This window comes from Hordeum vulgare, chromosome 1H (assembly GCF_904849725.1).
Source record: "Hordeum vulgare subsp. vulgare chromosome 1H, MorexV3_pseudomolecules_assembly, whole genome shotgun sequence".
Classification (NCBI taxonomy): domain Eukaryota; kingdom Viridiplantae; phylum Streptophyta; class Magnoliopsida; order Poales; family Poaceae; genus Hordeum; species Hordeum vulgare.
In genome coordinates this window covers 414,392,984-414,465,072 of record NC_058518.1, presented here as the reverse complement: position 1 = coordinate 414,465,072, position 72,089 = coordinate 414,392,984, and positions in this window count along the sequence as shown.

Genomic DNA, 72,089 nt, shown 5'->3' with positions numbered 1-72,089 from the left:
ATAGGTTACCTAAAAGAGATAGTTGGGTACACCTTCTATTTCAAATCCCAGGGCAAAGTGTTTGTTGCTAAGAACGGAGCTTTTCTCGAGAAGGAGTTTCTCTCGAGAGAATTGAGTGGGAGGAAGATAGAACTTGACGAGGTTGTCGAACCTCTCATCCCTCTGGATGGTGGCGCAGGGCAAGGGGAAACCTCTGTCGTTGCGACGCCGGTTGAGGAGGAAGTTAATGATGGTGATCATGAAACTCCAGTCCAAGTTTCTGTTGAACCACGCAGGTCGACGAGATCACGCGCTGCTCCAGAGTGGTACGGTAATCCCGTCTTATCAATCATGTTGTTAGACAACAATGAACCTGCAAATTATGAAGAAGCAATGGTGGGCCCAGATTCCAACAAATGGCTAGAAGCCATGAAGTTCGAGATAGGATCCATGTATGAGAACAAAGTGTGGACTTTGGAGATACTACCTGAGGGCCGCAAGGCTATTCACAACAAATGGATCTTTAAGAAGAAGACGGACGCTGACGGTAATGTGACCGGTTATAAAGCTCGACTTGTGGCAAAGGGTTTTTCACAAGTTCCAGGAGTTGACTACGATGAGACTTTCTCACCCGTAGCGATGCTTAAGTCCGTCAGAATCATGTTAGCAATATCTGCATTTTTCGATTATGAAATCTGGCAGATGGATCACTGGACAGTGGTCAAGAATATCCTGAAGTACCTGAAAAGGACTAAGGAGATGTTTCTCGTGTATGGAGGTGACGAAGAGCTCGCCGTAAAAGGTTACGTCGATGCAAGCTTTGACACAGATCCGGACGACTCTAAGTCGCAAACCGGATACGTATTTATTCTTAATGGGGGTGCAGTAAGCTGGTGCAGTTCCAAGCAAAGCGTCGTAGCAGATTCTACATGTGAAGCGGAGTACATGGCTGCCTCGGAGGCGGCTAAGGAGGGTGTCTGGATGAAGCAGTTCATGACGGATCTTGGAGTGGTGCCAAGCGCACTGAATCCAATAACCTTGTTCTGTGACAACACTGGTGCCATTGCCTTAGCAAAGGAACCACGGTTTCACAAGAAGACCAGACACATCAAACGACGCTTCAACCTCATCCGCGACTACGTCGAGGAAGAGGACGTAAATATATGCAAAGTGCACACGGATCTAAATGTAGCAGACCCGCTGACTAAACCTCTTCCACGGCCAAAACATGATCGACACCAGAACTGTATGGGTGTTAGATTTATTACAATGTAATTCACATGGTGATGTGAGGGCTAGATTATTGACTCTAGTGCAAGTGGGAGACTGTTGGAATTATGCCCTAGAGGCAATAATAAATATAGTTATTATTATAATTCCTGTATCAAGATAATAGTTTATTATCCATGCTATAATTGTATTGAATGAAGACTCATTTACATGTGTGGATACATAGACAAAACACCGTCCCTAGCATGCCTCTAGTTGGCTAGCCAGTTGATCGATGATAGTCAGTGTCTTCTGATTATGAACAAGGTGTTGTTGCTTGATAACTGGATCACGTCATTGGGAGAATCACGTGATGGACTAGACCCAAACTAATAGACGTAGCATGTTGATCGTGTCATTTTGTTGCTACTGTTTTCTGCGTGTCAAGTATTTATTCCTATGACCATGAGATCATATAACTCACTGACACCGGAGGAATGCTTTGTGTGTATCAAACGTCGCAACGTAACTGGGTGACTATAAAGATGCTCTACAGGTATCTCCGAAGGTGTTAGTTGAGTTAGTATGGATCAAGACTGGGATTTGTCAGTCCGTGTGACGGAGAGGTATCTCGGGGCCCACTCGGTAATACAACATCACACACAAGCCTTGCAAGCAATGTAACTTAGTGTAAGTTGCGGGATCTTGTATTACGGAACGAGTAAAGAGACTTGCCAGTAAACGGGATTGAAATAGGTATGCGGATACTGACGATCGAATCTCGGGCAAGTAACATACCGAAGGACAAAGGGAATGACATACGGGATTATACGAATCCTTGGCACTGAGGTTCAAACGATAAGATCTTCGTAGAATATGTAGGATCCAATATGGGCATCCAGGTCCCGCTATTGGATATTGACCGAGGAGTCTCTCGGGTCATGTCTACATAGTTCTCGAACCCGCAGGGTCTGCACACTTAAGGTTCGACGTTGTTTTATGCGTATTTGAGTTATATGGTTGGTTACCGAATGTTGTTCGGAGTCCCGGATGAGATCACGGACGTCACGAGGGTTTCCGGAATGGTCCGGAAACGAAGATTGATATATAGGATGACCTCATTTGATTACCGGAAGGTTTTCGGAGTTACCGGGAATGTACCGGGAATGACGAATGGGTTCCGGGGGTTCACCGGGGGGGGGGGGGGGGGGGGGCAACCCACCCCGGGGAAGCCCATAGGCATTGGGGGGGACACACCAGCCCTTAGTGGGCTGGTGGGACAGCCCACAAGTGCCCTATGTGCCAAGGAGAAGAAAATCAAGAGAGAAAGAAAAAAAAGGAGGAGGTGGGAAGGAAGGGGGACTCCCTCCCACCAAACCTAGTCCAACTCGGTTTGGGGGGGGGAGAGTCCTCCCGCTTGGACTCGGCCGACCCCCTTGGGGCTCCTTGAGACCCAAGGCAAGGCCCCCTCCCTCCCACCTATATATACGGAGGTTTTAGGGCTGATTTGAGATGACTTTTCCACGGCAGCCCGACCACATACCTCCACGGTTTTTCCTCTAGATCGCGTTTCTGCGGAGCTCGGGCGGAGCCCTGCTGAGACAAGGTCATCACCAACCTCCGGAGTGCGTCATGCTGCCGGAGAACTCTTCTACCTCTCCGTCTCTCTTGCTGGATCAAGAAGGCCGAGATCATCGTCGAGCTGTACGTGTGCTGAACGCGGAGGTGCCGTCCGTTCGGTACTAGATCGCGGGACTGATCGCGGGATTGTTCGCGGGGCGGATCGAGGGACGTGAGGACGTTCCACTACATCAACCGCGTTCTCTAACACTTCTGCTGTACGGTCTACGAGGGTACGTAGATCACTGATCCCCTCTCGTAGATGGACATCACCATGATAGGTCTTCGTGCGCGTAGGAAAATTTTTGTTTCCCATGCGACGTTCCCCAACAGTGGTATCAAGGCTAGGTTCATGCGTAGATGTCTTCTCGAGTAGAACACAAAATTTTTTGTGGGCGGTGATGTGCGTTTTGCTGCCCTCCTTAGTCTTTTCTTGATTCCGCGGTATTGTTGGATTGAAGCGGCTTGGACCGACATTACTCGTACGGTTACGAGAGACTGGTTTCATCGTTACGAGTAACCCCCTTTGCTCAAAGATGACTGGCAAGTGTCGGTTTCTCCAACTTTAGTTGAATCGGATTTGACCGAGGAGGTCCTTGGATGAGGTTAAATAGCAACTCATATATCTCCGTTGTGGTGTTTGCGTAAGTAAGATGCGATCCTACTAGATACCCATGGTCACCATGTAAAACATGCAACAACAAAATTAGAGGACGTCTAACTTGTTTTTGCAGGGTATGATTGTGATGTGATATGGCCAACGATGTGATGTGATATATTGGATGTATGAGATGATCATGTTGTAATAGAAATATCGACTTGCACGTCGATGGTACGGCAACCGGCAGGAGCCATAGGGTTGTCTTTATACTAACGTTTGTGCTTGCAGATGCGTTTACTATTTTGCTAGGATGTAGCTTTAGTAGTAATAGCATGAGTAGCACGACAACCCCGATGGAAACACGTTGATGGTAGATCATGGTGTGGCGCCGGTGACAAGAAGATCGTGCCGGTGCTTTGGTGATGGAGATCAAGAAGCACGTGATGATGGCCATATCATGTCACTTATGAATTGCATGTGATGTTAATCCTTTTATGCACCTTGTTTTGCTTAGAACGACGGTAGCATTATGAGGTGATCTCTCACTAAAATTTCAAGACGAAATTGTGTTCTCCCCGACTTTGCACCGTTGCTACAGTTCGTCGTTTCGAGACACCACGTGATGATCGGGTGTGATAGACTCAACGTTCACATACAACGGGTGCAAAACAGTTGCGCACGCGGAACACTCGGGTTAAGCTTGACGAGCCTAGCATGTGCAGACATGGCCTTGGAACACATGAGACCGAAAGGTCGATCATGAATCATATAGATGATATGATTAGCATAGGGATGCTTACCACTGAAACTATACTCAACTCACGTGATGATCGGACTTGGGATAGTGTAAGTGGATCATGAACCACTCAAATGACTAGAGAGATGTACTTTTTGAGTGGGAGTTTAGCATATAATTTGATTAAGTTAAACTCTAATTATCTTGAACATAGTCTAAGTCCACTTTGAATATATTTGTGTTGTAGATCATGGCTCACGCGACAGTCATCCTGAATTTTAATACGTTCCTAGAGAAAGCTAAGTTGAAAGATGATGGAAGCAACTTTGTAGACTGGGCTCGTAATCTTAAGCTAATCTTACAAGATGGGAAGAAGGATTATGTCCTTAGTGCTGCGCTAGGAGATGAACCACCCGCTACTGCTGATCAGGATGTTAAGAACGCTTGGTTAGCACGTAAGGAGGACTACTCAATAGTTCAATGTGCAGTCTTGTATGGCTTAGAACCGGGACTTCAACGTCGCTTTGAGCGTCATGGAGCATTTGAGATGTTCCAGGAGTTGGAGTTTATCTTTCAGAAGAACGCCCGGATCGAGAGGTATGAGACCTCCGATAAATTCTATGCTTGCAAGATGGAGGAAAACTCGTCTATCAGTGAACATGTGCTCAAAATGTCTGGGTACTCAAACCGTCTAGCTGAGCTGGGGATTGAACTCCCGCAAGAAGATATCACTGACAGAATCCTTCAATCACTGCCGCCAAGCTACAAAGGCTTTGTGTTGAACTATAACATGCAAGGGATGAACAAGTCTCCCGGCGAGTTGTTTGCGATGTTGAAAGTCGCAGAGTCTAAACTCCGTAAAGAGCATCAAGTGTTGATGGTGAATAAGACCACTAGTCTCAAGAGAAACGGCAAAGGCAAGAAGGGCAATTCGAAGAAGAGCGGCAAGCCTATTGCCAATCCGCCGAAGAAACCCAAGGCTGGACCTAAGCCTGAAACGGAGTGCTACTATTGCAAGGGTATGGGTCACTGGAAGCGCAATTGCCCCAAGTATCTGGCAGATAAGAAGGCGGGCAAAGAAAAATCAGGTATATTTGATATACATGTTATTGATGTGTACTTAACCAGCTCTCGTAGTAGTGCGTGGGTATTCGATACCGGTTCTGTTGCTCATATTTGCAACTCGAAACAGGAACTGCGGAATAGACGAAGGCTGGCGAAAGATGAAGTGACGATGCGCGTAGGAAATGGTTCCAAGGTTGATGCAATCGCCGTCGGCACAGTGTCACTTCAGCTACCGTCGGGATTAGTGATGAACTTAAATCATTGTTATTTAGTGCCTGCGTTGAGCATGAACATTATATCTGGATCTTGTTTATTGCGAGACGGTTACTCTTTTAAGTCAGAGAATAATGGTTGTTCTATTTCTATGAGTAACATCTTTTATGGTCATGCACCGAACGTGAGAGGATTGTTCATATTGAATCTTGATAGCGATACACATATACATAACATTGAGACCAAAAGAGTTAGAGTAAACAATGATAGCGCCATATTTTTGTGGCACTGCCGCTTGGGTCATATTGGTGTAAAGCGCATGAAGAAACTCCATGCTGATGGACTTTTGGAGTCACTTGACTTTGCTTCACTTGACACGTGCGAACCATGCCTCATGGGCAAGATGACTAAGACTCCATTCTCCGGAACAATGGAGCGTGCAAGTGACTTATTGGAAATCATACATACCGATGTGTGTGGTCCAATGAGCGTGGAGGCACGCGGCGGATATCGTTATTTTCTCACCTTCACTGACGATTTGAGTAGGTATGGTTATGTCTACTTGATGAAGCACAAGTCTGAAACATTTGAAAAGTTCAAGCAATTTCAGAGTGAAGTGGAAAATCATCGTAACAAGAAGATCAAGTTCCTACGGCTTGATCGTGGGGGTGAGTATCTGAGTTTCGAGTTTGGTGATCACTTAAGAAAATGTGGAATTGTTTCACAGTTAACACCGCCTGGAACACCACAGCGTAATGGTGTGTCCGAACGTCGTAATCGTACTTTGTTAGAGATGGTGCGATCTATGATGTCTCTTACTGATTTGTCGTTATCATTTTGGGGTTATGCATTAGAAACAGCTGCATTCACTTTAAATAGAGCACCATCAAAATCCGTTGAGACGACACCATACGAACTGTGGTATGGCAAAAGGCCAAAGTTGTCGTTTCTTAAAGTTTGGGGATGTGATGCTTATGTCAAAAAGCTTCAGCCTGAAAAGCTGGAACCCAAAGCGGAAAAGTGCGTCTTCATAGGTTACCTAAAAGAGATAGTTGGGTACACCTTCTATTTCAAATCCGAGGGCAAAGTGTTTGTTGCTAAGAACGGAGCTTTTCTCGAGAAGGAGTTTCTCTCGAGAGAATTGAGTGGGAGGAAGATAGAACTTGACGAGGTTGTCGAACCTCTCATCCCTCTGGATGGTGGCGCAGGGCAAGGGGAAACCTCTGTCGTTGCGACGCCGGTTGAGGAGGAAGTTAATGATGGTGATCATGAAACTCCAGTTCAAGTTTCTGTTGAACCACGCAGGTCGACGAGATCACGCGCTGCTCCAGAGTGGTACGGTAATCCCGTCTTATCAATCATGTTGTTAGACAACAATGAACCTGCAAATTATGAAGAAGCAATGGTGGGCCTAGATTCCAACAAATGGCTAGAAGCCATGAAGTTCGAGATAGGATCCATGTATGAGAACAAAGTGTGGACTTTGGAGATACTACCTGAGGGCCGCAAGGCTATTCACAACAAATGGATCTTTAAGAAGAAGACGGACGCTGACGGTAATGTGACCGGTTATAAAGCTCGACTTGTGGCAAAGGGTTTTTCACAAGTTCCAGGAGTTGACTACGATGAGACTTTCTCACCCGTAGCGATGCTTAAGTCCGTCAGAATCATGTTAGCAATATCTGCATTTTTCGATTATGAAATCTGGCAGATGGATCACTGGACAGCGGTCAAGAATATCCTGAAGTACCTGAAAAGGACTAAGGAGATGTTTCTCGTGTATGGAGGTGACGAAGAGCTCGCCGTAAAAGGTTACGTCGATGCAAGCTTTGACACAGATCCGGACGACTCTAAGTCGCAAACCGGATACGTATTTATTCTTAATGGGGGTGCAGTAAGCTGGTGCAGTTCCAAGCAAAGCGTCGTAGCAGATTCTACATGTGAAGCGGAGTACATGGCTGCCTCGGAGGCGGCTAAGGAGGGTGTCTGGATGAAGCAGTTCATGACGGATCTTGGAGTGGTGCCAAGCGCACTGAATCCAATAACCTTGTTCTGTGACAACACTGGTGCCATTGCCTTAGCAAAGGAACCACGGTTTCACAAGAAGACCAGACACATCAAACGACGCTTCAACCTCATCCGCGACTACGTCGAGGAAGAGGACGTAAATATATGCAAAGTGCACACGGATCTAAATGTAGCAGACCCGCTGACTAAACCTCTTCCACGGCCAAAACATGATCGACACCAGAACTGTATGGGTGTTAGATTTATTACAATGTAATTCACATGGTGATGTGAGGGCTAGATTATTGACTCTAGTGCAAGTGGGAGACTGTTGGAATTATGCCCTAGAGGCAATAATAAATATAGTTATTATTATAATTCCTGTATCAAGATAATAGTTTATTATCCATGCTATAATTGTATTGAATGAAGACTCATTTACATGTGTGGATACATAGACAAAACACCGTCCCTAGCATGCCTCTAGTTGGCTAGCCAGTTGATCGATGATAGTCAGTGTCTTCTGATTATGAACAAGGTGTTGTTGCTTGATAACTGGATCACGTCATTGGGAGAATCACGTGATGGACTAGACCCAAACTAATAGACGTAGCATGTTGATCGTGTCATTTTGTTGCTACTGTTTTCTGCGTGTCAAGTATTTATTCCTATGACCATGAGATCATATAACTCACTGACACCGGAGGAATGCTTTGTGTGTATCAAACGTCGCAACGTAACTGGGTGACTATAAAGATGCTCTACAGGTATCTCCGAAGGTGTTAGTTGAGTTAGTATGGATCAAGACTGGGATTTGTCAGTCCGTGTGACGGAGAGGTATCTCGGGGCCCACTCGGTAATACAACATCACACACAAGCCTTGCAAGCAATGTAACTTAGTGTAAGTTGCGGGATCTTGTATTACGGAACGAGTAAAGAGACTTGCCAGTAAACGGGATTGAAATATGTATGCGGATACTGACGATCGAATCTCGGGCAAGTAACATACCGAAGGACAAAGGGAATGACATACGGGATTATACGAATCCTTGGCACTGAGGTTCAAACGATAAGATCTTCGTAGAATATGTAGGATCCAATATGGGCATCCAGGTCCCGCTATTGGATATTGACCGAGGAGTCTCTCGGGTCATGTCTACATAGTTCTCGAACCCGCAGGGTCTGCACACTTAAGGTTCGACGTTGTTTTATGCGTATTTGAGTTATATGGTTGGTTACCGAATGTTGTTCGGAGTCCCGGATGAGATCACGGACGTCACGAGGGTTTCCGGAATGGTCCGGAAACGAAGATTGATATATAGGATGACCTCATTTGATTACCGGAAGGTTTTCGGAGTTACCGGGAATGTACCGGGAATGACGAATGGGTTCCGGGGGTTCACCGGGGGGGCAACCCACCCCGGGGAAGCCCATAGGCATTGGGGGGGACACACCAGCCCTTAGTGGGCTGGTGGGACAGCCCACAAGTGCCCTATGTGCCAAGGAGAAGAAAATCAAGAGAGAAAGAAAAAAAAGGAGGAGGTGGGAAGGAAGGGGGACTCCCTCCCACCAAACCTAGTCCAACTCGGTTTGGGGGGGAGAGTCCTCCCCCTTGGACTCGGCCGACCCCCTTGGGGCTGTTTGAGACCCAAGGCAAGGCACCCTCCCTCCCACCTATATATACAGAGGTTTTAGGGCTGATTTGAGACGACTTTTCCACGGCAGCCCGACCACATACCTCCACGGTTTTTCCTCTAGATCGCGTTTCTGCGGAGCTCGGGCGGAGCCCTGCTGAGACAAGGTCATCACCAACCTCCGGAGCGCCGTCACGCTGCCGGAGAACTCTTCTACCTCTCCGTCTCTCTTTCTGGATCAAGAAGGTCGAGATCATCATCGAGCTGTACGTGTGTTGAACGCGGAGGTGCCGTCCGTTCGGTACTAGATCGCGGGACTGATCGCGGGATTGTTCGCGGGGTGGATCGAGGGACGTGAGGACGTTCCACTACATCAACCGCGTTCTCTAACGCTTCTCCTGTACGGTCTACGAGGGTACGTAGATCACTCATCCCCTCTCGTAGATGGACATCACCATGATAGGTCTTCGTGCGCGTAGGAAAATTTTTGTTTCCCATGTGACGTTCCCCAACAAAAATGACTAGCACTCACTCCTACATCACACACACCATTATCACATGCATCACAAGGTAGTGCAAAATCACCACTTAACCCTAGGAAGATCACATGCACTCTCAACACCACAACACTACTCCTAGTAAAATCAAATGCAACATGATAATGGCATGCAAACATAAGGTAAGGCAAGGAATGATATGTTATGCATGCATGCAAGGGAAGTAAGCACTAAGGAACGCATATGAAATCATGGCACAAAAATGATATCATCACAATCTCTGACAAGGTGGCCCAACATGGAAGGTTACAAAAAGGGAAAGTCCTACACTTGGGGCATTACAAGGATACCTGAGGTTGAGATTTCCACCATGCTCGCTAATTATACCTTCAAGGGTGGAACTCCTAAGAAACTAGGTGATCCCGGAGTGCGCACTATACCTTGCTCCATTAAAGGCAACTACGTTAGAACTGCTTTATGCGACCCTGGAGCCGGTGTTAGTGTTATGCCTCTCTCTCTTTATCATAGACTTGAACTGGATAAGTTGACACCCACTAAAATCTCTCTACAAATGGAAAACAAATCAACTACATTCCCTATCGGCATTTGCGAGGATTTGCCTGTTGTGGTTGCTAATGTCACTATCTTAACAAACTTTGTTATTCTGGATATTCCCGAGGATGATGCCATGGCGGTCATCCTTGGAAGAACCTTTTTAAACACTGCAAGGGTTGTTATTGATTGCAACAAAGGCAATGTCACTATCCATGTCAATGGTAATGAGCATACGGTGCACTTTCCGAAGAAACAATATCGAGTACATTGCATCAATGCTATTGAAAAAACTTCATCGATTCTTATTGGGAGCTTTGAATGCCCTATACCTACTGTCAAGATGAAGTATGATTTGCTTGTTGGGGATATGCACATCCCCATTGAGGTAACCTAGTGACTATTCGAAAATTCTCCGTTCTTTTTTATGCGATTCGAAAAAGTTTGTCAAGGAGACTTGATAAACCTCATTGACGGATTTCTTTCGATGACCATGGGATGGATGAATCTAGGAGTCACAACCCTGTGTTCCAAGCTTTCACCTTCGGTTACTTAGAAGAAAAATGATAGAGTTAGCTTTAGTTTTCCCTGTTTTCTGCTTTTTGTGTCCTGTAGAAAAGTGTCCCGAAAATAAAAGTTCTCGGAATGCCGTGAAAATCAAGTATGATTTTTTGTGGAATTTTTGAAAAATTATGAGACAAAGAGCTAGTCAGGGGGATGCACCAGTGGGCCACAAGCCCTGGAAGCGCGGGCACCCCCTGGCCGCGCTTACCAGACTTGTGGGGCCCATGTGTCCCCCTCCACTTATTCCAACTCCCATCTCCTTCTCCTACCTCCAGAAAAAATCGGTTCGCAGCTCAAATCCATGTTCTTGCTCTTCTTGCTGTGATTTTTGATCTCCTTGTGCAAAGCCCCATTTACCAAACTGTTTTGGGGAAATAGCTCCTTGGTATGTGACTCCTCCATTGGTCCAATTAGTTTTTTATCTAGTGCCTTATACGTCGCGTATTTTTGCTGCCTTCATGACCCTGTTCTTGAGCTTTGCATGCTAATTTTAGCTGGTTCCAAGTAGTTTTGATGCGTGATATGGCCTCTAGGCACTTGTTGGAGTAGTTGCTATGAGTTTCGTTGAGCCTTGTTCACTTTTCCTTCGAGTCACTAAAATTTTTAGAATTTTTCAGAGATAGGAAAAGGAAAAGATGAGGAGGTTCTTAAGAGGTTCTTCAAGCCGTCACCCCAAGGATGATGAAAATCAGAAGAAGAAACCCAAGTATCCGGTCCCCCGAGTTGCAGAAGTTCGAGCGTGCGAGTGGCCAAGCGATGTGTTCTTACGCACCGCCGGACTTTATGAGGACTTTTATTACTTGGTGGAGAACGCAGGCCTTACCGCCTTCGTTGAAGATAAGTGTCTGCAATACCTCCTCCTCACTAATATTTTCGTGCAAAGCTTTAATTTCTATCCAAGGAAGAGTCCTCCTATGGTTGAGTTCAAATTATATGATATCCCCCAGCGCATGTCACTTCAAGATTTTTGCAATGTTTGCAAATTACCATATGTTGGGGATATTCATGACCCTCGTCCACGGGACTTGGAGGATTTCATCGATACCATTTCTGTAGGAGAGGAGAGAGGAGTGTCTTGCGCTAGAGCTGCTAGCATACATTTTCCCATGCTTCGGTACTTCTCATTATTCGTGGGAAAATGTTTGATTGGCCGTGGGAAAGCTGGGGCCCTTAGCTCCCCAGATCTTGCAGTTTTGCGCGAAGCCCTTTATAATGATGAAACTTATAGCCTGGGCGCTATAGTAGCTCAATGATTGAACACGAACCATTCTAAAGGCGTTGTTTATGGAGGTATCTATGCTACCCGTCTTGCTAGACATTTTGAGATACCTATTAGACTGCACGAGGAATAAGAGATTCTTCTTCCTAAGAGATATCGAGATTATGATAGCATGGTTCGTCATGACTTTCTTGATAAAGATATAAATAAGAGGATGATTTATAACCTGGTATTCAGTCAGGGTACTCGTGAGACTATTACTTTGCCTGCTCCTTCTTTGTTCAATCTTCATCTAGGCAGGTACATTATCATGCCCTTGGACATCAAGGCATATTGGGGCTTAGCACCACCAGAGGCGCCCGTGCCCGAGCTACCCGTCGAGTATCAGACGCCAGTTTATTAGTGGGAGCCAGAGGAGCTCACCCAGTAGTGGCACCCTCAGTCCACTCCGGAGTACCCTGGAGATGGTTATTTCCCTCCTTGGGAGTAGACCAACTTAGGCCAAAACCCTAAGCTTGAGGGAGTACGTGTTTCTCACCGACTTTATATTCATGTCCACACTTTCACTTTATTAGTCGGTGTTCACACTTTGCCACTGTATCATCCATGCTAGTTTATTTCTTTTTCTTGCTTTCTTCTCGTGTGTTTGTCTGGTTTGAGAAAACCCAAAAAGATTTCTCGTTCTTCTTTTTCTTATTGTGAGCTTTCCCGTGTAAATAGTTTTCTTTTTCTTTGGGTCAAGGTAGAAGACCATGGTTATAATGTTTAGTGGCTCTCGCATGCATATATGTTTATCTGTCAAAGAGCCATATTACTTTGTATTCTCTTGTGTTTGCTTGCAGATTCCAGCTTAGTCCAATGCACGAGCACTCTTATTATTGTTCACATCATTCGGTCGTGCAAGTGAAAGGAAATAATGACGATATATGATGAAGTGACTGAGCCTGGAAAAGCTGGTATGAACTCGATCTATTTTGTTTTTGTAAATATGACTAGCTCATCGTTCAAGATTCAGCTTTGTTGTGAGAGAAACATGTTTGCAATGAGAACTTAGAGATCATAGTTTCTGATGCCATGCTTAATTAAGTAGGAGCTTATAATGGTTTGTCCTGGATGCCAACATGAATTTTGAGATGACTATGATGTAGTATGATAGGATGGTATCCTCCTTTGAATGATTCAAGTGGCTTGACTTGGCACATGTTCACGCATGTAGTTAAAACAAAATCAACATAGCCTCTATGATATTCATGTTCATGGTGATTTATGTCCTACTCATGCGTGCACTCAATGATGGTTAATCTCAATGCATATTGATAACTGTTGTCGCTCTCTAGTTGGTCGCTTCCCGGTCTTTTCCTAGCCTTCACTTGTACTAAGCGGGAATGCTGCTTATGCATCCACTTCCATAAACCCAAAGTTGTTCCATATGAGTCCACCCTACCTACCTATATGCGGTATCTACCAGTCGTTCCAAGTAAATTTGCTTGTGCCACTCTCTAAACCTTCTAGAAATAATCTGTTTTGCATGCCGAACCACTCATGTGGTGACAAGGGGCGATCGATATCTTCCATGTCACGCGTGTTATCCTCGATATGTGTTTATTCACTATCATTCACGAGAAAGGGGCCAGTAATTTGAATGCCGAGTTCCATGCTCAAATCGAAAAGATAATTGCAAAGAAAACTCCCCCTGGATTGTTGTTGGTATGGACAGCACACGAGTATTCGACTAGTCGTGTAGTGTGATTGATTGGTGGTGGGGGAGTCAAAACTTTACTTTTCTGTTTGGGAACCGCCTATAGTATGTGTAGCATGGAAGATGGTGAAAACTCTTCGTCATTGCGTTCACAATGAAAGCATGCCACCCAAAATTATTTATCTCTATCTTCAAAGCTTGAGCTCTGGCACCTCTACAAATCAATGCTTCTCTCTGCGAAGGGCATATCTATTTATGTTTCTGTTGAGTCATCCTCTTCTTACAAAAGGCACCAATTAGAGAGCACCTCTATCATTTTTATGTTTTGCTTTTAATTGTTATTGAGTATGATTGTGACTGGATCTTCTTTTCCATGAATTACAATGTTCAGTCAGCCCTTGGTCTTTGAAGGTGCTCCGCATTTATGTTTTGCGGTGTCAGAAAGAGCTAGCGAGATACCATCTGTTCACACTGCTTCATGATTGTTTTGATTGAAGTGTTGACGTTTGAAACTTATTATTATTGCTCGCTAGTTGATTATGCCTTTGATATGAGTTTACCATGAGACCTAGATGTCATAGCTTATGTGGTTTGCTTATGATCTTGCTCAAATTCTAGTTATGACTTAGACATAATTGCAACAACAAGATCAAACAGAGTTCGTAAAAGTTTTTATTTTGTCTCTTTCAGTTTGTCAACTGAATTGCTTGAGGACAAGCAATGCTTTAAGCTTGGGGGAGTTAGTACGTCTCCGTCGTATCTACTTTTCCAAACTCTTTTGCCCTTGTTTTGGACTCTAATTTGCATGATTTGAATGGAACTAACCCGGACTGAAGCGGTTTTCAGCAGAATTGCCATGGTGTTGTTTTTGCGCAGAAATAAAAGTGCTCGGAATGACGTGGAAATTTATGAGGATTTTTTGTGGAATGTATAAAAAATACCGGCACAAGAATCAACCGGAGAAGTGGAGCGTGGAGCCCAGTAGCCCACCAGGCGCGGGCGCACTGGCCGTGCCTAGCAGGCTTGAGGGGCCCACGGAGCTCCGCCGCCTTCAACTCCAGCTCTATTTAGTCCCTTACGTCCAGAAAAAAAATCAGAGAGAAGAGTTCATCGTGTTTTACGATACGGAGGCGCCGCCACCTCCTGTTCTTCCTTTGGAGGGCAGATCTGGAGTCCGTTTTGGGCTCCAGAGAGGGCAGATCGTCGCCATCGTCATCACCAACCTTCCTTCATCGCCAATTCCATGATGCTCTTCATCGTAACTGAGTAATCTCATCGTAGGCTTGCTGGACGGTGATGGGTTGGATGAGATCTATCATGTAATCGAGTTAGTTTTGATGGGGATTGATCCCTAGTATCCACTATGTTGTGAGATTGATGTTGCTACTACTTTGCCATGCTTAATGCTTGTCACTAGGGCCCGAGTGCCATGATTTCAGATCTGAACCTATAATGTTCTCGTCAATATATGTGTGTTCTTGATCCTATCTTGCAAGTTATAGTCACCTACTATGTGTTATGACCAGGCAACACCGGAGTGACAATAGCCGGAACCACTCCCGGAGATGACCATAGTATGAGGAGTTCATGTATTCATTAAGTGTTAATCCTTTGTTCCGGTTCTCTATTAAAAGGAGAACCTTAATATCCCGTAGTTTCCATTAGGACCCCGCTGCCACGGGAGGGATGGACAATAGATGTCATGCAAGTTCTTTTCCCTAAGCACGTATGACTACATACGGAATACATGCCTACATTACATTGACGAACTAGAGCTAGTTACATATCTCTTCGTGTTATAATTGTTGCATGATGAATACCATCCGGCATAATTATCCATCACCAATCCAATGCCTACGAGTTTTTCCTACTGGTCCTTGCTACTGTTACTTTGTCGCTACTGATGTCACTGCTCCTACTGTTACTGTGTCGCTACTGCTGTCACTGCTGCTACTGTTGCTACTCTTGCTATCACACCACTTTGCTACTGATACTTTGCTGCACATACTAAGTCTTTCAGGTGTGGTTGACTTGACAACTCAACTGCTAATACTTGAGAATATTCTTTGGCTTCCCCTTGTGTCGAATCAACAAATTTGGGTTGAATACTCTACCCTTGAAAACTGTTGCGATCCCCTATACTTGTGGGTTATCAAGATTGATACGTCCATTTTGCATCATGATTTCTTATTGATATTCATGTTATTCTTGTCCACTGTTCCCCACTATCATACGATTTGTATGCTCTTTCTCTCTGAATATGCAAGGTATATTAGAAAGAGGGAAATATCTAGAAACTGGAATTTTGGACGTGAAACCCGAGAAAATGACACAAAAATCACCAGACTCCAAACGACCTGAAACTTCACGGAGATTTTTTATGGAATATGTAAGAATTTCCAGGACAAAAATATACCAGAGAGGGGCCACATGCCTGCCACAAGCCAATAGGGCACCCCCACGCCACGCCCTGATGGCTTGTGGGACCCCTATAGGTCTCCTCACGCACCTTTTTTTTCCTATATGGTGTGTTTTACCATAGAGAAAAATCAGAAGCAATCTTTCGGGACGAAGCGTCGCCATCTCGAGGCAGAAACCTCCGCAAATGCCCTTTGCTCTCCGGCAAAGAGATTTTGTCGGGGGAATTCCTCTCTGTGAGGGGGAGATCGAAACCATCGTCATCACCAACGCTTCCTCCTTTGTGGGAGGACAAATCTTCATCAACATCTTCACGAGCACCATCTCATCTGCAAGCCTACTTCATCTCTTTTATTCAATCTTTGTCTCAAAACCTCAGATTGGTACGTGTGGGTTTCTAGTAGTGTTGATTACATCGCGTAGTTGATACTTATTGGATTACTTGGTGCAAGATATTATGTTAAGATCTTAATTACTATTAGTATACCTCTGATCTTGAACATGCCGATGAGGTGTGAGTAGTTACTATTGTTCTTGAGGACATGGGAGGAGTCTTGTCATAAGCAATCTCATGAAGTTGATATTTGTTTGATATTTTGATGATATGTATGTTGTTATTTCCCTTAGTGGTGTCATGTGAACGTGACTACATGGCATTTCTCCATGCTATGGGCCTAAGGGAAGTCATTGTGGAGTAACAATTAGATGATGTGTTGCTAGAGTGACAAAATCTTAAACCCCAGTTTATGTGTTGCTTCAAAAGGGGTTGATTTGGATCCACATGTTTCATGCTATGGTAAATTTATCTCAATTCTTCTTTTGTAATTACGGATGCTTGCGAGAGGGGGTAATCTAGTTCAAGAAAGAACAACACCTTAGTGTCGGTCCACCCACATATCATATTATCAAAGTAGCGAACGTGAATCAACTCAACATGATGAACATGACTAGACAAAAATTCCCATGTGTCCTCGGGAGCGCTTGCTTTATATATGAGTACTTTCTGGCATGTCCTTTGCTATAAAATGATTGGGCTATCTTGCTGCATCTTTGTTACTATTGTCGCTTGTTACGAATTATCTTGCTATAAAACTATCTACTATTGTTACTCACAACATTTTTAGAGAATACCTTGCTGAAAACCGCTTGTCATTTCCTTCTGCTCCTTGTTGGGTTTGATACTCTTACTTATCGAAAGAACTACGATTGATCTCCTATACTTGTGGGTCATCATACACCCATTGGTGTTGTTGGGTTTCTTTTATAACACTATTTTTTAAATATACGGTGTATTACTATTTGAAAATTCAAACCTTTCAAGTTTGATAAAAAATGTAGAGAAATATATAAAAATTCATAATTTCAAATCAATAGGATTAGATTCTTCATCAAATGAATTTCCATACTTTTTTGTTTAATATTGTGGATGTTGATATTTTTTTGTTGAATTTGGTCAAACTTAATGAAATTTTACTTTTCAAAAAATAGTGCCCTTTTACTTTGGAACTAATTGAATATTTAGTTGTATGGGTAGGTGAGCTGATTGAGTGTGTTTTGTTTTATTTACAATGCGGTGATTTGGTGGACCTTGCGTGGTGTGATTCTATGTTATTCGCTAACTAACATATATTTTTGTGGAATTGTTTTGCGTTGGCGGCTTCATATACTATATTGGTGTTACAATATCAAATGCTCGCGCTTTTTAAATGGTGGGAGGGTGCGCGCGATTGATATATTTTTATAGGCCGGTTGCTTCTTACTGATTTGAAAAATCATTGGCTCGGTCAAAATCGTAAACCAAATCGAAAATGAAATACCTTAATTAAATGAAAGAGATTCAAAATTAGAGAACATAGTGAATTAAAATAATTAAATGGTGGCTGATAAATTGTTGACCCGGTCAAAATCGGGTGACCCAATTCTAAATTGAATATACTAATTAATTGAGAGGTCTTAGAAATTAGGAAGCATAGTGTATAGTATGAAGAAATGAATGAGAGAGCTTTGAGAAATTCTTGAGTCGATCAAAATCAGGTGACCCAATTCTAATTGGAGACATCAATTGAATGTGGGATTTTTAAAACTAGGGAGCTTAGTGTTTTAGAGGATTTTGTGGAACTTTGTTGGATATATTTAAACTAAATATATGTGTGCATGATTGTTTGGGATGCTTTTCAAACATAGAAAAGCATTATTTTCTTTGTTAAGTTTAAGAGAGTGGATACACCACCACTCATGACCATTCTGATATTTTATCAACCTTTGCAAATGCATATAATGCACACCGTAGAAAAAGTAACCATCATAGAAAATAATTTATAGGTTTCAATCCTATAAATCAAACAAGCTTTTTAGTAGATAAATCAGACAAGAAACAACCTATGTAGAACATATGGTTAAATAATATAAAGTTGTTTCACTTAAAGAAACACCTTATTTTTTTGAAGTGGAGTGATTGTTTTCTGTATAGAATTTATGTGAGTGGACCCTTAAAATGCAACCAGTACATACTATCTGTCTTGCAAAAACAACCCCCTTTATCACCATGATACCTAAGGCCTTTTTCGGTTAGGCAAGGTTTGAAGAGGTTTGACACGGATTGAAGGGGATTAAATCCCTTGCAAGTCAAAATCCCCCTCAAACCTACCCAATCCCCTTCAATCCATGTGATGAGGGGATTAACCGAACATGGCCTAATATGAAATGATCACACAAAGAAAAGTTGGGTTGACTTGGTCACCGCAAGTGGCTACTATTTGAAATACATATACTTTTGTGTATACCGGCCGCATCCTGTGATGAATGCAGACCATTGATACGTCTCCAACGTATCTATAATTTTTGATTGTTCCATGTTGTTATATTATCATTCTTGGATGTTTTATGATCATTTTATAACAACTTTATATCTTTTTGGGGACTAACCTATTGATATAGTGCCCAGTGCGAGTTGTTGTTTTTTGCTATTTTTTTCCTTCACGGAAAATCAATACCGGATGAAGGCGAAATGCCACGAAACTTTTTGGAGAGTTTTTATGGACCAGAAGGAAACTTGGCGACCAAAGATGATCACCATAAGAGGCCCAGGCAGCCCACTAGGCACCAGGGCGCGGCCTGGTGGCTAGTGAGGGCCTGGCGCACCTCCTCCTCCGCCTTTGAGCTCTATAAATAGCTTAGTATTCCAAAAACCCTAGAGGAGTCGACGAAAAATCGTTTCAACCGCCGCAAGTTCCAGAAGCCACGAAATCCAATCTAGAGCGAGTTACAGAGAGGAACATGATCACGGAGGGGTTCATCATCCTCATTGGTGCTCCTTTGATGATGCGTGAGTAGTTCATATGAGACCTACGGGTCCGTAGGCAGCAGCTAGATGGCTTTCTCTTTCATTTTTGCTTCTCAATTGAATGGTCTCTTGGAGATCCATTTGATGTAACTCAATCTTTTGAGGTGTGTTTGTTGGGATCCGATGAATTATGAGTTTATAATCAGATCTATGAAATTATAACCATTCTTGATTATTATAGCCTCGTATTTCTTCTTTGATATTTGTTTTTTGTCTCGCCAACTTGATCCGTTATCTTGCAATGGGAGGACGTTCTTTGTGATGGGTTCGATCTTGCGGTGCTCAATCTCAATGATAGAAGGCGACATGACACGCATGTATCGTTGCTATCAAGGATAAAATGGTGGGGTCTATTCCTACATGAATAGATCTTGTCTACATCACGTCATCGTTCTTAAGGCATTACTCCATTTCTCCATGAACTCAATACACTAGATGCATGCTGGATAACGGTCTATGTGTGGAGTAATACAAGTAGATGCAGGCAGAGGTCAGTCTACTTGTCTTGGACGTGATGCCTATATACATGATCATTAACTTGAATATCTTCATAATTATTTGCTCTTCTATCAATTTCCCAACATTAATTTGTCTACCCATCATTTGTTATTTTCCCGAGAGAAGCCACTAGTAAAACCTATGACCGTCGAGTCTACTTCACATTATCTATTTGCAATCTCTACTTTGCCATTTGCGTTTCTATTTTATTTTCTCTTTTATTTTCTCTTTTATTTTCAAATCTATATTATGAAAAAAAACCAAAAATACCTTGTTGCGTTTTATTTGCATCCATCAGTCTATCCTTTATAATACCCACGAGGGATTGGCAACCCCTACACGCATTGGGTTGCGAGGATTTGCTATGTTTGTGCAGGTACCGCTTACATAGTCTTGTGGATCTTCCAATTGGATCGATACCTTGGTTTCATAGTTGAAGAAAATACTTATTGTTGCTGTGCTACATCATCCTTTAAGCTTGGAGGGAAACCAACGCAATCAGCGGGGAGTCAACCATGGCCTTCTGAATAGATCGATATTGATACACCTAGGGACCCATACCAAATCCACTCTCTCATAGGACTCCCGTCGTACCCACAATTTGTGTATTAAACAACTTTTAGTTGAGTTATTATAATATGTTGTAGCGATTTAGAGTCAAAATAATACTCCCTTTGTTTATATTTACTCTGCATATTAGTTTTGGCTAAAGTCGAACTTTATAAAATTTGATCAAGTTCATAGAAAACAATATGAATATTTACAATAATATATTTATATGATGTGAAAGTATATACAATGATGAATCCAATGGTATTGATTTGGTGGTGTATATGTTAATATATTTTTCTACAAACTTGTTAAAATATTATAAAGTTTCGGAAGGCTTGTACTGATTTTTGTACTTCGGAGTTGAATATAGTAGCGCATGTGCTAACTGAATGGGGTCGTGAAAATCAGGGGTCGGTTTGTTTGAATCACTCTCATACTTTATCGTTAAATTCTTAACGGACGATGTAACTGTGATTTGAGTACTAATAAAGCTATCCATGATGGCATGTCCCGCAATATGTTTTACCTAAGTTGTCATATGATCGTGAATCATCATAATTTATGGAGGACACTCTATATACAACCTACGAGCTTTCATATTTGGAGGTTGTGGTTGTTGATTTGGAGTGTGCGCTATCCACCAATAGCTTGTGCAGGAGAGAAATTTTACCTTCCTCCTTGTCTTGCTATGCAACCTATTGCCTTGCCATGTCAATGGCCATGTCATCGGCAGTGTGCCAACTAATGGCAGTCGATGGTGTGCCAACTGCCTATGCCCATTAACGCCACATTTTCCATCACTTCTTATGTCGCTCGCAGTTATAATAAGGTTATCACCATGGCCGGATAGCTCACAAGCTTCAATCTGAACACCTTTGTCAACAACCCCCACCCCCTACCCATTGCCACCTTCGAATAGCTCTGATCCCGCCGCCCACAACCTCCATTCCGTTCTCATCTCCATGTCACTTCCCCCACGGCCGAATTGTGTGTCATTCTTGAAGGAGGAGCCGATCCTGGTCAAGGAGGCATCGGAGGAGGAGGAGGAGGAGGAGTTGATCCTGGCCAAGGAGGCAGCAGAAGAGCAGGCCCAACTCATCGATGAGGAAAAAGAGGAGGATCGTCTTTATGTGCTAGAGCCCGTGAAGGAGAATCCTGCCCTCGACGAGTGGCCGGATTGAAGTTGATTCCATACTAACATAAGGGAGTTCATCGAAACAACTCATATCGGCACCGCATCTTTTCCTTCACCTCATTGTTGAAGAGGCATGTGATGAGGACTACGAGGCCTATGCCTCGGTCGACCGCCACAACAAATTATCCAAGGCATTTCAAGTGAAAAGGGGCCACGACTATTGCTCCATTACAGGGAGAAACAAACGAACTTGGCGTGGGAGAAGGGCCACATCAAATGGTGCAAATTCCATATGGAGATAGTCATGGATAGAGAAAAATCATGACATATTGTTTTCTTCCACTTCTTGAGGCCCCTCGACGGAAATGAGATGAAGAGGAGCTCACCGGACCATCACACAGCCGTACGTAGGGGGCGAGTGGACTCTTCACACATGCTTGTGTTGTGTGCAGTGCCGCTCTCGTGGCAGTGGTGGGCAGTGGGAGCAACTAGTGCTTCTCCCAAGACAGTATTAGCATGAAAATAACATTAGTTACTCTCTCTACCCTTATGTAACAACGATGTAATGCAATGTTATCTTGAACTGGTATTTTAATTTTTCAAGTGTGGTTATTGAGGTGAAAAACATGAAAAAAATAAAAGATACTAAGGCCGTATTATCAATATTCTCAAATTATACGTGCTACATATACGGTTGCTCTAAGCCGGTTTACGGATGTGCTTGCTGTACGCAAAACCAACAGGCCTCTAAATCGTACATGGGCAAGTGACGTGAGAATTTTGAGGATCTCTTTGATTCACAGGATAAGGAATACGGAACATGTAAGAATAGAATCGCATGTTTTATAGTACTTTACAAGATTTGAAAGAATGTTTGATAGCATAAAAAAAACTAAGAAATTCTACGAAAAGGTTTGAGTGAATGGAATTTTCCTTCAAAATGTAGTACAAATGGTTCCTATGAAAAAATTCCTAGGAGTGCCAATCCTACGAATCAAATGTCCATCAAAGAAAAAATTCCTAAGGGTACAAATCCAAAATCCTATGTAATTCTTTTGAATCAAAGAAGCCCTAAGCTTTCATTTTCCGTAACAAGAAGAATCTTGAGCTACGACGTCCTCAAGAAGTAGGACACACGTGCAGTGTGCTGCCTTCCATCTCAGAAAACAAGGAGAATCCACGCCATCAATGCACTCTTGTTCTGACCGAGGTATGTGCCACGGTCCGCGCTCCCATTTTTAGGAACAAGAAAGAGGCCCCCGCGCCGCTCCCCCCCCCCCCCCCCCGGCAGCCGGACTCTCCTCACCAGTCCCTCCCCTCCTTGCCGTCGCCAGTGGCCTCCGGGAGGCAAAGGCTGCGCGGAGCCGGCGGCGCGGGGGGGGGGGGGGGGTGCTCTCTAGCTGCAACTTGCACGGGAGGAGGGGATCTCGCGTGCGGGTGGCGGCTGTCCGGCGTCCGGCTCCGTGGCAGCGCCCTTGGTCGCGGCGGAGGCGGTCTTCGGCGTGCGGCATGGCGCCTCGTCGCGTTGGTGGCGTCGCGGTGGGTGCGGTCACGGTCGTCGAGTCCGTTCGGTCCTGATCCGATCTGGGATCCGCTGGCGGCGGCTAGCACGGACGATGCGGACGGTGGTGGGAGGCTCGACTCCGCTGATGCACGTCCTGGAGGCCTCCTGCAGCGTCTTCTCCGGCCTGGGACCGTGGTGGTTCGGGCTGGGGTTGCGGCTGGTCGGCTGCCTACCAGGATCAGGATTTGCGGGCGCGCGCGAGGGGTGGTGGCGGCCGTCGTGGGTCGCTGCATTGGTCATGGCTCGCGGAGTCGTTGGCTGTTCTGGCGGTCGGCGATGGCTGATCCGGTCACTGTCCTCTGGCCCCTAATCGGTGTGCTTCTCTCCTGTGGGTTCCTGGCGGTGCCGGCGTGGCCGTGGAAGAAGTTGGTGGAGGAGATTCAGATTGGGGGAAACCCCTTGGTCGGCCCTGGCCGGCCGCGCCGACGACGACGCTCAAGGGCACCGTTTTTCTTCTTGGAGACGTCGGTCTACATCTGCTCCTCCACTTCCTACCTCACTGCCTCTCGGGTGAAAACCCTAACTCCGGTGGGCGGCGGCGGCGCCCTTGATGCCGTGACCTTCCTCAAGTCGTCGTCTTGAGGGCTGAGTGATGGTGGACACTGTGTGGGTCCTTGACGGTTGTTGGTGGTGGGCACTGCTTCGGGGGAACCCTAAGATCTGGCCTTACAGATCGGACGATGGCGATACTGTGGCGTCGTTTCTCTCTTGGGAGCATCGTTTGTGGAGCAGTGTTGGATGACAGAGACTGGAGATGGAGTGGCATCGTCTTGCGTGAAGATTTGGTGGAGCTGTCAAGTCATGCCTGGCCGACAGGTGCTACGCTGAGTCATGCCTAGTTGGCAGGTGCTACGCACGACGGTTCTTCAAGAATCTTCGCTTCTGGACGGATGAGCACAGGGTGGTGGCGTTGTTTGGCGCCGTGGTGGCGTCGACGGATGTTCGGACTGTCAAAGATGATACGGATCTCTCTCTCTCCTAAAGATGGGTCAGTGGACCGATGATGATGGCGGCTTCTAACGTGTGCATGTGGTGCGTGCTTTAAGTCTGCTGCACCGACTGTTGGTCCCGATACGTTATGTGGATGGATTGGCGACAACACCGGTTTTAGATATGTAAAGTGAGAGCACTCCACATTATCGAGCCTCTAGGTGTGAATGACGGCTTCGGATGATGAGATGTATATTTTTATCACACCATCGTGAAATAATTAATAAAGATGACTGTATGCATCGATTGATGCATAGACCGGGGGGTGAACCTCTTTTTCTAAATAAAAAAATATGCCACGGTCCGCTGGTGGCTTCGCTGTCGATTTCTCTTGATCTCCTCAACCTCAAAGCGAGTGAGACACTCAAACTAGGAAGCGCGCTACTACAGTGATGAGCGAGCGAGGCATGAAAGCTGAATCGAGCCAGAAATCCTGTGAACCGGATCTTTTTTTTTTTTTTTTTTTTTACCTTTTTCTCTTGTTTGAGCTGAAGAGAATCACTTATTTAAGTGGGACAAAATTGTTTTTTTTAACACAGTCAAAATTGGTTCACCACCCAGCAAAGCCCGCGAGTGATAAGGAACTTATAATTAATTCCCAGCTCACACATGAACCCCTTTATCCCGGGAAGCACTCTGCGCCGGCGCGCCGACCCAACTGTTGGGCCGGTCGAGCTCCAGCCGTCAGATTTGGCCTTCCCGAACCGTTAGATCCCGTCGTCCCCACCCCTCCTATCTTCAACCTCTCGCACGGGGAAAGGGGAGAGGCCCGCCTCGCACGCGCTGACCGCCTCGCCTCACCTCCTCACCGCTGGCCGCCCTCACCGTCGGTCGCTGCTAGTCGCCGCCCTCGTCGCCCTCACCTATGTCGCCTTCTGTGTGTTTCTAACCTCCGTGGATGTAGCAGTGTGCGCTCATGGTTGCAACCCTTGTAAAAAATAATACGATTGCAACAAAACAGAACGACAAATGTTGCAAAATTGTATAATGGTTACATCATTTCCCATCATGGTTGCAACTCGCCCATGTCAACGGTTGTAGCAAAAAAACAATACGGTTGCAACAAAAAAAATGACTGATGTAACAAATTTGTATAATGGTTGCAACATTTTCCATCATTGTTGCAACTCGCCCATGTCAACGGTTGTAGCAAAAAAACAATACGGTTGTGACAAAAAAGAATGACTCATGTAGCAAATTTGTATAATGGTTGCAACATTTTTTCATCATGGTTGCAACTCCGGCTACAAACTCCGACGAAGTTTGGTTGCAACTATCATGGATGTGGTTGTAACTTCTTTTATCAACGGTTGAAGCTTTTTTTATGCCGTTTGAAGCTTTTTGCACACCGCTTGTAGCTTTTTTTAATAGATGCATACACACAGATCCGTCCATGGCAGGAGGCAGCCATGTCATCTCCCGTGTGGCTCGGCCTGAGCACCGGCGATGGTGGTTTTGCAGCAGCGCCAGCGAAGGGTACGAGGGCGTGCGGCGGTGCCTGCGGGGGAGGGGGGCGACGGTGGCCTGCGCAAAGGGAACGCTAACGAAGGTACGAGGGCGAGCGGCGGCGCCTACGCGGGGGAGGGGGTGATGGTGGCCTGCACAGAGGAGAAGCACGCGACGGTCGCCTGCACAGAGGAGAAGCATGCGACGGCGGCGCTTGCGCGGGGGGAGGGGGCGACGGCGACCTACACATAGGGGAAGCACACAACGGCGGCGCCTGCGCGGGGGGGGGGGGGGGCGACGGCGACCTGCACAGAGGGGACGCGCGCGATCCGCCCAGATCGGAGGAACACGGTGCGTCCGGCCGAAACGTTCGGCCGGCGCGCTGTGTATAAACGTTTCCCCTTTATCCCCACTCCTGTGAGATCAATCAAGATTGTGCTACTATGGCACAGTCGTCGACTAGTCACAGTGAGGACTAACTTACACTAACACACACTATTTTAGACTATGTTACAGTATCTCTAGCAGACCTCGTATAATACTCCGACCTATAAAATAACCGTCAAAATATGGGTCAGAGCGAAAAAAGCTGCCAGAACAGATCCCTCAAACACGTCCGGCTCGTCAAAAAAATTGCGAGGCTCGGCAAAAGTTCGCCCTTAACCTCCAGATTCACGGGGTGGGAGTCCGACCCGAGCTCGCCCCTTATCCGCAATGAGACTTGGCGCGAGGGAAATTTTCGCGCGGCCGTTGCCCGCTGCCCCGTCCTCCGCAGCCGTTGCCCCGCCCACCTCGTGCTCCGGACCTTCTTCCCCGCCAATCTTCGCCGCCATGGAAGCCTTCTTGCCGGCGGATCTCGTCAACGTGGAGGTCGCGCACGCGCAATCCAGTTTGACGGATCTCCTCGCCGGCCATGTCGCCCCCTCGTCGCCCTACGCATCAACGCACCAGCCTACAAGCGGCAAGGCAACGTTGTCGTGTAGGGCGACATTCCGGCTGGCCCGGCCGGAAGGGAAGTCGCGCCGGGCGTTGTCGCTGCTGCGTGATCTGCCCGGCCGCCGGCAGGGAAGATGAGCAAGGTTTCGAGCGTGAAGCGGAGGAAGGTTCGTACGAAGAAGCCTTTGGCCACTCCATCCGCCTGAGCGAGACGTTCCCCGACGGTACCTTTATACGGCGCTGCTTCCATCGCAGACAAGGTGTCCGATTAAAGGGTCGGAAGGTATGCATCTTCGCTCACTTATTTTTGCTTCGACCTTTTGCCATTGTGGTAGGTCGTGGTGTCCTTTCACTCAATGTAGCGGTGGTTCGAACAATGTCGCTGCCGAGTTCGTGAAATTGTTGGCCACCAATGCAGTCGACATCGATCAAGCCCCGATCGCTGGTTTCGATTACAATGAATTGGAGGGTAGCGTTGATGACCACGGTGGTGAAGATGAGGTGGAGGAGGTAGATGCGGGGACGTATCAGCAATCGGGTGTGTCCCAAACCGCCAAAAGCGTGAGATCGAAGAACTACACGATCTTCGAAGATCAAATCTTGATCAAGGCTTGGAGTATGGTGTCTATGGATCCTTGCACGGCCGTGTCCCAAAAAGGAAAGACCCATTGGAAAAGAATTGAAGATCAATACTTCCAATTCATGGCCAAGTATCCCAACAGGACAGCACGGACCTTTCGGCCACTCCAAGGTCGTTGGAACGTGATCAAGCCGGCTTGTAGCCGTTGGGCAGCTTGCTTGGAATAAGTTTACAATGCTCCTCCAAATGGAACCGTCGAATCCAACTATGTCAAATCGTTCCATTAGTTTGCATAAAGTTAAATGGTTCCATAAGTTTGACTTTGTTTTAATTGTGTAGGAAAAAAATGCCCAACAACGGTACAAAGACATGGATGCTTCCGAAGGCAAACAATTTAAATTAAATCATTGTTGGGAATTTCTCAAAAACTGCGACAAGTGGGCGTTGATTGACAGTGAATCCCCACCAAAGGGGGGTTCATTTACGGACATGGATGAAGATGAAGCGGATGATGGCCCAAGAAACTTGAACAAGCCCGATGGTGACGAAAATACAAAGGAGAAGATCAAAAGGGAACGTGAAGCATCCATCTTGCGGGACAAGATAGATTGCATGCTGCAATCAAATGAGGTATTGCTAGCAAAGTCTTTGGAGGCAAAGATACAGTTGGCCGAGAAGAAGGCACAAGAGAAGCAAGAGAGGTGGACATTGCTCAAGGAAGTTGAGGAGAGAAAAGCACGTGCCGCTGACAACAAAACCATGACCAACCTCCTTGCCGAAGAGAATAGGATCATGACTTTGAACCGCAATGACATGGACGACATCGACAAAGAATGACATGATATGACAAGGAGAGAAATATTGAAGAGGAGGATGCTTGCGTGTTACAATGGCAGCGATGATTTCGGTGCCGGAGTAGAGACAAGTGCCGGAGTAGGAACAAGTGCACGCGATGGATTCGGGGGAGTCGATGGATTCGGGGGCGACGATGACCTCGATGGTGCAGACTAAAGAACGACCAATATGCATGAAGTCCTTTTGCGTTTGTCTTTTAAACTATGCTTTCATTTCGTGCGTGAACTATGTTTTATTGTTTAAGTTCGAACTCATTTGTAAGAATTACTATCAAATTCCAACTATGTTTTATTTGGAAGTTTTCTGGTTTGCGGATCGACGCGGTGGTGCCCGAACAAACCCCATATTCACGACCTCGTATAATAGCATCTTCTACGAATATCCTTTTATACGGGTCCGTTTTGAGGGGTTTGCCTCTGTCCGAACCAGCGCCGGCCCGTAAAAACCGTTTTTCGCAAACTGCAAACAACTTTTGCGGGTTGATATTATACGGGGTCTGCTAGAGATGCTCTTACTACCTTTATAGTAGGTAGTAACATATGTGTAGTGTCATACAAATCTTTATTTATTTAGTTATATACTTATTTTGTCTTGGTATGTGCGATGCTATTGATAGAATGAGTAACTATCTAAGTTACTTAATTTCTCTCTCTTCATATTTAGTCGTTGCTACATAAACAAATTTGTTGAGTTAAACCTGATATTATTTTTGAAGTTACTTCCACAGTGGTCGGTCTCGGAATAACGAAGAGTAGCCTCCATCCAAAAAGAAGAAGAACGAAGAGTGGCCGCGTATGCCCGTGCGCATATAAGCTCAGCTCGCTTATGGGAAATACTTGAATACGAATGGAAATGCTAAAGGTCTGACGTTAGATTTCTAGGATTGGCAAATCAAAAAAAAAAATCATGGCAATTTATGTTAATTCAGGGATGATAAATTTAGTTTGTAAGCATGTAAATTCCTTAACATAAAATGAACTGAGATGGATTTTTCATGTTTGCCAACTATATTTACCATCCGCAATAGACAAAAATTGCTATAAAAAATGTTCGCTGGATATTCCAATCCAATAAAAAATGGTCATACATGCATCATGAGCATTAAGCAGGAGGCAAAATAGGAGTATACTAAATGAAAAATACACTTTGATTCGTGGGTGTATATACATCTGATATGAGATTTTTTAAAATAAATTTAGAAGAAGTCAAAAAGGTTTAGAAGCTTTTTTAGAATATACTTGACTTCTCTTTTGCACTAATATATATATATATATATTATTATTATTTTCAAATAGAAAATCAACTTGAGTTCAGGGCAAAAAAATCTTGTCCACTGTTTTGGTTGAATTTTTGCATTTTTCTGAAAAGAAGTCAACGAGTTTTTTACTTTTGTGGTATATTTTCCATATTTGCTTGTGCTCTCGCGAATCCAAAGCAAATAGGGTTTCTCACCCCTCGCTGCGGCTCTACCTCGTTCCGTCTCTTGTGGCCCTAAGCCATGGATATGGGGCAGATCTTGGCCCTTGTCAGCGGGAGGGCTCCTCCTTTGTTTTTAGATGTTTATTTTGTGTTCGTTTAAAGTTTTTGTCATGCTTAGTAAAACGAGGCGACGACGACATCCTAAAGTTGGAATAAGGTTCTTCTCATCTAGCTTCCATTTCAGCGATACAACTAACATCGTCGAAGGGTGTGCGGAGGTTGGATTCTTCCGATCTACACTTTCCTTCATCGACGGCGGTTGTTGTTCTGATGCGCTCGTCTTGTGGGACCTGAATACGACGACTTTCCAATTGTCTATTATAACAACTTTTGTTTGACTTCAGCAAGGGAGGGGTGATGACGTTGGCACGCCTTCGGCTTGCCTCAATGTTTCTAGCCGTCGATATGTGGTACATGGATCTGGATATAATTTTATTATTTCTTATGCCCGTTGTACTGCCTTGATTGGTGATGGATATATCAGATATTTTTCCAAAAGAAAATTCAATGGAAGCTTAAGTTTATTTCATTTTCAGAATTTTTTTTGTTTTCTAATTATTGTTTTTCCTTCATATAGGATGTATATATATCCATAGACCAAAACTTCTTGTCCTATACTTAGTATTATGCAGTCTCATGATTAGCAGTAAATACGCGACACTGGCAGGATTAATCTGGTCCTTCTACGTACAAGCCCGCTTAGCACAGCGACGTCCTAATTCTAAATTGGATTGATATTGTCTTGTTGCATTGGTTAATAATCTTCAATTAGCAACCTCAGTGCACATTGTTTGACCTCGTTAAGGTCCCATCATGGCATGGCAAGGAAACTTCGCTAGCAATAGGAGGAACTCCGTCCGCGGTGCGTTGACTACCGCTAAGGCTAAGCAATGGTGTCCTTGCCACGAGTAGGATGGGCACATTGAAAAGCCCTACCATCCCACCGCCGCCAGAGGCGTTCATCAATACTGACGGGACGTCTTATTAGTTTCCGCCATGCTTTTGTCTTTCTCCAGAGTTATTGGTGCAGCAGCAGTCAGCACGGCACTGCTATTTTTCTTGTGGATTGGATTTGGGCAGTGACATGGGGTCCTCCGACATACTCTATGATCTGCCCGACTGCAACAGGTAACAACATTTACAATGGATCGTCTTAGGCATGTACCAATGCATCACGTTATGATAAAAATAATACAGATTATCTAAATGGAATATTATTTGTAGGCCTAAAGATAAGAGAGGTATGGGGATTGAAAATTTGGAGATAAAGAATAGATGTTTGCTGAGCAAGTGGCTATTCCGACTTTCTGTAGCGACAGAGTATGTGGGTATAAATTTTACGTAATAAATACCTACAATCTAAAACCTTGGCTCAGGTAAATGTCAGATCTAATGACTTACCATTCTAGAAAGGGCTGGTGAAAGTAAGGTCAGCGTTTTTTCACAGAACTAAATTCATTATCGGAAATTGTGAGGGGACAAGATTCTAGGAGGATACCTGGTTGGGGGACATGCCTCTAGCTATCGAGTATCCAGCCTTATACAATATAGTGCAACGTAAGAAGACATATGTTGCCACAATTCTATAGTCCAACCCTCTAAATATCCAATTTCGTAGAGCTTTGATTGGGCACCGTTGGGAGGGCTGGCTCCACTTGGTGAGGAGACTCATGGATGTCCAATTATCACAAGAATCTAATAGGGTACATTGAAAGCTTACGAATAGCGGTATTTTTTCGGTAAAATCAATGTATCTCGATCTTATAGACACTATCACCATCCCCAAATCTCTTAATATTTGGAAAGTCAAGGTACCCTTGAGGATCAAAGTCTTCATGTGGTTTGTACACAAGAAGGTGATCCTCACTAAGGATAATTTTGCTAAACGAAATTGGGGGGGGGGGGGGGGGTGCAGCACTAAATGTAGCTTTTGTGATAATGAAGAGAATATTACACACCTATTTCTCCAATGTCCACTTGCCAGAATTTTAGGGCACACAATTAGTATGGCATTTAACATAATGCCTCCAGATAGCATCGATACGTTATTTGGAACATGGCTAGATGGAGTAGACATGACGATTGCAAAACACATTCGTATAGGAGTTTGTGCACATCTTTAGTCTATATGGAACTGTAGGAATGATGTGGTTTTTAACAGACGTATCAATATACAATTTGTGCAGGTACTTCACAGAGCGGCGGCTTTGATCCATACGTGGTCATTACTCACTCCTGCGGAAACCAGGGAGCCTTTGGTTACTGGGTCTACCCGAAGGGAGATGGTAGCGCGGGATATCTTCAACCGGTTTGGATGACAGTCCAGTAGTAGGATAGATGGTTAGGCATCTAGCCCTATTTAGCCGGTTGCGGCACTTTTCTTTTAATCTTTCATATTTATTGTATTATCGGAGACTATGTGGAACCGTGAACCGTTTGATTATCTGCAATAAAGGGACCGTATGCATCATGCTCATGTAGAGGCCAGAGGTAACCCTCCTTTTCTAAATAATAATAATAATAATAATAATTTATAAGAAACAATCATATCAATGCATTGTTTTTTATGAATTGTATCTAAAATTAATAATTTAGGATAATGCATGCATATGATTGAACTAGAATCATTTTTTGTCTATGACCACGTGTAAGGGTTGTATGTTACTTAAGATATAACCTAATTTTCTTTCTTCATTAACTACTATGTCACGTCAACAAAATGCCTATAAAATCACGTTAAGAAACTAGCATTGGCACCGGCCTAATTAAATCATTCCTCGTTTGGTGAGTAACCTGGGAAAAGAGAAAATGGCAGAAGTGATCTAACTGGACCCCTCATTCACGAACCGTCATATTTATCTTAAATATAAAAACAATATGAGGACTCGTGGACACGTCCGGTCAGTCTGTTACGTAGAACGCACCCTCATTTTGAATCATCTTTCATTATTTATTTATTTTTTCTTTTTCTTTTCATCAATCATGTACAGATGATCGAACATATAAGAAAGAAAACAAAAATTGTGGCTACACAGATGGAGAAATACGGAACACGTTCACACACATTTAGATGGTCATATTTTCTATATTCCACGATAGATGCTCTGGCTGTTGTTTTATGGCCAATTTCATGCAAGTAGATAGAGATATAGTATCACTTACTGCGCCGTGCAACTTGGTATTGTAGCTTTAACTCGGAGTGGCGTCTGCTGACCGCAATTTGATTTATTTTTTGAGCGACTCGTGGTAATCTTATGTGGAGATGTGTCATGCGTGTGCTCCGGGTAAACCTGGGAATGGTTATCAGAAAATCGGGCGTAACGGTTCGGTTATTACTTTGGGTTTGATTGGTTTAGGTTTTATTGGACTGAGTTTTTTTAGTTTGGTTTTGGTTTGGTTATATGGAGAAACCAGTTTGGGTATAGTTGGTTATAGGTTTAAATAGCTTGGTTATAAACGGTTATAAACTATGGGTTCAAACCGGTTTCTAGGCATTGGTTATGTGCAATAACCAACGATGACCGAGAACAAATATCTTTGATCCGCATGCATGTTGTAATACACTGTGTAATTATGCATTATGGGGGAATACCACATGAAAATCGGAAGTGGTTGCTTGTGCTTTGGATAAGTAATTTTGTTTTAATACACTTGTTAGTGAGATATTCAGACGTGAGCATTTTTTTTGCCTTTTGTTGTGTGTTGACTGTATCTCAAGGATAATTTTGTTCTCAAACTGTTGTAGATGCACTTATGCCTTTTCTACCTCATTTGTTTCTTAACTTGTCAATTTGTGTAATTATATGTACATTAAAACAAACCCATCGTTATGTATTGGTTTTAAACCTACGGTTATGTATTGGGTTTACGTTGGTTTGGGTGGAAAAAATAATGGGTTTAGTTTTGGTTGGGCTGAAAATTACATCAAATGGGTATGGTTTAAGTATGGTTTTGAGAGATAAATGTATGGGTATGGTTCAAGTATGGTGAAAGTATGAAACCATTCCCAGGTTTAGTTCCGGGACAAACGCGTCACAACAAACTACTGCCGGGGCCAGGGCGTCTCGGCCAAGTACGGAGTATAGTTCGCAATGATTTTCTCGCCGGAGAAAAATCACAACTGTTATGCCTAAAGGACAATTGGTCGGTGGGATCCGACGTGCGCACATCACTTTGTATGTGATCTCGAGGTTGAGTGGCTCGTGCTCGCCCCTGGCGTTGTGTTGAAGTGTTAGATTTGTTTAAGGCAAAAGATTTTTTAACAGAGTGATGATGTCCTAGACTAAGGAGTACTAGTCTTGTCGGTCCATGTTTTTTTTGAATTGGACCGATGGGCCCTTATTCTTCTCAAATTGGACTTCGAAAGCTGCACGATACTGTTTTGTTAAGAGCATGGTTAATAGAACAACCGGCTGCTGCCTATAACCATTGCCACATCACATAAAGCCTTCGCCCATACAATAGACTGACTTTTAGGTTGGCTACAAAACTGATTGTAATAAATATTGTCCATATCACCTACTGTGATCCAATGTAAGTTGCATCTTTATGGCCATCTCATTTCTCAATCAGCATACAAATATGACATTCAACCAAATTAATAAGATGCATCAAACACATGTACACAAGACCATGACAACACACTTAAACATTACTTAAGTCTGCATAGGGAAGCATTAATCAAACATAAAAAATAACACCGCCGACAACAAGCCATTCATTTCGACCTAAACGAGAATAATCAACAAACTGATGGCACATAGCACCATGACATGACACTTAAACATTACTTGAGTCTTCATAAGAATGCATAAACCAAACATAGGTAAGATCTCTCGCAAACCATCCATTTATTTTGATCTTGATGGCCACTACAACCTCCAACCACTGCAACAATCAGCATATCATAGCATTGTCCTTGATGGCCACTGCAACCTCCATCCACTGCAAAAACCTTCATAGATTTATTTAAAAGAAGACAATAGGTTCTGAATTCATAGTTTCAAATAAAATGCATAGCTGCATATCAGGCAAAATTTTGAAAATTTGACACCAGCAAAGACCATCTGTATGTTCAGATAAGCAGGGAAACAGATGTATCACATAGGAGACTAGCATTGCATGACAGTACTAACTAACCAAACTAACCAGAGATGCATAAATGGGTGAACAAATGTATCAAATAAAAGTCAGTACTGGTAACAAGGGGAACAAACACAAACCATGCTTCTGGATTCAAATCATCCAGATTTGTGTACCACAAGGGGTCTTGCATTTGGGGGAGCCAGGATGGTACAGAGGCCGCCGCTGCCTTTGGTGACCGTGGAGGAATCGAGGCACCAGGTGTCGTTGGAATGAACCTGACAGTACAGGTGTAGAGTACGAATGGAGAGGGCAGAGTCCTAGCTACGACAAGCTTGTACACATGATGTATGAGTTCAGGCCCCTCTCTTAGAGGTAATAGCCCTACTTCTCAGTGCTCGGGAGCTCTTGCAGTGTGGATTGTGTATTACAGAGGGTGCGAACCTTTGTGCCAGAGGGGAGGGTGGCTTATATAAAGTGCGCTACCGCTCATTAAGGCCTCAGCATCTAAGGGCTCGATCAATGTGGTTTAAGGATATACGTTACTAATAACGTATGCAAGTAATAAATTCTATTAATGGCCATTGGCTGAACGTATATCCGTTGGACTTTGTGGGGATGACTTATGGTCTTCTATGTCGACTGATACCATACCGAGTGGATGTAGGCCGTCGAATGGATGGGAATATATTCCGAGTGTTTGTGTACCGAGTGACTTTTAGGTGCCATGACCATCCAGTCGGAATCTTTTGTGTAACCGTTAGACTAAATAATGAGGTACCCTTGGGTAGGACCTTTTGGTCAGGCCTGTGACCCTACCCTAGGTACATATCCCGTCATTAGCCCCTGAATGGATCAGGGTTCGAGTGACGAAGGGATCTATGTGGATTCTTGTCAAGCCATATTGACCTTGGCCATTTTCCTGGGATTGATGAAACTTCGCGTCAACTGAAATCTTCGTCATTCACCTTGATCGATTCTGTTGCGAAGTGCGTCCGAGTGATTTTGAATGCTTGGAGTTACTCTGAGTGACTAACGAGATCTTTTGATGTGACGGAACACTTCGGCAGGCCCGGATTTCACGGGATTCAAAATTTTGGTTTCCGCGCGCCTCGCGGGGATGACGCAACTATCATGGCAAGTGGAGGAATGATGCCTCGATTATCGCGTCATCATCATTGCCACATGTCACGTCTCCTCTGATATCGGGAGAAGCCGAGATCTTGGGGACCCACCAGTCGGTGACACAGTCGGTCGGTTATATAAATGCGGCTGGCGCTAGGGTTAAGGCCGCACCTCCTTTGATCTCTTCTTGCTTCTTCTCCACCTTCATCTTGCAAGCTTTGCTTAGGTTTTTCTCCACCGCCGCGACCATGCCAAAAAGCAAGACCTCCAAGCTCGAGCGCGCCAAGAAGGGAGGCAAGGCGAGGAAGCCCGGTCGGACCGCAGTGTCATCAGGGTGGATTCAGAGGGATTTTTTCCCGTCCACCATGACTAAGGAGGACATATTGGATCTTGTGGAGCACGGGATGGTGGTCGAGAACTCTTGGAGATTGCCGGAGGGGGAGCTCGAGCCAACGCCCCGTGAGGGGCAGCGGGTCCTTCTCCTCACACATGTTGAACGAGATTTTTCTCTGCCTCCACACCCTTTCATTTGAGGTTTCCTCTTTTATTTCGTGGCACACCTTCACCACCTCCCACCGAATACCATCGCGTATATTTCTATGTTTATCACTCTGTGCGAGTGTTTTATGGGTTGTCCTCCTCACTGGGGGTTGTTCAAGCACATATTCACTGCACGATCCCAAACAGTGAAAAAAGCAAACCCAGGCGACACTAGGACCAATGTAATCCAGTTGTGTGGCGGTTTAGGAATTCAGAAAAGGGGTAGGAGCACTTATCCCCAAATGACCCTTCCCAAATCGGTCAGGAATTGGCAGTCGACATGGTTCTACTTCAACGATATCGCATCTCCGAACATGTTGACTGGCCTCCCTCCTTTCTCCTTAGACCGTCCGACTGCCCCTAGAATACTGACTGTATTTGAGGACGAGAAGGAAGAGGTGGAGATGTTGGTCGGTGAGTTGATCAACTTGGTCTGGAACAGACTGACAGGAATGGATCTGCTCGAGACGTTCCTTAGCCGACGCATCGAGCCCCTTCAAGCGAGAGACCATGCCACGTGGCATTACTCGGGCTCCGAAGATTCCACTCGGTCACACCCTAAGGAAGTTTCAGAGGAAACGGTAAGCCAGTGGACCAGGAGCATCACCGGGCCTTGAGATAATCCCGTGGGATCCAAACGAGCCGCGCCTTATTCCGCTGAGAATAAGCCGCGGGAACTGGTTTGTTATATCTTTTCCGATTGTATTCATGTCTTCATCGAGTGACTGCATACTTATCCGACTAACTTTGATGTCCTCGTTTTTTGTAGGAGTGGACGAACCTGCACTCTCCTGTACCCAATGGATAGCACTTTGATCTCGGGGTAGAAAGTGAAGGCGGCAGATGACAGTGAAGGCGGCAGATGACAGTAGAATGTTTATGATAGCGAAGAAAGTGAATATGCCTGAGATGACAGTGAAGAAGAAAACCAGTCTCCTTCGCACCACGAACCGCGATCCAAACAACGTCACGACCCAGCGGCTGCCCCGAGCAAAACGGTCGCCTCAAGCGGTAGGAACGTGAAGCGTGACCGGGTCGCTATGACTGACTCCGCTCAGAAGGCTACGAAATAGCCCAAGCCTGATGCGCCCAAGCTTCGGAAGGCCCTGCCCCGAATGAGAATCGCTGTGCCGGTTGCTTCAATGTGAGTATTCGTCCTTTTCATTTCGCCATTATGACTTTCTGGGTTTGTGACGACCGAGTGTAATTCACTCGCCAGTGCTGCTACCTTGGTGTCGGCCCCAGTCGAGGCTGGAGAGGACCACATGGACTTGAATGTCATGGATAAGCCAGCTCCTCGACGAGGTAAGATAAGCATTAATTTTACTCTATTTTATGGATTGGATCTGTCGACTGATTTGGTCATCACTGTTGCAGCTTCAGACGTCATTTTCATAGATGACGAACAAGAGCCACGACATACAGCTGCAGAATAGACTCAAACCATGCGTGCAACGTCTGCGTTGGGTATACATGCGACGCATGTGTCGAGTGTGCCTCCGGTATGTGCTACCTCTTGAGCTTGCGTTGGATTTTTCCCTTGAAGAGGAAAGGGTGATGCAGCACAGTAGCAGTAAGTATTTCCCTTAGTTTTGAGAACCAAGGTATCAATCTAGTAGTAGTATCAAGATGAAGCACCGATGTACCTGCGCAAAAACATCAAACTTGCACCCAACGCTACAAAGGGGTTGTCAATCCCTTCACGATTGATTGCAAGGTGAGATCTGAAGGCGGAAAGTGCAACAAGTCAAAGTGTAGGGCTGAAAATATGATGTGAAGAAGACCCGTGGGCCATAGTGTTCACTAGAGGCTTCTCTCAAAATAGCAAATATTACGGTGGGTGAATGAATTACTGTCGAGCAGTTGATAGAACCGCGCAAAGTCATGACGATATCTAAGGCAATGATCATACATATAGACATCACGTCCGAGACAAGTAGACCGATACATTCTGCATCTACTACTATTACTCCACACATCGACCGCTATCCAGCATGCATCTAGTGTATTGAGTTCATGACAAACAGAGTAACACCTTAAGAAATATGACATGATGTAGAGGGATAAATTCATGCAATAGATATAAACCCCATCTTTTTTACCCTTGATGGCGACAACATGATGCGTGCCTCGCTACCCCTTCTGTCACTGGGAGAGATCACCGCACGGTATGAACCCAAAACCAAGCACTTCACCCATTGCAAGAATCATAGATCAAGTTGGCCAAACAAAACCCACAACTCGAAGAGAATTACATAGATATGAAATCATGCATATAAGAGATCTGAAGAAACTCAAATAAGATTCATAGATAATCTGATCATAAATCCACAATTCATCGGATCTCGACAAACACACCGCAAAAGAAGATAACCTCGGATAGATCTCCATGAAGATGATGGAGAACTTTGTATTGAAGATCCAAGAGAGAGAAGAAGCCATCTAGCTACTAGCTATGGACCCGAAGGTCTATGGTGAACTACTCACGCATCATCGGAGAGGCAATGGTGTTGATTAAGAAGCCCTCCGTATCCGAATCCCCCCTCCGGCAGGGCACCAGAACGTGCCCCAGATGGGATCTTGCGGAGACAGAAGCTTGCGGCGGCGAAAAAGTATTTTCGTGGATCTCTCCCGTGGTTTTGGATTTTTGGGGAATTATAGGCGGAAGAAGTAGGGCAGACGAGCCACAGGGGGCCCACAAGCCTGCTAGGCGCGGGCCCCCCTGGCCGCGCCTAGGGGGCTTGTGGCCTCCCCTCGTTGCCTCTGCCTTGGTTCTCACGCTCCCTGCGTATCTTCTATTCTGGAAAAAATCTTTTCGGAGGTTTTATTCCGTTTGGACTACGTTTAATATTCTCCTGTGGAAAGGGTGAAAAACACGGAAAAAACAGGAACTCACACTTGCACTAAGTTAATAAGTTAGTCCCAAAAAAGATATAAAAGGCATACAAAACATCCAAAGTTTGACAAGATAATAGCATGGCACCATCAAAAATTATAGATACGTTGGAGACGTATCAGTATGCTTTGGCAACGATGGTCCGGGGGGACGCATGATGGCCACAGGGCCCCGAGTGGTTTTCTGCCAGAATCAGTTGGCCCTCCTCAGGGGAGATGCATTGTTGAGCTACGCGAGTAATGCTTTCTCTATTGAGCTGATCGCCCATTGATGACCCACAAGTATAGGGGATCAATCGTAGTCCTTTCGATAAGTAAGAGTGTCGAACCCAACGAGGAGCAGAAGGCTCTGATAAACGGTTTTCAGCAAGGTAATAACTGCAAGCACTGAAAGTAGCGGTAACAAGTGATGGTGTAGCGAGGTGAAACGTAACAAGCGATAAGTAACAAGTAACAAGTAGTAGCAACGGTGCAGCAAGTGGCCCAATCCCTTTTGTAGCAAGGGACAAGCCTGAACAAAGTCTTATAGGAGGAAAAACACTCCCGAGGACACACGGGAATTTCTTTCATGCTAGTTTCATCATGTTCATATGATTCGCGTTCATTACTTTGATAGTTTGATATGTGGGTGGACCGGCGCTTGGGTACTGCCCTTACTTGGACAAGCATCCCACTTATGATTAACCCCTCTCGCAAGCATCCGCAACTACGAAAGAAGAATTAAGACAACATCTAACCATTGCATTAAACTAGTGGATCCAAAGCAGCCCCTTACAAAGCAACACATAGACTGGGGTTTAAGCTTCTGTCACTTCAGCAACCCATCATCTACTTACTACTTCCCAATGCCTTCTTCTAGGCCCAAATATGGTGAAGTGTTATGTAGTCGACATTCACATAACACCACTAGAGGAAAAAACAACATACAACATATCAAAATACCGAACGGATATCAAATTCACATGACTATTATTAACATGACTTATCCCATGTCCTCAGGAACAAAAGTAAGTACTCACAAAGCATAATCATAATCATGATCAGAGGTGTAATGAATAGCATCAAGGATCTGAACATAAACTCTTCCACCAAGTAATCTAACTAGCATCAACTACAAAGAGTAATCAACACTACTAGTAACCTTACAAGTACCAATCGGAGTCGTGAGACGGAGATTGGTTACAAGAGGTGAACTAGGGATTGGAGAGGAGATGGTGCTGCTGAAGATGTTGATGAAGATGCCTCCCCTCCGATGAGAGGAGTGTTGTTGATGACGATGGCGACGATTTCCCCTTTCGGGAGGGAAGTTTTCCCGGCAGGATCGTCCTGCCGGAGCTCTAGATTGGATCTGCTCAAGTTCCGCCTCGTGGCGGCGGTGAAACCACGAAAAAGCTCCCGATTGATTTTTTTTTCTGGAACGAAACCCTTCATATAGCAAAAGAGGGGGGGCTAGTGGGCCGTAAGGGAGCCCACAAGCTTGCCATCCGCCACCAGGGGGGTGGCCGGTGGCAGGGCTTGTGGCGCCCTGGTAGCCCCCCTCTAGTACTTCTTTAGCCAAGTATTTTTTATATAATCCCAAAAAAATCCACGTAACTTTTCAGGGCATTTGGAGATGTGCAGATTTGCTCCTTTTCCAGTCCAGAATTCCAGCTGCCTGAATCCTCCCTCTTCAAATAAACCTTGCAAAATAAGAGAGAAAAGGCATAAATATGGTACCACAAAGTAATGTAACATCCCATAAAGCAATAAATATCAACATGAAAGCATGATGCAAAATGGACGTATCAACTCCCCCAAGCTTAGACCTCGCTTGTCCTCAAGCGAAAACCAAGTTCCATAAACATGTCCACATGTTTAGGGACAAAGGTGTTGATAAAACATAATACGGACATGAGGGCATCATGATCACACATAGAACAGCAATAAATCATAAAGATTCTTATGGGAAAGTAACAATTCCTTCACAAAGCAAAGCATGAAGCAAAAACCTTACCGAGAAGTAATCAACAACAGTCCAAAGTCAGTGATGCAATTGCAATTTATCACAACATCACAAAGCGTCAAATAAGAGCTTGTAAGGCAAACCCACATACTGAATCATCTCTTTTGTTTTCCACAATTGTTACAACTCACGTGGTACTCATGGTATCAAAGTTTCAGCTGGACACAGAGGAAGATAGGGGCTTATAGTTTCACCTCCTAACTATTTACCTCAAGGGTAAAGTCAACAACAATAAAGCATAAGTACTCAACTCCAAGTTGATATATGAATATAGATCTTTCCCAAGCATGCGACGGTAGCCAAGACAAAGGCAAAAATAGGGAATTGGTGAAGATCACCATGACTCTTACAAGGGCAAAAAGTAAAGGTACAAGATAGGCCCTTCGCAGATGGAAGCAGAGGTTGTCATGCGCTTTTGAGGTTTGAATGTGTGTCCTCTTAGTGCGGAGGAACATCACTTTATATTGCCTCCTGTGATAAAGAACTTTATTATGCAGTATGTCGCTTTTATGTCTTCCTCATCACAGGTTCGTACAAAGCTTATTTTCCACACACTAATAGATCATACATATTAGAGAGCAATTTTTATTGCTTGCACCGATGACAACTTACTTGAAGGATCTTATTCAATCCATAGGTAGGTATGGTGGACTCTCATGGCAAAACTGGGTTGAAGGTTTATGGATGCACAAGTAGTATCTCTACTTGGTGCGGGTGTTTTGGCTAACATGAGGTGGAAGCAATTGTCACATGCTAAGGGATCTCTAATCATATAACATTGTTTGGAACCAAGCAAACACAATTCATTATGTTGTCTTCCTTGTCCAACATCTACTCCTAAGCATGTAATAGTTTGGTGAGTGCTCACAATTGTAAAAAGTGTCTAAGATGATATATTTATATGTGAACCTCTCGTTCCTTATTACTTCTTATTAATTGCAACAATAACTGAGGTCTATGTTGATTTATTCTCAACAAGTTTCAATCATCATATGTGTCATATGTGAAGTTATCACTTTCCATAAGATTGTCTCATGATCTTTCATGCTATCGTTCTATTCATACTTTTGATCATGGCACAAAGCAAAGCCCTTGACTAAAATACTCTTTATTATATAGCTCGCGAGCTCGAATACATCGGGGGAGAGACAAAAGCAAAAGACTCAAACTAAACACTAAAGACTTATTCCTCTAAGAGAAGAAATAAAAACTAAAAAGGAAAGAACTAAAACAAAGGTAAAAGCAAAAGATATAAAGGTGATACGATACCAGGGCAACTCCCCCAAGCTTGGCAGAAACCAAGGGGATTGCCCATACCAATGCTTAGTTGTCTTCCTTTGGTGGTGAAGGTGGTGGAGTTGTTGCCTTTGATTCCAACATAATCACCTACATTGAACTCTCATTGCTATATTCGTTTGTCGTGCCATCTCTTAACCTTTTCCTTGAACAACTTGGCATTCTCATATGCCTGGGCCCTCCATTCATCTAACGAGCTGATATCAAACAACCGCTTCTCACCGACAAGTTTGAAATCAAAGTTGAGCTCTTTGATTTCCCAATAAGCTTTGTGTTCCAGCTCAAGAGGTAAATGACAGGCCTTACCGTAAACCATTTTAAACAGCGACATGCCCATGGGATTCTTATAAGTAGTCCTATAAGCCCATAGTGCATCCTCAAGTTTGCTAGACCAATTCTTTCGAGATCTATTGACGGTCTTTTGTAGGATCAATTTGATCTCCCTATTACTCAACTCCACTTGACCACTAGACTGAGGATGATAAGGAGATGCAACTCTATAGTTGACATCATACTTAGCGAGCATCTTGCGGAAAATACCATGAATGAAGTGTGAACCGCCATCAGTCATCAAATATCTAAGGACTCCAAATCTTGGGAAAATGACTTCTTTAAGCATCTTAATAGAGGTGTGGTGATCAACATTTTTAGTGGGGATAGCTTCTACCCACTTAGTGATGTAATCCACAGCAACTAATATGTGAGTGTACCCATTGGAACTCGGGAAGGGTCCCATATAATCAAAGCCCAGACATCGAATGGTTCAATGACAAGTGAATAGTTCATAGTCATTTCCTGACGCTTACTAATGTTCCCTATTCTTTGGCATTCGTCACAAGACAAGACAAACTTACGGGCATCCTTGAAGAGAGTGGGCCAATAGAAACCTGATTGCAATACCTTATGGGCAGTTCTATCTCCAGCGTGGTGTCCTCCGTAGGCTTCAGAATGACACTTCTGCAAGATCTGTCCCTGTTCATGTTCAGGCACACAATGTCTAATAACACCATCTACTCCTTCCTTATAAAGGTGAGGATCATCCCAAAAGTAGTGTCTCAAATCAAAGAAGAATTTCTTCTTTTGCTGATAGGTGAAACTGGGTGGTATGTATTTGGCTACAATATAATTTGCGTAATCGGCATACCACGGTGCACTATGTGAAGTGCGGATGACATTTAATTGCTCATCAGGAAAGTTGTCATCAATAGGTCGTGGGTCATCAAGGACATTCTCTAGCCTAGAGAAGTTATCTGCTATAGGGTTATCAGCACCCTTTCGGTCAACGACATGCAAATCAAATTCCTGTAGCAGGAGAACCCATCTGATTAGTCTAGGCTTAGCGTCCTTCTTCTCCATAAGGTACTTAATAGTAGCATGATCAGAGTGAATAGTGACTCTCGAGTCAACTATATAAGATCTGAACTTTTCACATGCAAACACGACTGCTAAAAACTCCTTTTCCGTAGTGGCATAGTTTCTTTGGGCACTGTCTAGAGTTTTACTAGCGTAGTGAATAACATTCAACTTCTTATCAACTCTTTGTCCTAGAACAGCACCAACAACATAATCACTAGCATCGCACATGATTTCAAAGGGAAAGTTCCAGTCAGGTGGTTGAACAATAGGTGCGGTTATCAAAGCCTTCTTAAGTATTTCGAAAGCTTCCTCACAATCCTCATCGAAAACAAAAGGAACATCCTTCTGCAAGAGGTTGGTAAGAGGCCTAGAAATCTTAGAGAAGTCTTTAATGAACCTTCTATAAAAACCAGCATGACCTAGGAAACTTCGTATACCTCTGATATCTATGGGGCAAGGCATTTTCTCAATGGCATCAACCTTAGCCTTATCAACTTCAATGCCTCTTTCAGAAAGTTTGTGTCCTAAGACGATACCATCGTTAACCATAAAGTGGCACTTCTCCCAATTCAAGATGAGGTTGATATCTTCGCATCTCTGTCAGACTCGATCAAGGTTATTGAGGCAATCATCAAAGGAAGACCCGTAAACGGAGAAGTCATCCATGAAAACCTCGAGAATCTTTTCACAAAAGTGAGAGAATATAGCCATCATACATCTTTGAAAGGTGGAAGGTGCATTGCATAAGCCAAAAGGCATACGTCTATAAGCAAAGGTACCAAAGGGGCAGGTGAAAGTGGTTTTCTCCTAATTAGATTGTGCAACAGGTAGTTGCGAGAAACCTGAATAACCGTCTAGAAAGCAGAAGTGTGTGTGTTTTGATAGCCTTTCTAGCATTTGGTTGATAAACTGCAAAGGATAATGATCTTTCCTGGTTGCCTTGTTCAGTTTCCGGAAGTCTATCTCCATCCTATAGCCAGAAATAATCCTTTGTGGGATTAGTTCATCTTTATCATTAGGAACGACGGTGATACCTCCCTTCTTAGGTACGCAATGTACTAGACTTACCGAATCACTATGAGCAACAGGATAAATGATTCCTGCTTCCAGAAGCTTTAATATTTCTTTTCTAACAACCTCTTTCATCTTAGGATTTAATCTCCTTTGATGATCAGCAACTGGTTTAAAGTCAGGACCGGTTTTAATCTTGTGCTGACATAGAGTGGGACTAATACCCTTAAGATCATCAAGAGTATATCCAATAGAAGCACGGTGCTTCCTCAGAGTTTTTAGTAACTTCATCTCTTCGTGCTCTGAGAGGAGAGCACTAATAATAACATGATATATCTCCTTCTCATCAAGATAGGCATACTTAAGAGTATCAGGCAACTGTTTGAGCTCGAACACAGGATCACCCTTTGGTGGGGGAGGATCCCCAAGCAATTCAACAGGCAGATTATTCTTGAGAATAGGATATTGTTCTAAGACTATTTTATCTATCTCATCTCTTTCCTCCATATGCATATCATTTTCATGCTCAAGAAGATATTGCTCTAAAGGATCCGTAGGAGGTACGGCAATAGAGGCAAGAGCAATGATTTCATCCCTACCGGACGTCTCTTTTTCATGGGGTTGTCTTCCAAACTTGGAGAAGTTAAATTCATGAGACACACCCTCGAAACTAACTATGACAGTCTGCTTAATGCAATCAATGTGAGAATTGACAGTGTTGAGAAAGGGTCTAGCAAATATGATGGGACAAAAGTTATCTTGTGCAGTACCAAGGACGAGGAAATCAGTAGGATACTTCGTCTTACCACACATGACTTCTACGTCTCTCACAATTCCCAGAGGGCAGATAGTGTCTCTATTAGCTAGCGTAATAGTGACATCAATAGGTTCTAACTCAGCAGGTGCAATATCATCTTTGATTTCATCATAAAGGGAACGGAGTATTGTACTAACACTATCTCCCATATCACATAAACCATGGTAACGGTGATCTCCTATCTTGACAGAAACAACGGGCAGGCCAACTACAGGTCCGTATTTGTCCTTCGCGTGAGGTTTAGCAATTATAGCGAGTCCTCACAGAATTTGATAACATGCCCGTCTACGTCTTCGGCTAAGAGATCTTTGATAATAGCAACACTAGGTTCAACTCTAACCTCCTCAGGGGGTGCAAGTGGTCTAATGTAACCCCTACGTATCACAGTTGGAGCTTTAGAATAATCCTTTATCCTAGCAGGGTATGGTGGTTTCTCAGTGTAAGCACAAGGAACAAAAGGATCACTAAAAGCAATGACTTTTTCCTCAACTAGATTGGTTTTGGCTATGTTGCTTTCTACAGGAGGATGATATTTAAACCACTTCTCTTTGGGAAGATCAACATGAGCAGCAAAAGATTCACATAGAGAAGCTACTATCTCAGAGTCAAGTCCATACTTAGTGCTAAAATCTCTAGAAGTGTTTGTCTCAACAAAAGATTTAACGCAATCAAACTGGAAATTCATACCTGACTCCTTACCTTCCTCCAGCTCCCAATCTTCAGAATTACGTTTGTTTCTTTCCAATAAATTCCACTTGTGGTCAATATCCTTCTTCATAAAAGAACTGGTACAAGAAGTGTCAAGCATGGTACGATCTTCACGAGAAAGCCGAGCATAAAAGTTTTGAGTGATAATTTCTCTCGAGAGCTCATGATTGGGGCATGAATATAGCATTGATTTAAGCCTCCCCCAAGCTTGAGCTGTGCTTTCCCTGTCACGAGGCCAAAAGTTATAAATAAAGTTCCGATCACGATGTACTAAATGCATAGGATAAAACTTTTGATGAAATTCCAATTTCAACCGATTGTAGTCCCATGATCCAGTATCATCACATAGCCTATACCATGTCAATGCCTTATCCTTCAAAGATAAAGGAAATACTTTATTATTTACCTCATCCTCGGGAAAACCTGCAAGCTTAAATAAAGCACAAACTTCATCTACATAGATCAGATGCAAGTCTGGATGTGAAGATCCATCTCTTGTAAAAGGATTAGCCAGCAGTTTTTCAAGCATACCCGAAGGAATTTCATAAAAGATATTTTCATTAGGTACCTCAGGTCGAGGAACAACTCCTCGTGCTTCCATTCATGATGAAGATACCCCGAACAAACTCCTCAAAGGAACAGTTTCCATAGTGACAAGTGACAATAAATTTCAGCACAGTATATAGATGTTTCCTTACCAAATTCCACTTACCAAAGGCGCTTCACTCCTCGGCAACAGCGCCAGAAAAGAGTCTTGATGACCCACAAGTATGGGGGATCAATCGTAGTGCTTTCGATAAGTAAGAGTGTCGAACCCAACGAGGAGCAGAATGCTCTGATAAACGGTTTTCAGCAAGGTAATAACTACAAGCACTGAAAGTAGCGGTAACAAGTGATGGTGTAGCGAGGTGAAACGTAACAAGCGATAAGTACCAAGTAACAAGTAGTAGCAACAGTGCAGCAAGTGGCCCAATCCCTTTTGTAGAAAGGGACAAGCCTGAACAAAGTCTTATAGGAGGAAAAACGCTCATGAGGACACACGGGAATTTCTGTCATGCTAGAGTCATCATGTTCATATGATTCGCGTTTGTTACTTTGATAGTTTGATATGTTGGTGGACCAGCGTTTGGGTACTGCCCTTACCGTGACAAGCATCCCACTTATGATTAACCCCTCTCGCAAGCATCCTCTACTACGAAAGAAGAATTAAGACAATGTCTAACCATAGCATTAAACTAGTGGATCCAAATCAGCCCCTTACGAAGCAACGCATAGATTGGGGTTTAAGCTTCTATCACTGCAGCAACCCATCATCTACTTACTACTCCCCAATTGCCTTCTTCTAGGCCCAAATATGGTGAAGTGTTATGTAGTCGACGTTCACATAACACCACTAGAGGAAAAGACAACATACAACATATCAAAATACCGAATGGATATCAAATTCACATGACTATTATTAACATGACTTATCCCATGTCCTCAGAAACAAAAGTAACTACTCACAAAGCATAATCATAATCATGATCAGAGGTGTAATGAATAGCATCAAGGATCTGAACATAAACTCTTCCACCAAGTAATCCAACTAGCATCAACTACAAAGAGTAATCAACACTACTAGTAACCTTACAAGCACCAATCGGAGTTGTGAGACGGAGATTGGTTACAAGAGATGAACTAGGGATTGGAGAGGAGATGGTGCTGATGAAGATGTTGATGAAGATGCCTCCCCTCCGATGAGAGGAGTGTTGTTGATGACGATGGCGACGATTTCCCCCTCCAGGAGGGAAGTTTTCCCGGCAGGATCGTCCTGCCGGAGCTCTAGATTGGATCTGCCCAAGTTCCGCCTCGTGGCGGCGGCGAAACCACGAAAAAGCTCCCGATTGATTTTTTTTCTGGAACAAAACCCTTCATATAGCAAAAGAGGGGGGCTAGTGGGCCGTCAGGGAGCCCACAAGCTTGCCATTCGCCACCAGGGGGTGGCGGTGGCAGGGCTTGTGGCGCCCTGGTAGCCCCCTCTGGTACTTCTTTAGCCCAGTATTTTTTATATAATCCCAAAAAATTCCACGTAACTTTTCAGGGCATATGGAGATGTGCAGAATAGTGGACTAAGATTTGCTCCTTTTCCAGTCCAGAATTCCAGCTTCCTGAATTCTCCCTCTTCAAATAAACCTTGCAAAATAAGAGAGAAAAGGCATAAATATGGTACCACAAAGTAATATAAAAGCCCATAAAGCAATAAATATCAACATGAAAGCATGATGCAAAATGGACGTATCACCCATCACCGTGAAGGCCTTTGACCTGCGGACAATCTGTTTGGCTTTGTCTTCGTCTTTTGGTAACTCTCGCCTCAAGATGTATGCAATATACGGCAGAGTCCAGTCGGGTGTGATTACCAGAATTTCCATGATCAGATCAACGACTGTTGGAACATCGACTTCAGTCGGATTGGAAGCACTTGTAGGTTTCGGGGGTTCTTCGATGAAAGGGTCTTTTGCACAGACGGAGTGTGCAAGTGTTCCAAACACACATTTCCGGGTATAGTCCTCCAAGTGGATCCGATCTTAGCCAATTCATCAGCTACCTAGTTTTTCAGTCAGGGTACATGGTGGAGTTCTAAAGCTTCAAAATTCTTCTCGAGCTTCCTCACTGCATTGTAGTATCCAGTCATGGCGGGGTTCCTGGCATCCCACTCCTTCATCACCTGATTAACCACCAAGTCGGAGTCGCCGTAGACCATAAGGTGTCAGACGTCGAGTTAAATGGCCATACGCAACCTGTAAAGGAGAGTTTCGTACTCAACTTCATTATTGGAGGAATCGAAGTGCATCTGGAGGACATAATTAAGCTTGTCTCCTTTTGGAGACACCAATACCACGCCAACACCGGACCGATTTAACATTTTGGAGCCATCGAAGAACAAAGTCGAGTGTGTCGAGTGAATCTGAGCTGGTTGATGTTGTTCCACCCACTCGGCCATAAAATCAGCGAGGGCCTGAGACTTGATGGCTTTTTTTGCCTCAAATTTCATGCCCAAATATAGCAACTCCATGGCCCATTTAGCCACTCGACCCGTTGCATCCCGATTGTGAAGAATCTCTGATAGTGGGGCATCACTCACGACTGATATGGAGTGATCTTGAAAGTAATGCGCCACCTTTTTTGCTAACAAGTATATTCCATAATGAACCTTCTAGTAATGGGGATACCTTTGCTTCTTAGGGGTCAATACTTCTGAAATGTAATAGACTGGGCGCTGGACCTTGTAGGCTTTACCTTCTTCTTCTCTCTCGATTGTTAGAACTGTGCTGATGACCTAATTGGTGGCTGCGATGTATAGGAGAAGTGGTTCTTTGTTGTGCGAAGCAGCAAGCACCGGCTGGGTGGAAAGCAGAGCTTTGAGCTCTACAAACGCTGCTTCTGCTTCATCATTCCACTCAAACACATTTGATTTCTTCGTCAGTCAGTATAAAGGCAGTGCCTTTTCACCGAGACGAGAGATGAACCGACTCAATGCTGTGAGACAGCTTGTGAGTTTTTGTACGTCGTGCAGCCGCACAAGGCTTTGCATTCGGATGATGGCGCTGATCTTCTCGAGGTTAACGTTGATTACTCGTTCAGAAACGAGGAAACCGAGTAACTTGCCGCCAGCAAGGCCGAAAGTGCACTTGGCTGGATTTAGCTTGATATCATACTTCCTTAATGAGCAAATGTTTTTGTTAGGTCAGTCAGCAGGTCGGAACCTTTGCGTGACCTGACCACAATATCATCCATGTACGCTTCTATGTTCCGACTGATTTGATCGAGCAGTCACTTCTGGATCATGCGCATGAAGGTTGCACCGGCATTCTTCAGACTGAAAGGCATGGTGGTATAACAGAAACACCCAAAAGGGGTGATGAAGGCTGTTTTTATTTCGTCTAGACCAAACAGACGGATCTGATGGTAGCCAGAATAAGCATCCAGAAAACACAAACGCTCACACCCCACAGTCGAATCGATAATTTCATCTATGCGGGGGGCGGGAAGTGGTCTTTCGGACAGACCTTATTAATGTTCTTGAAGTCGATACATGCGAAGGGATTTGTCCTTCTTGGGGACCATGACAACATTCGCGAGCCACTCGGAGTGGTAAACCTCGTGAATGAATTTGGCCTCCAAGAGTCACGCCACCTCCTCGCCGATTGCTTTCCTCTTCTCTACTGCAGATCGTCGCAAGCGCTCCTTGAATGGTCTCACCTTCGGATCCACTCTCAAGCGGTGCTCAGCCAGCTCCCTGGGTACACTCGACATGTCAGCATGCTTCCATGTAAAGATGTCCCAGTTCTCACGGAGGAACTAGGTGAGCTCAGCTTCCTATTTGTTGTCATATGTTGTAGATATGTTGGTCGGAGCCGCATTGGGATCCGTCGGGTGGATGTGCACTGGCTTGACCTCACCTGCCGACTGAAAAGCGGACTCAGAAGCAGGCTTCTTGGAGCGCATTAGGTCGGCAGGGTTGGCATTCTTTTGATACTCTTCCAACTCTACTACAGCCATCTGTTGATCTGCAATTTTTGATCCTATTGCAAACACTCTTCAACTCTCTACCGATTGCCTGAGACAATGATGACTCCTTTAGGCCCTGGCATCATCATCTTCAGGTACACGTAACATGGTCAGGCCATGAAACGTGCATAAGCAGGACGACCCAGAATAGCATGATACACACTCTGGAAGTCCACCACCTCGAACTTCAGCTTCTCTTTTTGAAAATTCTTGTCCGAGGCAAAAACAACATCTAACGCGATCTGACCGAGTGAATTGGCCTTCTTCCCTGGTATAACTCCATGAAAGGACATGGTGCTCCCGCTGAGTCGGGACATCGGAATGCCCATCCCCTTGTGAGTTTCTTCTTATAGGATATTCAGTCCGCTTCCTCCATCCATCAAGACTTTACGAAGCCGAACACCCTCGACAACTGGTTCGACTACCAGAGCCTGGCGATCTGGAGTCGGAACAACAGCTCGGTGGTCCGATTGATCAAACGTGATGGGGGTCTGCGACCACTTCAGGTACGTTGGGGTGGAAGTTACTGCCATGTTGACTTCTCTATTGATGACTTTCAGTCGACTTTTGCTCTCTATGTCAGCAAAAATCATTAGAGTTGCTTGTACTTTAGGGAAGTCATCTTTCTCTTTGTCGTTCTCTTCTTCAGGGTCTTTTCCACTCGACTGACCTTCTTTGAACTCTTGGATCAACAGTCGGCACTGCCGAGTGGTATGCTTTGGCAATATCAGATTGCCCTCTTCATCTTTTTTCGTGCGGAATACACACGACTGATCCAAAACATCTGACTGCATATTGGATTTCTTGGGAGGAAATGGTACCTTGGACTTTCCCTTATATTTTCCCACCGCCAGAGTGGTTGCTTCTGCTGGCATAGCGCTTTCAACCTTCCGCTTCTGCTTCCGATTGGAATTAGCGTCAGTGTTGTCGACTACTTTACCTTTTCCGCTACAGAGGTGGTCTTCTTCTTCCCCGTTTGCATAACGAGTGACTATTTCCATCATTTTTCTCATTGACATGTCGCCTGACCGACCGAACTTCAGATACAACTCTCGGTATCTGACACCTGCCTTGAAGGCACAGACTGCTTGGTGCTTGGTAACATTCTCCACTGTGTGGTGGAGAGTGGTCCAGCGGTGGATGTAATCGCGCAAGGACTCACTCGGCTTCTGTACGCAATGATGTAACTTAGAAAGGCCAGCAGGGCGCTTGCAAATGCCCTCGAAGGTCTTGATGAACACTCGGGCCAAATCTAACCAACAGTATATGCTTGAGGGTGCCAGCTGATTCATCCATGCACGGGCCTAACCATCCATCATCAAGGGAAAGTGCTTCATCGCAACGTTGTCATCTAGCCACGTTTCGGGCTTGGACTCTCCTATGAACTTGCTGACTCCAGCCGCCAACCTGAAGTTGGGGGGAATATCGGCAGAGCGGATTGCCCTGCTGAAACACTCGGGACCAGAAACTGGGGTACCACTTCCACTCAAATGATCTCTGTAGAGACCATCTCTGTAAGCTCTGCCTCTGTCGATCCTTCTCTGTGCGAGTACATCTCTCGCATCGAATCCTGGATTCTGCTCATCACCGAACGGGCGCCGGTCATCGTAGTGTTGGGACACATACAAGCCGCTCCGCGGAGGAGAATGTACTCGACGGTAGTCATCGCGGTGATAACGAGGGGGAAACGGGTTCCGACCCTGGTCTCTGTGCTCATACTCTTGGTTTCCCCCGTCTCTGCGATGCTGGGGTGAACCTGGACTGTAAACTGAAAGGATTGTATGTGCTCTTGGTGAATTACTGTGTAATCTATTGAGTGATTGCGATACAGCTGAGTTCTGTTGTTGTGCTGCTTGAAGCAAAGTGCGAATCTGCTCTAAGCCTCTACCCGCCCCTGAATCTGACGGATGAATTGAATCTACTATCTTAGCTGCTGCTGCGACATTAAGTATCGGAGTACGATATACCTCAACATTGTCTTGTTGACAACTTGAGAAGAGTTGTTGCTGACGCCGGCTCGAAGTTGGAGGACAACAATGACCACGTCCAGTCGACGGTTAACCAGCCTCGTGCTCGCCTCGACCGAACCCGGGTGGTCTCTCCGTGAAGCCCACCATGAAGACCTCTGCTGCTGGGTTGCAACTCTTGCACTCGGATGGAACATCAGACCGATCTGATGCCGAGTGGATTGGGTCTCGAAGGGGCACACTAGGCTTGATGGCCGGGACTTGAGGAGTCGACGGAGATGACATCTGGCGAGCCACTACGTGCTTCACCCAGCGCTGGAGTCGTGAGCGACCGGATCGCTTGCGACAACGAATAGCGGAGTGAACAGCCGACAGAGGGGTCAACGGCTGCCGAAGGAGTACGTCGAAGGAGCTGGCACAGAAGTGCGTCGCCCCACGAACTAGGAGCGCCTCGATGTCGAGTGGCACTTCCCGAAGCCATGCCCATTCATCGGCTATGAAGATGAGGGCGTCGAAATTGATCTCACCACCCATGAACGAATTGCAGCTGGAAGACATGACGAAGAGTGAAAGTCAGAAACTTGCCGGAAGTCGCTTAGACGCCTGCCCCATGGTTGGTGCCAACTGTCGTGGGAATGAACCTGACAGTAGAGGTGTAGCGTACGAATGGAGAGGGCAGAGTCCTAGCTACGGCAAGCTTGTACACAGGATGTATGAGTTCAGGCCCCTCTCTTAGAGGTAATAGCCCTACGTCTCAGTGCTCGGGAGCTCTTGCAGTGCGGATTGTGTATTACACAGGGTGCGAACCTTTGTGCCAGAGGGGAGGGTGGCTTATATAAAGTGCACTATCCCTCATCAAGGCCTCAGCATCTAAGGGCTCGATCAATGTGGTTAAAAGATATACGTTATTGATAACGTATGCAAGTAATAAATGCTATTAATGGCTATTAGCTGAACGTATGTTCGTTGGCCTTCGTGGGGATGACTTCTGGTCTTCTATGTCGGCTGATACTATACCGAGTGGATGTAGGCCATCAAGTGGATGGGAATATATTCTGAGTGTTTGTGTACCGAGTGACTTTTAGGTGCCATGACCATCCAGTCGGAATCTTTTGTGTAAACCTTGGGCTAATAATGAGGTACCCTTGGGTAGGACCTTTCGGTCAGACCTATGACCCTACCCTAGGTACATATCCCCATCACCAGGTCTGGGATCGTGTGGTGGCGGCACGAGGTGAGGTAGCAGAGCCTCAATGAGGTGTGGCGATGGCGGGAAAAGGTGAGGCGCCAGCGGGTGGACGAGGTGCGGCGCCGATGGCGGGATGAGCTGTGGCGCTGATGGCCGAGCAAACTGAGGAAGCGACGGTGGGACAAGCTGAGGCGCCGGCGCACGCGTCCTTTTGGACCGCTGACCCATCTTGTTGATGCGGCGCCGGCGGCTGTTCGAGGTTCGGAAGTGGTGGCGATTTGGGGAAGAAGGAGGCTTTATAGCTTGGATTTGCGCACAACAAGCGATTTGGAGAGAGGCAAGGATGGATTTCGCGCGCAGAGGGGCAAGGAGAAGCGCATGAGGTACACGGTGACGGGGTTATACTTAAGGGGTAGGCCTACAAATCCATTTCCATAGGGCCGACCTAAGTACCCGTAAGGACATCAGTGTCCTACAAGTCATCCTGATAGTCTCAACTTCACTCGGTCATTATGCTCTCACTCGACATGTGAGGTCACTCGGTATGCTTTGCGGCAATTGGACGCCCCCAAGCACTCGGTCCACAGTGAGGCACAAACAATGAAGGGACTGCAACGGCCAAGGACTTAAACACTTGCATCAAGGCCCATGAAGACCCACGTTACCTCTAACGTTGTACTTAAAGCCATTGTTTCTAGTAACTATTGTAGTTATTAGCATTTATTGCCTTGTAATGGTGCTCGGCCGATCGTAGCAGCCACTATATAAGCCACTCCTGGGCACCGTCTTAAGGTTCAGCACTTGTAATCTTTTTCACACCCATAAGAAAACACCAGCCTCCGAGCTCGAGATGAAGGGCTATTACCACTGCCGAGTGGGGCCTGAACTCGTAAATCCGAGTGCATCCACTGTGTTAGGTAACGTAGTAGTAATTCAAAAAAAATCCTATGTCATACCAAGATCTATCTAGGAGAAACCAGCAACGAGAGAGGTTGTAGAGCATCTTCATACCTTTGAAGATCGCTAAGTGGAAGCGTTACTATGAACGCACCTGATGGAGTCGTACTCGTAGCGATTCAGATCGCGGAAGATTCCGATCTAAGCATCGAACAACGGTGCCTACGCATTTAACACACGTGCAGCCCGGTGACGTCTCCTTCACCTTGATCCAGCAAGGAGAGAGGAGAAGTTGAGGGAGAGCTCCGGCAACACGACGGCGTGGTGGCGGTGGAGCTATGTAGTTCTCCGACATGACTTTGCCAAGCGCTGCGGAGGAGGAGAAGAGGGAGAGGTAGGGCTGCGCCAAGAGGTCGTGTTCAAGGTGTGTGCAGCCCTCCCAAACCCTCCACTATATATAGGAGGGAGGAGGAGGAGATCCGGCCACCCTAGGGTTTCCCCAAGGTGGTGTGACGACCAAGAGGAGGAGGGGGCGGCGCCCTAGGGCGTGGCTTGCCACCCAAGGCAGCCAGCATGCCCTATGGTTTGCTGCCCTAGACGCTTTGGGCCTTGGTGGGTGGCGCACCAGCCCATCTAGGGGCTGGTTCCCATCCACTTTTGGCCCATGTGTCCCTTCGGGGCTGGCGGCCCCTCCCGGTGGACCCCCGGAACTCTTCTGGTGCTCCCGGTACAATACCGACGATCCCCGAAACATTTCCGGCAATCAAATCTCCACTTCCTATATATGAATCTTTACCTCGGGACCATTCCAGAGCTCGTCGTGACATCCGGTATATCATCTAGGACTCCAAACAACTTTCGGTAACCACATACTATTTCCATTAGAACTCTAGCGTCATCGAACCTTAAGTGTGTAGACCCTACGGGTTCAGGAACCATGCAGACATGACCGAGACACCTCTCCGGTCAATAACAAACAGCGGGGTCTAGATATCCATGTTGGCTCCCACATGTTCCACGATGATCTCATCGGATGAACCACGATGTCGGGGAGTCAATCAATCCCGTATGCAGTTCCCTTTGTCTACCGGTATGACACTTGCCCGAGATTCGATCATCAGTATCCCTATACCTTGTTCAATCTCGTTACCGGCAAGTCTATTTACTCGTTCTGTAACACATCATCACGTGGCTAACTCCTTAGTCACATTGAGCTCATTATGATGATGCATTATTGAGTGGGCCCAGAGATACCTCTCCGTCACACGGAGCGACAAATCCCAGTCTCGATTCGTACCAACCCAACCGACACTTTCGGAGATACATGTAGTGCACCTTTATATCACCCAGTTACGTTGTAACGTTTGATACACCCAAAGCACTGCTACGGTATCCGGGAGTTGCACAATCTCATGGTCTAAAGAAAAGATACTTGACATTAGAAAAGCTTTAGCAGACGAAAAATATTCTCCTAATGATGTGATCTCGTTATCAATGACATCCAATGTCCATGATCAGGAAACCATGACCATCTATTGATCAACGAGCTAGCCAACTAGAGGCTCACTAGGGACATGTTGTGGTCTATATATTCACACATGTATTACAGTTTCCGGTTAATACAATTATAGCATGAATAATAGACAATTATAATGAACTAGGAAATATAATAATAATCACTTTATTATTGCCTCTAGGGCATATTTCCAACAGTCTCCCACTTGCACTAGAGTCAATAATCTATTTGCATTATGATGTACCGAACACCCAAAGAGTTCTGGTGTTGATCATGTTTCGATCCTCGAAGAGGTTTAGTCAACGGATCTGTGACATTCAGATCTGTATGTACTTTACAAATATCGATATCTCCATCGTGGATGTATCCACGAATGGAATTGAAGCGACACTTGATGTGCTTGGTCTTCTTGTGAAACCTGGGCTCCTTGGCAATGTCAATGGCTCTAGTGTTCTCACAGAAGAGAGTCATCGGGCCCGACGCACTGGGAATTACTCCTAGGTCGGTGATGAACTCCTTCATCCAGACTCCTTCCTGTGCTCCTTCCAAAGCAGCTATGTACTCCGCTTCACATGTAGATGCTGCCACGACGCTTTGCTTGCAACTACACCAGCTGACTACCCCACCATTCAAAATATACACGTATCCGGTTTGTGACTTCAAGTCATACGGATCTGTGTCGAAGCTAGCATCGACGTAACCCTTTACGACGATCTCTTTGGCACCTCCATGAACGAGAAACATATATTTAGTCCTTTTCAGGTACTTAAGGATATTCTTGACCGATGTCTAGTGATCCACTCCCGGATCACTTTGGTACCTCCCTACCAAACTTATGGCAAGGTTCACATGAGGTCTAGTACACAAGATGGCATACATAATAGAGCCTATGGCTGAAGCATAGGGGACGGTACTCATCTTTTCTCTATCTTCTGTCGTGGTCGGGCGTTGAGCTGTGCTCAACCTCACACCTTGTAATACAGGAAAGAACCACTTCTTGGCCTTATCCATATTGAACTTATTCAATATCTTCTCAAGGTATGTGCTTTGTGAAAGACCAATGAGGCATCTCGATCTATCTCTATAGATCTTGATGCCTAATATGTAGGCAGCTTCTCCAAGGTCCTTCATTGAAAAAACTCTTATTCAAATAGGACTTTATGCTTTCCAAAAGTTATATATCATTTCCCATCAACAATATGTCATCCACATATAATATGAGAAATGCTATAGAGCTCCCACTCACTTTCTTGTAAATACAGGCTTCTCCATAAGTCTGTACAAACCCAAACGCTTCGATCACCTCATCAAAACGAATGTTCCAACTCCGAGATGCTTGCACCAGACCATAGATGGAGTGTTGCAACTTGCATACCTTGTCAACATTATTAGGATCAACAAAACCTTTCGGATGTATCATATATAATTCTTCCTTAAGAAAGCCGTTCAGGAATGCCGTTTTGACGTTCATTTTCCAGATTTCATAATCATTAAATGCGGCAATTGCTAACATGATTCGTACCGACTTCGACATCGCTACGGGTGAGAAAGTATCATCATTGTCAATTCCTTGAACTTGTAGATAACCCTTAGCGACAAGTCGAGCCTCATAGTTGGTCACTTTACCATCCGCATTACTCTTGTTCTTAAAGATCCATTTATTTTCTATGGCTCGCCGATCATCGAGCAAGTCCACCAAAGTCCATACTTTGTTCTCATACATGGATCCTATCTCGGATTTCATGTCTTCAAGCCATTGGTTGGAATCCGGGCCCGCCATCGCTTCTTCATAGTTCGAAGGTTCACTGTTGTCCAACAAAATGATTTCCAGGACAGGGTTTCCGTACCACTCTGGTGCGGAACGTGTCCCTGTGGACCTTCGAGGTTCAGTAGCAATTTGATCCGAAGATTCATGATCATCATCATTAACTTCCTCTCTAGTCGGTGCAGGCACCACAAAAACATTTTCCTGCGTTGCGCTACTCTCCGGTTCAAGAGGAGGTACAATTACCTCATCAAGTTCTACTTTCCTCCCACTTACTTCTTTCAAGAGAAACTCTTTCTATAGAAAGGCTCTGTTCTTGGCAACAAAGATCTTGCCTTCGGATCTAAGATAGAAGGTATACCCAATAGTTTCCTTAGCATATCCTATGAAGACACATTTTTCCGCTTCGGGTTCGAGCTTCTCAGGTTGAAGTTTCTTCACACAAGCATCACAGCCCCAAACTTTTAGGAACGACAGCTTAGGTTTCTTTCCAAACCATAATTCATACGGTGTCGTCTCAACAGATTTAGACGGTGCCCTATTTAAAGTGAATGCGGCAGTTTCCAATGCATATCCCCAAAACGACAATGGTAGATCAGTAAGAGACATCATAGATCGCACCATATCCAATAAAGTGTGATTACGACATTCGGACACACCGTTACGCTGAGGAATGCCAGGCGGTGTGAGTTGTGAAACAATTCCACATTTTCTTAAGTGCGTGCCAAACTCATGACTCAAATATTCTCCCCCACGATCAGATCGTAAGAACTTTATTTTCTTGTCACGTTGACTCTCTACCTCACTGTGAAATTCCTTGGACCTTTCAAAGGTTCTAGACTTGTGCTTAATTAAGTAGACATACCCATATCTGCTTAAGTCATCAGTGAGGGTGAGAACATAACGATAGCCACCGCGAGCCTCAACGCTCATTGGACCACATGCATCGGTATGTATTATTTCCAACAAGTTGGTTGCTCGCTCCATTGTTCCAGAGAATGGAGTCTTGGTCATCTTGTCCATGAGGCACGGTCCGCATGTGTCAAATGATTCAAAATCAAGAGACTCCAAAAGTCCGTATGCATGGAGTTTCTTCATGCGCTTGACACCGATATGACCAAGGCGGCAGTGCCACAAGTATGTGGGACTATCATTATCAACCTTGCATCTATTGGTACTCACACTATGAATATGTGTAACGTCACGTTCGAGATTCATTAAGAATAAACCATTGACCAGCGGGGCATGACCATAAAACATATCACTCGTATAAATGGAATAGCCATTATTCCCAGATTTAAATGAGTAGCCATCTTGCATTAAGCAAGATCCCGATACAATGTTCATGCTCAAAGCTGGTAGTAAATAACAATTATTAAGGTGTAAAACTAATCCCGAAGGTAGATGTAGAGGTAGCGTGCCGACGGTGATCACATCGACCTTGGAACCATTCCCGACGCGCATCGTCACCTCGTCCTTTGCCAGTTTCCGCTTATTTCGTGGTTCCTGTTTTGCGTTGCAAATGTGAGCAACAACACCGGTATCAACTACCCAGGAGCTACTACGAGCGCTGGTAAGGTACACATCAATAACATGTATATCATATATACATTTGTCGTTGTCGGCCTTCTTATCCGCTAAGTACTTGGGGCTATTCCGCTTCCAGTGACCGGTTCCCTTGCAGTAATAGCACTCAGTCTCAGGCTTGGGTCCTTTCTTTGGCTTCTTCCCGACAACTGGTTACCGGGCGTGGCAACTGCTTTGCCGTCCTTCTTGAAGTTCTTTATACCCTTGCCTTTCTTGAAACTTGTGGTCTTATTCACCATCAACACTTGATGTTCTTTCTTGATTTCCACCTCCACTGATTTTAGCATTGAATACAACTCGGGAATGGTCTTCTCCATCCCTTTCATGCTGTAGTTCATCACAAAGCTCTTATAGCTAGGTGGAAGCGACTCGAGGATTCTGTCAATAATCGCATCATCCGGAAGATTAACTTCTAGCTGAATCAGACGGGTGTGCAACCGACACATTTTGAGTATGTGCTCGCTGACAGAACTATTTTCCTCCATCTTACAGCTGAAGAACTTGTCGAAGACCTCATATCTCTCAACCCAGGCATGAGGTTGGAAAACCAGTTTCAGCTCTTGGAACATCTCATATGCTCCATGTTGCTCAAAACGCTTTTGAAGCCCCGGTTCTAAATTGTAAAGCATGTCGCACTGAACCAAGGGGTAGTCATCACTTCACGACTGCGAGGTGTTCATAACGCCTTGAGCTGCCGCGGGAATGGGAGGGTCACCTAGCGGTGCATCAAGGATATATGCCTTCTTGGAAGCAGTGAGGATGAGCTTTAAATTACGAGCTCAGTTCACATAGTTGCTACCATCGTCTTTCAGGTTGGTTTTCTCTAGGAACGCGTTCAAATTGAAGTTGACATGAGCGTTGGCCATTGGATCTACAATATTTGTAAAGACATTTTATACTAAGTTCATCTAATAAAATTTATATAATGAACTCCCACTTCGATTGACATCCCTCCAGTCATCTAAGTGATACATGATCCACGTCCACTAGCCCGTGTCCGATCATCACGTGAGACGGACTAGTTATCAATGGTGAACATCTCCATGTTGATCGTATCTCCATACGACTCATGTTCGACCTTTCGGTATCTCGTGTTCCGAGGCCATGCCTGTACATGCTAGGCTCGTCAATTCAACCTAAGTGTTTTGCGTGTGTAAATATGGCTTACACCAGTTGTATGCGGACATTAGAATCTATCACACCCGATCATCACGTGGTGCTTCGAGACAACGATACTTCGCACCGGTGCACACTTAGGGGGGAGCTTTCTTGAAATTTTAGTGAAAGGGATCATCTTATTTACTACCATCGTTCTAAGCAAATAAGATATAGAAACATGATAAACATCACATGCAATCATATAGTGACATGATATGGCCATTATCATCTTGCGCCTTTAATCTCCATCATCGGGTGCGGCATGATCATCATTGTCACCGGCATGACACCATGATCTCCATCATTGTGTCTCCATGAAGTCATCCCGCCAACTATTACTTCTACTACTACGGCTAACGGTTAGCAATAAAATGAAGTAATCACATGGCGTTGCATCTCATACAATAAATTTAGACAACTCCTATGGCCCCTGCCGGTTGTCATACTCATCCACATGCAAGTCATGAATCCTATTACAAGAACATGATCAATCTCATACATCACATATATATCATCACATCCTTTTGGCCATATCACATCACATAGCATACCCTGCAAAAACAAGTTAGACGCCGTCGAATTGTTGTTGCAAGTTTTACATGGCTGATTTGGGTTTCTAGCAAGAACACTTCGTACCTACGTGACAGCCACAACATTGATATGCTAATGCTATTTACCCTTCATAAGGACCCTTTTCATCGAACCCAATTCGACTACAGTGGGAGAGACAGACACCCGCTAGCCACCTTATGCAACAAGTGCATGTCAGGCGGTGGAACCAGTCTCACGTAAGCGTACATGTAAAGTCGGTCCGGGCCGCTTCATCCCACAATACCGTCGAAAAAAGATTGGACTAATAACGGCAAGCAATTGACAAAATCTTCGCCCACAACTTTGGTGTTCTACTCGTGCATAGAACCTACGCATAGAAACTGGCTCGGATGCCACTCTTGGGTAACGTAGTAGTAATTCAAAAAAATCCTACGTCATACCAAGATCTATCTAGGAGAAACCAGCAACGGGAGAGGTTGTAGAGCATCTTCATACCTTTGAAGATCACTAAGCGGAAGCGTTACTATGAACATGGCTCATGGAGTCGTACTCGTAGCGATTCAGATCGTGGAAGATTTCGATCTAAGCGCCGAACAACGGCGCCTCTGCGTTCAACACACATGCAGCCCGGTGACGTCTCCTTCACCTTGATCGAGCAACGAGAGAGGAGAAGTTGAGGGAGATCTCCAGCATCACGATGGCGTGGTAGCGGTGGAGCTATGTAGTTCTCCGGAGGGCTTCGCCAAGCACTGCGGAGGACGAGAAGAGGGAGAGGTAGGGCTGCTCCAAGAGGTGGTGTTCAAGGTGTGTGCAGCCCTCCCAAACCCTCCACTATATATAGGAGGGATGAGGAGGAGGGCCGACCACCCTAGGGTTTCCCCTAGGTGGTACGGAGACCAAGAGGAGGAGGGGGCGCCGCCCTAGGGGTGGCTTGCCACTCAAGCCAACCAACACGACCTAGGGTTTACTGTCCTAGGCGCCTTGGGCCTTGGTGGGTGGCGCACCAGCCCATCTAAGGGCTGGTTCCCAACCACTTTTGGCCCACGTGGCCCTTCGGGGCTGGTGGCCCCTCCCGGTGTACCCCCGGAACCCTTCCGATGGTCCTGGTACAATGTCGATGATACCCAAAACATTTCCGACGATCAAATCTCCACTTCCTATATATGAATTGTCGTTGTTTTCTCATAGGGGGTACCCTGACGACAGATGCCATGGGATGGCTAATCGAGGTGAGAGCAAGGCTATCGTGGACGATCCGGGACGGGATAGAGTAGTAGCACGCGGTGGTTTACCCGGGTTCGGAGCTCTCCAGAGAGATAATACCCCTACTCCTGCATGTGTGTATATGATGTATATTTGCAGTACAAGGTTGCTCCTCGAGCGGTATTGGAGAGGACAGCCATGGGCTTGTGCCTCATACGTGAGTGTGTGTGGGATGGGAGAGAGTGAGTCCATGAGAGGATGAGGGGATGAGAGGGCAGCCAAAAGGCCTCTTCCCATACATGGTGGGCATGAGCCCCTTGTATGGGTGTGTAGCTTGGTATGTAAGCTACAGTGGGTAGCTTTCATACCAAGCTGCTTGGCATGTAAGCTACTATGGGTAGCTTATGTGCCAAGATATATGTAGCTTGGGAGCTATGCTATGCTTGTCCCCTAGGGCACTTTATAAACCAGCGCCCAGGGGATAAGTTACACTCTAGATGAAGCTATGTGAGGCCCGAAGGGACATCGTAGTTGACTCCGGGCAGTCATCTGGCTGGCACAGTCGGCTAGTCGGAGCAGCCAGCCGTGGGCACGAACGAGAGCAGCCGGCTCGGGCGGGCAGGCACCCTGTTCGACTCTCCGTCTTTGGGGTACCTAGGGATCTCCCCTCCCCCCGACAGTAGCCTCCGAGCCTCCGGGCGACTTAAATAGCCGGAGGGAGGGTTTTTGCAGTCGTTGTTATTGCAAAAGTTGTTGATGACGGTCGATTGCAAGCCGGGGACGGCGCGACTTGTTTCCAGCGGGGGCGCGCCAGCGCACCCGTCGGGTGTAGCCTCCGAGCCTTCGGGTGACTCGAAGAGTCGGGCGGACGGTCTTTGCTATTGATGAGCAGACGGTAGCGTCAGGGATGCCGGGCGCGGACGCAATGTCCGCCGGTTGTTGCGCGCGAGGCGCTGCCGGTGATGGGAGTTTCCCGCCAAGATGATCGTGCAAAAGACAAGGTTAGTCGATGTAGAGATGTCAAATATTTGGTATTGGGAGTGCAAGTTTATACAAAGGGTGCCGACTCGGTTTCGACCGAGCCCCCTTAAGTCTTTTTCATGTTCTCTCCGCTCTTTGGCTTTTGCTCTTGCTAGCCGGACAGCCGGGAGGCGGTCTGTAGCTGAGCGAAGAGTGGGCCGCGGAATGGAGCATACAGTATTCGGACTCTGGGAGTAGACTCGACTGAGCAGATACTCACAAATGAAACGACCGTGTCGCCCAAGTCGTTTTCTCCCTGGACACTTTTCGCGTCTGGTGACCTCCAGCTTTTCCTCTCGCTAGCCGGACAACCGCAGTGCGGTTTGCTACCTCTTGAGCTTGCGTTGTTTTTCCCTTGAAGAGGAAAGGGTGATGCAGCAGAGGAGCAGTAAGTATTTCCCTCAGTTTGAGAACCAAGGTATCAATCCAGTAGGAGTATCAAGACAAGTCACCAATGTACCTGCGCAAAAACAAACAAACTTGCACCCAACGCTATAAAGGGGTTGTCAATCCCTTCACGGTTAATTGCAAGGTGAGATCTGAAGGTTGAAAGTGCAACAAAGTAAAAGTGTGGAGCTGAAAATATTATGTGAAGTAGACCCGTGGGCCATAGTGTTCACTAGAGGTTTCTCTCATGATAGCAAGTATTACGGTGGGTGAACGAATTACTGTCAAGCAATTGATAGAACCGCGCAAAGTCATGACGATATCTAAGGCAATGATCATACATATAGGCATCACGTCCGAGACAAGTAGACCGATACTGTTTGCATCTACTACTATTACTCCACACATCGACCGCTATGGAGCATGCATCTAGTGTATTGAGTTCATAACAAACAGAGTAACGCCTTAAGCAAGATGACATGATGTAGAGGGATAAATTCATGCAATAGATATAAACCCCATCTTTTACCCTTGATGGCAACAACACGATGCGTGCCTCGCTACCCCTTCTATCACTGATTGAGGACACCGCATGGTATGAACCCAAAACCAAGCGCTTCTCCCATTGCTAGAATTATAAATCAAGTTGGCCAAACAAAACCTACAACTCGAAGAGAATTACAAGGATACGAAATCATGCATATAAGATATCAGAGGAAACTCAAATAATATTCATAGATAATCTGATCATAAATCCACAATTCATCGGATCTCGACAAACACACCACAAAAGAAGATTACATCAGATAGATCTCCATGAAGATCATGGAGAACTTTGTATTGAAGATCCAAGAGAGAGAATAAGTCATCTAGCTACTAGCTATGGACCCGAAGGTCTGTGGTGAACTACTGACGCATCATCAGAGAGGCAATGGTGTTGATGAAGAAGCCCTCCGTGTCCGGATCCCCCCTCCGGCAGGGCACCAGAACGTGCCCCAGATGGGATCTTTCGGAGACACAAGCTTGTGGCGGCAGAAAAATATTTTTGTGGCTTTCTCTGGTAGTTTGGGATTTTTTAGGGATTTATAGGCGGAAGAAGTAGGGAAAAGGAGCCACGGGGGGGGGGCACAAGCCTTGTGGGCGCCCCCTGTTGGGGAACGTCGCATGGGAAACACAAAATTTCTTACGCACACGAAGACCTATCATGGTGATGTCCATCTACGAGAGGAGATTTGGATCTACGTACCCTTGTAGATCGCACAACACGAAGCGTTAAGACACGCGGTTGATGTAGTGGAACGTCTTCACGTCCCTCGAACCGCCCCACGAACCGTCCCACGAACCGTCTTGCGATCCATCTCACTATCCGTTCTGATCTAGTGCCAAACGGACGGCACCTCCGCGTTCAACACACGTACAGCTCGATGACGATCTCCACCATCTTGATAAAACAAGAGGGGGCGGAGCGGTAGAAGAGTTCTCCGGCAGCGTGACGGTGCTCCGGTGGTGGTGACGATCTAATCCGCAGAAATACGATCTAGAGGGAAAACTGCGTGGTATAGGGTCGAGCAGCACGTAGCAAAGTTGTGTCACAAAAACCCTCAATACCTCTAGTATATCTAGGAGGGAGGGAGGGGAGGAGGCAGCCTCAAACCCTCAAGGTTTGGCTGAAATTGGAGGTTGAGGAGTCCTACTCCAATCCTACTTGGAGTAGGATTCCACCTTCCCACTTGGAAACTCTTTCCACCCTGTGTCTTTCCACCAAAACAGGATTTCCTATATATCAATATTTACCTCCGGACCATTCCGAAGCTCCTCATGATGTCATGGATCTCATCTGGGACTCCGAAAAACTTTCGGTTACCAACACCTATAACTCAACTATACCGAATAGTCACCGAACCTTAAGTGTGCAGACCCTGCGGGTTCGAGAACTATGCAGACATGACCCGAGACACTCCTCGGTCAATATCCAATAACGAGACCTAGATGCCCATATTGGATCCTACATATCCTCCGAAGATCTTATCGGTTGAACCTCAGTGTCAAGGATTCATATAATCCCGTATGTCATTCCCTTTGTTCTTCGGTATGTTACTTGCCCGAGATTTGATTGTCGGTATCCGCATAGCTATTTCAATCTCGTTACCGGCAAGTCTCTTTACTCGTTCTGTAATACAAGATCCCATGACTTACACTTAGTCACATGCTTGCAAGGCTTGTGTGTGATGTTGTATTACCGAGTGGGCCCCGAGATACCTCTGTGTCACACGGAGTGACAAATCCCAGTCTTGATCCATACTAACTCAACGAACACCTTCGGAGATACCTGTAGAGCACCTTTATAGTCACCCAGTTACATTGCCAGTGAGTTATATGATCTCATGGTCATCGGAACAAATACTTGACACGCAGAAAACAATAGCAATAAAACGACACGATCAATATGCTACGTTGATAGTTTGGGTCTTGTCCATCACATGATTCTCCTAATGATGTGATCCCGCTATCAAGTGACAACACTTGCCTATGGCCAGGAAACCTTGACCATCCTTGATCAACGAACTAGTCAACTCGAGGCTCACTAGGAACAGTGTGTTGTCTATGTATCCACACATGTATTTGAGTTTCCAATCAATACAATTCTAGCATGGATAATAAACGATTATTATGAACAAGGAAATATAATAATAACTAATTTATTATTGCCTCTAGGGCATATTTCCAACAGTCTCCCACTTGCACTAGAGTCAATAATCTAGTTCACATCACCATGTGATTTTAACGAATCCAACACCCATATAGTTCTGGGGTCTGATCACGTCTTGCTCGTGAGAGAGGTTTTAGTCAATGGTTTTGAATCTTTCAGATCCGTTTGTGCTTTACAAATATTTATGTCATCTTATAGATGCTGCTACTACGTGCTATTCGGAAATACTCCAAATATATACTCTACTATACGAATCCGTTTTACTACTCATAGTTATTCGGATTAGTGTCAAAGCTTGCATCAACGTAACCCTTTACGACGAACTCTTCAACCACCTCCATAATCGAGACTAAGGACAACTTTGACCGTTGTTCAGTGATTCAATCCTGGATTACTCTCTGTACCTCTTAACAGACTTGTGGCAAGGCACACATCAGGTGCGGTAGACAACATGGCATACTGTAGAGTCTATGGCTAAGGCATAGGGGACGACCTTCGTCCTTTCTCTTTATTCTGTCGTGGTCGGGCTTTGAGTCTTACTCATATTCACACGTTACAACACAGCCAAGAACTCCTTCTTTGCTGATCTATTTTGAACTCCTTCAAAAACTTGTCAAGGCATGCATTTCATTTGAAAGTTCTGTTTAGCATTTTTTATCTATCTCCATAGATGTTGATGCTCGATGTTTAAGTAGCTCTATCCAGGTCTTCCTTTGAGAAACCCCTTTCAAACAACCTTTATGCATTACAGAAATTCTACATTACTTCCGATCAACAATATGTTAACCACATATACTTATCAGAAATTCTATAGTGCTCCCACTCACTTCTTTAGAAATACAAGTTTCTCATAAACCTTGCACAAACCCAAAAGCTTTGATCATCTCATCAAAGCGTATATTCCAACTCCGAGATGCTTGCACCAGTCCATAAAAGGATCGTTGGAGCTTGCATACTTGTTAGTATCTTTATGATCGACAAAACCTTCTGATTGTATCACATACAATCTTTCCTCAAGGAAACCGTCGAGGAAACAATGTTTTGACTTCCTATGTGAAATATTTCACAAATAATGCAGCAACTACTAACATAATTCCAACACACGTTTAGCATCGCTACGAGTGAGAAAGTCACATCATAGTCAACTCTTTGATCTTTTCGAAAACATCTTTGCGACAAGTCGAGCTTCTCTTAATAGTGACTTATCACCATCATCGTCTGTCTTCCTTTTAGAGATCAATCTTTACTTAATAGTCTTACTACCATCAAGTAGTTCTTCCAAAGTCTACACTTTATTTTATACATGGATCCTCTCTCGGATTTCATGGCCTCCAGCCATTTGTCGGAATCCGGGCCCACCATTGCTTCTCCATAACTCGTAGGTTCATTGTTGTTCAACAACATGACCTCCAAGACAGGGTTACCGTAGCACTCTGTAGTAGTACGTGACCTTTGTCGACCTACGAGGTTTGTAGTAAATTGATCCGAAGCTCTAATGATCACCATCATCAGCTTCTACTTTAATTGGTGTAGGCGCCACAGGAACATCTTCCTGCGCCCTGCTACACACTGGTTGAAGTGACGGTTCACTAACCACATCAAGTTCCACCACCCTACCACTCAATTATTTTGAGAGAAACCTTTCCTCGAGAAAGGACCCGTTTCTAGAAACAAACACTTTGCTTCCGGATCTTAGATAGGAGATGTATCCAATTGTTTTGGATATCCTATGAAGATGCATTTATCCGCTTTGGGTTCGAGCTTATCAGACTGAAACTTTTTCACATAAGCGTCGCAGCCCCAAACTTCAAAGAAACGACAGCTCAGGTTTCTCCAAACCATAATCTATATTGTGTCATCTCAACGAAAATACGTGGTGCCCTATTTAAAGTGAATGCGGTTTCTTTAATGCATAACCCATAAACAATAGTGGCAATTTGATAAGAGACATCATAGTATGAAACATATCAAAAAGTGCATGCCTATGACGTTCAGACACATCATCACACTATGGTGTTCCAGGTGGCATGAACTGTGAAACAATTTTCACTTTGTCCTTACTGCGTACCAAAAACTCGTAACTCAGATATTCATCTCTATGATCATATCGTAGACAGTTTATCCTCTTGTCACGACGATCTTCACTCTTAAATTGCTTTGAAATTTTCAATATTTCAGACTTGTGATTCATCAAGTAAATACTCCTGTATCTACTCAAATCGTTAGTGAAGTAAGAACATACCGATATCCACTGCGTGCCTTAGCACTCATTGGACTGCACACATCAAAAATGCATTACTCCCAACAAGTTACTCTCTTGTTTCATGTGGCATGTTTTGCATGTCTCAAGTGATTCAAAATCAAGTGAGTCCAAATGATCCATCTCTATGAAGTTTCTTCATGCATTTATACCAACATGTATGGTTTGCATGTCCCAAACGTTTCAAAAATGAGTGAGTACAAAGATCCATCAGCATGGAGCTTCTTCATGCATTTTATACCAAGATGACTCAAGTGGCAGTGCCACAACTAAGTGGAACTATCATTATTACTTCATATCTTTTGGCACCAATATTGTGAACATGTGCAACACTACGATCGAGATTCAATAAACCATTGAGGGTAATAATTCAAGCAAATAGAATAACTATTATTCTCTTTAAATGAATAATCATATTGCAATAAACACGATCCAATCATGTTCATGCTCAACGCAAACACGAAATAACAATTATTTAGGTTTTACCACCAATCCCGATGATAGAGGGAGCGTGCAATGTCTGATCACATCAACCTTGGAAACACTTCCAACACATATCGTCACCTCGACTTTACCTAGTCTCCATTTATACCGTAGCTTTCATTTCGAGTTACTAATCACTTAGCAACCGAACCGGTATCCAATACCCTCGTGCTACTAGGAGTCCTAGTAAAGTACACATCAATATCATGTATATAAAATATACTTTGTCGACTTTGCCAGCCTTCTTATCTACCAAGTATCTAGGGTAGCTCCGCCTCAGTGAGCTTTTCCCTCATAACAGAAGCACTTAGTCTCGGGTTTGGGTTCAATTTTGGGTTTCTTCATTAGAGCACCAACTGGTTTGCCATTTCATGAAGTATCCCTTCTAGCCCTTGCCCTTCTTGAAACTAGTGGTTTTACTAACCATCAGCAATTGATGCTCCTTCTTGATTTCTACTTTCGCAGTGTCAAACATTGCGAATCACTTAAGGATCATCATATATATCCTTGATTTGTTTATAGTTCATCACGAAGCTCTAGCAACTTAGTGGCAGTGACTTTGGAGAACCATCACTATCTCATCTTGAAGATTAACTCCCACTTGATTCAAGCGATTGTTGTACTCAGACAATCTGCGAACATGCTCAACAATTTGAGCTTTTCTCCTTTACTTTGTAGGCAAAGAATCTTGTCGGAGGTCTTATATCTCTCAACAAGGGCACAAGCATGAAATCTCAATTTCATCTCTTTGAACATCTCTTATGTTCTATGACATTTTCCAAACGTCTTCGGCGCCTTGCTTCTAAGCCATTAAGTATTGCGCACTGAACTATCACGTAGTCATCAAAAACGTGTATGTCAGATGTTCGCGAAATCCACAGACGACGCTCGAGGTGCAGCACACCGACTGGTGCATTAAGGACATAAGCCTTCTGCGCAGCAATGAGGACAATCCTCAGTTTTACGGACTAAGTCCGCAAAGTTGCTAGTATGAACTTTCAACTAAATTTTCTCTAGGAACATATAAAAATAGTAGAGCTATAGCACAAGCTACATCGTAATTCGCAAAGGACATTAGACTATGTTCATGATAATTAGTTCAATTAATCATATTACTTAAGAACTCCCACTCAAAAAGTACATCTCTCTAGTCATTTGAGTGGTACATGATCCAAATCTACTATCTCAAGTCCGATCATTACGTGAGTCGAGAATAGTTTCAGTGGTAAGCCTCTCTATGCTAAACATGTGAACTATGTGATTCATGCTCGACCTTTCGGTCTCATGTGTTCCGAGGCCATGTCTGCACATGCTAGGCTCGTCAAGCTTAACCCGAGTGTTCTGCGTGTGCAACTGTTTTGCACCCGTTGTATGTGAACGTTGAGTCTATCACACCCGATCATCAGGTGATGTCTCGAAACGACGAACTGTAGCAATGGTGCACAGTCGGGGAGAACACAATTTCATCTTGAAATTTTAGTGAGAGATCACCTCATAATCATACCGTCGTTATAAGCAAAATAAGGTGCATAAAATGATTAACATCAGAGGAAATTCATAAGTGACATGATATGGCCATCATCATCTGCTTCTTGATCTCCATCACCAAAGCACCGGACCAATCTTCTTGTCACCGGTGCAACACCATGATCTCCATTATCATGATCTCCATCAACGTGTCGCCATCAGGGTTGTCGTGCTACTCATGCTATTACTACTAAAACTACGTCCTAGCAATATAGTAAACGCATCTGCAAGCGCAAACGTTAGTTTAAAAACAACCCTATGGCTCCTGTCGGTTGCCGTACCATCGACGTGCAAGTCGATATTAACTATTAGAACATGATCATCTCATACATCCAATATATCACATCACGTCATTGGCCATATCATATCACAAGCATACCCTGCAAAAACAAGTTAGTCGTCCTCTAATTGTTGTTGCATGTTTTATGTGGTCGCAGTGGGTATCTAGTAGATCGCATCTTACTTACGCAAATACCACAATGGAGATGTGCAAATTGCTATTTAACCTCTCCAAGGACCGCCTCGGTCAAAACAAATTCAACTGAAGTCCAAGAAACCGACACCCCCTAGTCATCTTTATGCAACGAGGTTGTATATCAAGTGAAGAAACCAGTCTTTCATAAGCATACGAATAATATCGGTCCGGGCCGCTTCAATCCAACAATACCGCCGAATTGAGAAAAGACTAAGGAGGGCAGCAAATCGAACATAACCGTCCACAAAACCCTTTGTGTTCTACTCGAGATTACATCTACGCATGAACCTAGCTCATGATGCCACTGTTGGGGAATGTCGCATGGGAAACCCAAAATTTCCTACGCACATGAAGACCTATCATGGTGATGTCCATCTACGAGAGAGATTTGGATCTACGTACCCTTGTAGATCGCACACCAGGAAGCGTTAAGAAACGCGGTTGATGTAGTGGAACGTCTTCACGTCCCTCGAACCGCCCCACGAACCGCCCCATGAACCGTCCCGCGATCCGTCCCACGAACCGTCTCGCGATCTGTTGCACGAACCGTCTTGCGATCCATCTCACGATCCGTTCCGATCTAGTGCCGAACGGACAGCACCTCCGCGTTCAGCAC